Raw genomic sequence first — 71,178 nt, 5'->3', positions numbered from 1 at the left:
ATTTTTTATTGGTGAGTAAATTTCATTTGAGGGCTCGAAAATACTGAAAACTGCATCTGATAAACCTATAAAGAAGAAAGGAGCCAAAACGGCTGAAAAAATGCTTAACACTGTGACGTCTTTCTGTGTGTCACTTCAGTTGCCTTGTAACATCCTTTATTGGAATTCTAGTTTGTGTGTGAAAAAACCAATAGTTTAGTTCTATATAATATACCATTAAACAACACAATCCAGTCTGACGAGTTTATGGGCATTCCTCTTCAAAAAAATATGCTAGGTGAAACAAATGTTAGTGTGACAGTCTGTTCACATTAGATGAAACAAATGTGAAGTCCTTCTGCGAGTCTCTTCAACAATGGATGTCACATTGCCTTGTAGTTGTAACATCTTTTATTAGGACTCCAGTTTTTGTGTGTGAAAAAACCAACACTCTAGTTCTGTATCCCATTTAAAAAACACATTCCAGTCTCGTACAAATTTATGGGCATTCCTCTCGAACAAAATATGCTAGGTGAAACAAATGCTTATGTGACTATGTTTGTTCATGTTCATTATTTAATCAGGTGATACTTTTACCGATGGGTTAGTAAGATATACAGAGGCTTCTTCAATTGATATTTCTGAGTTGCTCTCAAGAGATTCTGAGCAAGTAAGTAGTTTCTTTATATGACAATACTCCGATTTGTGTTTGAAAAAACCATTACTCTAGTTCTATATCCCATTGAACAACACAATCCTATCTCTTACGAACTTATGAGCATTCCTCTCAAACAAAATATGCTAGGTGAACCAAATATTAATGTGACAATCTGTTTTTTCATGTTCATTATTTAATCAGCCGATACCAATGCTTTCAATGATGAATATCTAAGGCTTCTGTTGATGTTTCTGAGTTGGTCTCAAGAGTTTCTGGAGTGCAAGTGAGTAGTTTCTCTATATATGACAAATTAACTTCCCTACCTTGGCTTAATGGCAGTTTATATCACCTAACTGTCTTGTTCTGTGTATTGCTTTTTAGGTTTCAAAAGTTTAGTAGACTCGAAGTTTCAGCAGTGTCACTGCTCTTTTGGTAGGCCTCCTTGATGAATGGCTCTTTTGTCTATGTATATGTTGAGTTGGTGTATCTACAACTATTTGGGAGTCTATGAATATCTTATTTTGAGTTGTCCAAAATCTAGATATGTCTTTTGAGATTCTTACTGATGGATGATACAGGTTTATAAACAGAATTCTTTTGGAAACATTGAAATTACAGAGGATATTCGGTTGAAATTTCAGTAATTATTATTGTGAACTGAGTTAGTTTAGAAATTGCTTATTTAGTGTTTGTCAAATTTGGTCATTAGGCTTGCTGGACTAGGTTGCATTAGTTTGTATGCCAGTCACGATTAGAATTTTGGGTCGTGACAAAGTTAAAAGAATTTACCCCACCAAACAGAATGCAGCCTAATCATGTGCTCTATGCCTCCGAAAGGATACTTCTTCAAGACCATAGAGAATTTTAAACAGAAAAAATATTTACCGTACCTAAAGAGTGGGTTGATATTTGGTATGATTTGCTTGCAACTCAATTTACCCAACCTGAATTTACGTTTTCATTGAACCAGGATCAAGTTTGGGGAGCAATATTAGTGTTTTTTTTTTTTTTTTTATCTAAGCTGTATTTTTTAACGCGTAACATGACTCTTCTTTTTTGGTTGGACAAAACAATACTCTATTTATTTGAACTAGCCATACTTTAATGACTTATTGAAGGTTTACACGAAAGAATTATGCAAATTTGTAAATATTTTTATTTTTATTTGCCAAATCAGCTTCCATTTGAGTGAATTACAGAATGGACATGTTACTAAACTTACATAATGAACCGAGAAGAAAGACAAAAAGAAACATACAACTAAATGAACAACAGAAAAAAGAAAAAAAGCTAAAGTTGGTCTCTTCATGTGGTGTCAGCTCCTCGTCCGAGTGCAGATTATGCACTCAATTGCATTTGAATATGAAATAAATAATTAGCATTATTTATGATATCAACAAAAACAAAATATAAAACATTGATGGAAATTGACTCATTTATCTTTTTAAAATTCTTATTCGTGCTCTTTTTTTTTTGTTTTTTTTGTTGAAGATGTTCAATTATTTTATCTTCTTTAAACATTTCAATTAATTATAGATGTAATAATGTGCAAATGAACTTGTGTTGGAACATTAGTTGGAATTGATGGGAAATCGAAGCGGAGGCACTTAAGTCCTAAAAGTTTGAACTAGTGTGTCAACTGAAAATAGTGGAATTTTCACACGGGAAAATTAGCATCAATTATTAGTGTTATATAGTAGAAGTGGGACTCCAAGGTTTGTCTTAGGATACCCATTTTGTGAATGGGAATTAAACGCACACAAAATTTAATTACCACATGTGCGACAATGTTGTAGCCCGAGCTAGACACGAGCTTGAAAAAGAAAAAAAAAACTTTTAAATTTTTTAATACTCCCTCCGTCCCAATTTATCTGATCCAATTTAGTTTTTCACACAGATTAAGAAAAATATATAAATAAAGGGGAAAGTGGAATATATTGTATTGGAAATGATGAAAGTAGTATTAATTAGAGTTATATTGTATTGGGAATGATGAAAGTTGTATTGAAAATTGAAATGGGTCAGTTATTTTGGGACACTTTTTTTTAGGAAATGAGTCAGATATTCCGGGACGGAGGGAGTAATATATTTGCCCACATGCGCGAAATGTTTTAAAGAGAACAATCTAGTTCACAACGCAACCTAATAATATCTTGGGTGGCTAAACCAAACAGGTCTTCAAAATCCCAAAACAATTGGTTTTTTTTAAAAGACAAATGTTAGTATGTTAATTATTATGTTAGTATTTTTCTCCTTGCTAAGATTTGAACCCTTAACAACTTCTTTAATCATTTAGCTCACAATTCAGTATAAAATAATATAGCCGTGGATTATGAGATTATAAACTTATATTTTTTTTAGTCATAGTTTGTTATACTATTAATTAATGCAGTTAACTAGTATAAATGAGGTTGTTGTACTGAGATCATTTAACTCAACGAAATAATCAGTTTCAACTCCGAATACATGAAAATACTTGATAGTTTACTCTTTTTCATTTCGGTCTCAAGAGATCCACCAATATATATTGATGAAGTAATTCCTGTTGTACTAGTGATGAAGTATTTCCATTAGAGATTAGTGTTATGTTGATGAGATGTTATTGACCCAAATAATCAGAGAGAGACATGCTCATAGATAATCAAAGTGGAACATCCATCACACTCTCTACTTGCTAAAGCATTAACACAAATATTTGTTTCGCAGTAGAATTAAATGACACACCTTTACCTTACGCATTTGGACTGTCCACTCTAATTATTCTTGTGTTTTTATTTTACTTAGACTTATACAATTTGTGTTTGAATTTTAGTGCGCATCTTACTTGTAAAGGCCTGACTGCTGATATACCATTATAAACACATTTATATCTTTGTATTATGCCATCGTGATGCTATTCTTGGGATTTATAGTTGTTGTTAACAATAAAAACTAAAAAGAATCGGAGGAGGAGATTTTATATTACCAATGAAATAAAAAGAAAATCTTTTAAAATTCTGGAAGAAAAAGCATTCAATTAAGAAAAAGATAATGTTCTCTTCATCTCAGACGTTCCCACGTGGATAGGGAGGATGTATGGTCCTGGACTCATAATGGTCGGTATTCTGTGAAGTCGGCTTATTGTTCTCTCTTAAAGGGGGTGTGGGCTGCGGGTGTCCATGAGGGAGAAATCTTGCAGGCGGTTTCTTGGGTTTGGAAGTCTTGGGCCCCTTCGAAAGTGGATGTCTTCTCTTGGCAACCTTCTGCTTGAAAGATTCCTACTAGGCTCAACCTGGTGAGGCGTGGTGTCCCGCTCTCGGCTGATGGCTTGGGGTGTGTGTTTGAGGCGCTGTCTGAATCGTCGGTGCACCTGTTCCTTTTGTGCCCCTTTATTCTTCCGATTTGGTATCAGGTGGCTAGGTGGCTGGGGTGAGAGTTTGTGCTCCCCCTTGGTCTGGTCTGGCAGTTCCAGTGTTTTACGGGATTAGGAGGGGGTAAGAGGGTTAGGTTAGGTCTGCTTCTTGTTTGGCATGCTGTTATTTGGATAATCTGGACGTCCCGGAACGACCTTATGTTTTTTGGTGGCGCTCTGAGAGAGGAGCCTGTGGTGGATAGAGCAAAACTCTTAGCTTGTAAGTGATTCCTGGCTAAGTACCCTGCTAGTTACTGTACTTATCATGAGTGGGAGGTGCAGCCTTAGGGTGGCATCTCCTTGGTTGTGTATTTTCATTTTCTTTGCGGTTTTTTGTGGTGTTGCTTTTCCGGTTTTCTCTTAGCTCGTCATGTGGGCTTTGATGTTTTCCGGAGGTGTTTTTCTGGTTTTATGGGCATCTTAGGAAGACCTTCTGGTGTATTTGTATAGTTCCTTTTCGTTTTTATTATATATATATATATATATATATATATATATATATATATATTGCCATTCCAAAAAAAAAAAAGTAGGACATGGTTGATATAGTTGAGTTTGAGAAAAAAGTGGAATTTAACAATTTTATTTAAAGTAAAACATTATCTTCACCTTTATTTAAACATATGATATGACACTACCGTGGCATGGTTGAGATTTGTAGATCCAAAATTGTTCAATTTATAGTTATTGATTGATTGAAGGGCCTGGTATTATAGATTTTAAATTCTTAGAAGTTACTTTAAAAGAAAATTCACTTCGGCAACGTTAGATGGATACAAAATACTGTATCGTGTCAAAAACAAAAGTAATAATACTAGTATACTACTACGAATGTATATTCTAGTTAATGGATCAAGTAGGCTATAACGAGTAATTATAATTCTATCGAGTAATTATGTTTACTTACAAAGGGGTCTTATTTCGACAAGAAAATAATTAAGTGAGAGTAGTTGTGAATCTTACCTTAAAGCCTTGAGTAAAGAAAGATTAGGAGTAAGTGAGATTTGAAACTATAAGAAAGTGAATATTTAACTGTGTGAAAGTATAGAGATAGTGGAATAAATACCACTTTATGAGGGGTTTAAGAAGTGTTATTGTTAATGTAAGGTTATCACTCCACGAGTTTTTCTACGTGCATATGCACTAAAAATTGTGTTGTGGTAATATGTGATAATAGGATACTTAGTGTGAGTGATACCTTTTCGTGACTAACTAAAGTGAGAGCATTCACACATACATTTGTGTTCAGAACAATATCCAACAATGGAGTTCTAGACATGAATTTAAGAAGTTATTATGCAATGGTGGTATATTGTCCAACGGTGGGCTATATGTCCAACAGTGGGATATTTTGCTTTGTGTAGAGGTGAAATCCGGATCATGTGTGCATTATCTTTCATCGAATTGTATTTTGGTGTTATGCGTTGGTCATTGTTGAATTAAAATACATGTTTTATTCATATATTTGCAATTCAAAATATGTCTTGCATGGCTACTGGTACTATGTTTGTTAGTTGAAGACGACCCTTACTTATAGTCTATAGACATATGATTGTTGATCCGTATTTCCTCCAATAGAAATGAGAAAACCTAATGTTTTTTCATAAGAAAATTGAAAATGAATAGAAATTTTTTACGTCATGATTAAAAATCCCGATATAAATTCTAGTTTTTCCATTCTAGTCTTTGTCAAGAATGTAGATTTTGTTCCTAAAAAATAAAATTTTCTCCATTTGAATAGCATTATTTTTTTTATTGCGATGGCAGTGAATGATATTTCAATGTCTATAAAAGTGACCTAATGAAATGATCATTTGTTTGTTATGCAACTTCCTATCAAGGATGTAAGTAACCCCCATTCCTTTTGTATTAGTTATAGAAACCTTGATGTAATAGAGTATGAAGAAGAACAAAAATTAGAAAACAAATCATTCTGAAATATAATAGAGTATGAAGTAGAGTTCTTTTTTTTGACCGAAAATATCATGAAGTAGAGTTCTTAAAAGGGCCTTGAGTGAAAACAAATCATTCTAACATAGAGAATTAGAGCCTTGACTTTATTCATCTCGCAGCTTACAAACTGGGAATAACTTATAGCATAGCACTTGATGATTGTCACATAGAACAAACCGTCGATGTAATGAGATAAACTAGTGGCTAACACGTATTTATTCTCAATATTTATTTGGGAAGGTCGAGTTCTTAAAAATTTCAGATAGTTAGAATGATATCTTTATATGGCCTAGATCCTATCCATTTGAGGAGGAAATGATTACTTCCAGGGTTGTTCCTAATATTTTTTATGCACAGGGCGAATCAATTGTGTCCCATTAATTATTCGATTCTAGGATTTTTGTTGCAAAAAATTCTTTAATAATTAAGGTTCTCTAAGAACATATCTTGAATAGAATTAATCAAACCGAGTTAAAAAGAAAAATAATAACTACTAAATAAAAATAATAATTTTGGTACCTCTAAAAAAATGATGTCCTAGGTTGTCGCCCTTCCCGCCCACCCTTAGGGTCACCCTTGATCACTTCAATTCATAAAAAGAAGACACGTGGTAATCTAAAATTTTTACTTCGATTTTTTCTTTTCGGTGTAACTTGCTTTTTCATTTCTAGTAATTTTACTACTTTGAATTGTGAATATGAAATGAATTTTTTTCTCAAATTGAATAAAAAATAAACATCTCAGTAGACATTTATCTCTCTTTAATTGTCTTTGCAAAAATTACGACTGCATCATTTTTCTCTACTCATAGACGTTCTGCGAGGTTCGGGTGTTCCTTTCTTATCGACGTACTTCTATAGATGCCCATCTTGAATGATCCTTTCGATGTAGATCTTTAGGCTCGTGCATTCATCAGTTGAGTGACCATGTATCATATGGTGCTTACAATAGCGTACGATCCACTCCAGGTTTAGTCTGGCTTTCGCAAGGTAGGTTGATAATGTTTGAATCATATGCGTCTCTGAATATCATTTGTGGTCACTTACTGAGTGAAGTGAAGTTAGGTGTGCATTCATGTCTTTGATCCATATACATGTTTCAATCATTGTGTACCCCGTCTCGACGCCAATCGTTGTTCGTGGGGGGAGACCTTGTATTTGCTTGGCTTTGTAGCTACTATTTATTCGATGAAGATGTAGCATGCTGCTCGCTTGGCAACTCGTTGATGGTTTTAATATGTCTTGCCGACTAACAACATGTACAAATTTACTCTTAAGAACACATTATTTATCATATTTAAATTAAAAACATATGATATGAATATTAAAACTTAAATTTAAATACTCATAATAATAGTGGATATAGTGTGGGTTACATAAATGATGATACTTTAATTTGATGAATATATATATCATTTCTATTGTTTGAACTTAAAAGATACTCTCTTTGTTTTCTTTTTATTTTGTTGTTGATTCTCTTTTATTTGGCTGCTTCCTTCTCTCCTCAATGACTCATAGATCTCTAACTACCTAGGCCATTTGTATTGTCTTTTCATATCAGTATCGTTTATTTGGGTCTGTTAGAAGGCTCTCCTTTTTGATGGAGTTAAATTTTGGTGAAGATGAAAGCTTTATTAGGAAAAAGAGGGTACAAAGAAACATGTGATTGCTGAAGAGTGTTTAATGCAAAATTAGAAAATGTGAGTGATTATGGAAAAGTAAAATTGGTATTACACTCAAAATAGAAAAATGGTTGCTTTGTGTTAGTGCATGTTTGGTGTTGTACATTGAGAAACATTAATTTTAAGTAAAATGATTTGTAAAATTGATTATGACAATAAGTGAATTGAAGAAGAGTTGATTAGATTTTATGTTTGGATAGATTTTTAAAAATTAGATTTTTAAATTCAACTTCAAGCAAGACAAACCTGACTTGGATAATGGGACCTACCTATACGCGCACAGTGGTGCTTATTTATGAGCTAGAATATTTGCAAAGAAGAGGAAACTTTGCATAATCAATGTAAAGAAGGACGTTACTAGTGGACTACCAGTATAGTATATACGAGGTAGACTCAACATGTGTTGGATCATACCCAAATAAGTAAATAAAATAAAAACCTAGCGTATAATATTAAAAAAAAAAAAAGGGTATTATAGTGCGTACAATTCACTTGACAACCTTTGCGTAATATTTTTTTTATTGTTCTAAAAAAAACCCATTTTTTATCATATTTAAATTTAAAACATATAATATGAATATTAAAAATTAAATTTAAATACAAACAATGAATTGATCTAAATAATAAAGGATTTGAACCTCTCAAACAAGTAGTGAGAGATTCGATCTCTAACTATAGCACATAAAAGAAATTAGTTGAGAAAGCAAAACCTTGCACGTACAATATGACAACCACAAAAAAACTTAAACATAAATATTATGAAAGCGAAACAAGAAAATTAAATTAAACATCTTTGCAGTTCCATTTGTATTTTATACAATATTAATAGGGTTTTTTGGGATAGTTTTTTTGTTGTTCAATGACGGTTTTCCCTCTAAAAGAAACAATATTCGATCATTTAAACAAACATAAAGTTAACATCACAAAAAATGGGAAAGGAAGAAAATTACGAAAATACTCATAGTATCCAAATTACTAGCATAAAATGTCTAAATACTTATAAATAATGTGATAAAATCAAAGCGATTGAAATACTCATTTGCAATTGATCTTGTAATCTAAACAAGTCAAAAATTCAAACAATATTGCACGAAGACAACAAATAAAACAACGTTAACTGAGAAGTTGAAAACACAAAATGAACAAAATAAAAATATGATACATGTGAAAACCATTTAGTAAGATTAAAAGAGCAAAAGTAAAAGTCCTTAAAAAAAGAGCAAAAATAAAATATACAAATATAATTCCGATTTAAAAAATAACTTGAAACCACCAACGATTGATGAAGAAAAGGGAAGAGGAAAATTAGATGGAAGGTGAATTGAATTTTCTTTTGTCAAATGATTTAATGACTATAAATTCAACTATTAAGTAGGGATGGGAATAGGCTAGGCCGAGCTAGGCTTTGCAAGGTCTGAGCCTGGCCTGCCAATTTATTTGAAGGCCTAAGCCTGGCTTGCGGCCTGTCATAGACTTACTTTTTAGGTCTGAGTTTGGCCTTCTGAAAGCCTGATACAGTCTGCTAGCCTGTTTAAAAGCCTGTTTCATATGAACATCTTTAAATAAGCAATGTGATCTAAGTTTAAATAGACTAGCGAACTAATATATCAATTAGATTAAACTGTCTTTTGATAATCAACGTGAATTTTTAGGGAATTTGACTATATATTGTATCAGATTTCAATTCTAGTTTATAATAATACATATAAATATGCAAAAAATTAATGTAGACTAATAAGCTTAAATTACTGAAACAATTAACATATTTTTATTTTAATTCAAAGTACAAAATATATATAATAATAAATAAAATTATCCATATTTACTTAAATAGGCCGGTTTAATAGGCCTAAGAGGCTTTTTAAATGGCCTCCGGCCTGGCCTTTTAAGCTAAATAGGTTTCTAAAAAAGCCCAGGCCTTCTCTATTTAATAAAAAAGCCTGACCTGATCTGGCCTGTCGTAGGCTAGGCCGTAGACCCCTGTAGGCCGGTCTGGCCTATTCCCATCCCTACTATCAAGGTGAATAAGTAAGATGTATGCATCTGTAATAAAAAAGTAAGATATCTAAGTTTTGAACCCAACTATACATATACTTCGTCTAATCACTACTCCCTCCGTTTCAAAATGAGTGTCGCTTTAGCTATTGCACACAGATTAAGGAATGTAATTAAATAATCATTAGACATAACACTTTTACTAAATTGCCCTTGCTTTATAAGAAAAAGACAAACTTAAAGTTGCATTGAAAATTGTGTGAGAGAAAAGTTAAAGAGGGTAAAGTTGGAAGAAAAAAACTAAAGTTGTATTGGAAATGTAAAACGACATTCATTTTGAAACAAATTTTTTTTGCTAAAGCGACACTCATTTTGAAACGGAGGGAGTATTATAATAAAATAAAAAATTTAATGGTGGTGGGTTGACATTCCAAAATAATTTTACACACACAACTAAACAAAATATTTAAAATCACCACATCAATTAATGCTTTTAATTTACGTGGTTACGTGTGCAAAATTGTTTTGGACCATAAACTTATTACCGTTAAACTTAAAAAAAAAAAAATATTGAGTTACCTACGTATATAACTTATATTATTGACTAATTAAATTAGCTATTCAATAAATAAAGTGATTTTTTTTTTATAATAATGGTGAGAGGAAACTATAGTACTACCTCCGTCCCAATTTAATTGACACAATTTTGTTTTTCACACATATTAAGAAAAATGTATAAATAAAGGGGAAAGTGTAATATATTGTATTGAAAATGATAAAAGTAGTATTATTTAGTGTTATATTGTATTGGGAATGATGAAAGTTGCATTGAAAATTGAAATGAGTCAGTTATTTTGGGACACTTTTTTTTAGAAAATGGGTCAGTTATTCTGGGACGGAGGGAGTAACATTTATTATTTTATTAATTAATTTAATGATTGTAATTATTGGGAAAATGAAAAGGATAGTGTAGTAAAGTAAATTGCAATGCGTGTTGCATACGGCAGCGTTTGACGCAAGACGACAGAAAAAGACCTAAGAGAATGAAGAAGAAGCGGGAAATGAATCATCATGAAGTGTGAGTGTGGTATGATTCAGCCTCACAGGCTATAAACCTACGCACCACCCCAAGAAAGGGTTTTACCCAAAGGGTTTTACATAGCACAATTTCATTTCTATTGTTTTCTATTGTATCAAAAACAAACCCAAGGAAGAAGTTGAAGAAACGAAGCAGCAGCAGCATCAACAACCATGTCTGAGCCAATGGAGCATATACGCAACGTCTGGATCTCCGGTCTGTTGGATCCTTCCGAGATGAGGATGACTGAGAGATACCGGTTATACACCGGTGATATTCAAGAGAGCAAAAAAGCTCGAAAAGAAACACTGAAAAAAGAAAAGTGGTACAAGTCTTATCTCAGAAATCAGTCATGGCGGAGTGTCTTGAATCGGGGAGGTTTCCAGGTTCCATTGAAGTGGATGTCTAATCCCGTTTCCCATTCTATCCCTGCAGATGTTACTTTCTTCAAATGCAGAGAAAACTACAAGGTATGTACTCTTTATCAACTATTAATTTCAACTTACTAATTTAAGCACACACTTTCCTTTCCTGCATTTTTTCACCTTTTCTGTTTCATAAATAAGCTATTTTGAACCTTATTTTCACAACTTACTAACTTAAGCGTGTTTTCTAGTATATATGCATGCATAACAACATGACACTCACTTATTTTTCCTCGCTTTCTTGCCTGTTTCGATTCACTTATTATTTCACCTAATCTGTGATGTGAGACTGTTTGGGTTAACTTTTGTGTGAGACTATTTGGTAATAACTTTTCAAAACAACTTATCCAAATTTTCATAAGCCTTTTTTCAACTTCCTCCAACATAACTTATGAAAACACCTTATACCATATACAAAAACAATTTCACTTTATTTTATCATTTGCTATAAAAATTGCTTATCAAACCTTATGTTCTGGGTAAGCTCTTGTGCTATAAACTGCAAAAACACTATAAGCTCTTTATCCAATAGTCCATAATATTGTTTGTTTTCTTGCTTACGTTATTCATGGAATAACAGTAAACTCATATATTCTTCAGTTAATGTTTTTTACACCATTGATTTTATTTAAAATATGTCCTCCTTGCAGGTGACCGTGATTGACACACCTGCTCGTGTTGATTTCACTGATAAGGTTAAGAATGCTCTGCTTGCCATTGATGGTGCCGTTCTTGTTCTTTCTAGTTTTGATGGGGTGCAGGACCAGTCTGTTACTGTGGATATGCAAATGGTAAAATATCAACTTCCAAGACTTGTATATATCAACAGTCTTGACCACAAGGAAGCAGATCCGTGGGAAGTTGTAGATCAGGTAAACTTACTTAGATTAATGGATTTGAGGTCATTATATAGATGATTCTTATGTTGTTAATCCTAGATAGCAAGCGGCATGTAGCGCCGAACCCCAAAAATGCTATAGCGGTATAGTAGATAGCAAGAAAGTCACTATTGTCAATCCAGGACAGTGGAGCAAAGTTGAACTATTGTTTCTATTTTGTGTCGTACACCACAATCCCGGTGCTTCACACTGCTATTGATAACATGTGTTTTGTAGTTTCATTGCTAGTTGAACAATTTTGTTTATTTTATAAAGATAACTTCAGTAACATAATCTTCTGTGTGTTTCTCTATATTCTATACACAGAGCATCTAACTTCAGTTCAGATTTAGAAACTTATAATATTTAATTTTTATTGACCTTGGGCATTTTTATAATTATTTCTCAGTTTTACTTATAATTCAAATTCATGTTGTTGTTCTTATCCGTAGAACATTTTTATTTATTTTTCAGACAAGATCCAAGCTTCAGCATCACAGTGCTGCACTACAAGTTCCAATAGGCTTGGGATATAGTTTTAAGGGACTTGTTGATCTCGTGCAATCAAAGGCCTACTTTTTTCATGTTTCAAATGGGTCTGTTTCTGAAACTTTTGCATTCGTTATGCTTGTGGTCATTCTTAAATTGCTAATTCTTTTCTTATTGCAGAGAAAAGGTTATCATTGAAGAAGTTCCTGGATATATGGAAGCCTTGGTGTCAAGAAAAAGGCGTGACCTTATAAAAACTGTGTCCGAGGTGGACGATAGACTTGCTGAAGCTTTTAGCAGTGACCAAACTATATCAGCAGCTGATCTTGAGGCGTGTTGAGCAACAATATCTTTTATTTCCTTTTTTCATTGGAGTTTGGCATGCATATTATTTGGTTTTACATTTACCAAAGATTTATCGGATGTTTCTGTTTTGACAAATACCAGAATATAGCATGTGAAACATAATATAAATCCTTTGGAAAACCAACATTTTGTCCTTGCACCATTGTAGGCACGTGCATTTTCAAATAGTGTGATATACGAAAACCTGTTGTTACTTTGCTCCCACCCCCATCTATAAATTTTATTTTGTATATAGGTGTTCTTTTTATTACTATTGTGTGTGTAGGAAGCATTTTCAGATATAGTGTGATATACGAAAACCAATTGTTACTTTTCCCCTACCCCCCATCTTCAAATCTTATTTTGTAACTAGTTTTCTTTTTGTTATTGATGTGTAGGAAGCAATTCGTAGGGCAACTATAGCACGGAAATTTGTACCGGTTTTCATGGGTAGTGCTTTCGAATATAAGGTAACCGTTGAATTGCCTTGAGTTCTTCTTTATATGTTCTTGACCATCATTCCCCCCATTTCTTTCTTAGGCACACTCTTTTTTAATTGACTCATTAATATGATTACAATTTTATTTAGTTTGGGTCTTCTAGAGACTTCACTTTGGAAACTGAATTCACTTGGAGCATTTTTTGTACGGTGATGACTAGTATGACACTGAATAATTTGGGCCTGGTCAAATCTAGATCATGTCATTAGGTTTAATCCTATTAAGAACAATAATCAAACATTTGGACTCCTAATTTGAGACACAATATTCTTTATATTTTATTAAAGTTCTTGATATTTATTATCTTAATAATGATTTTTTTAGATATCAATCCCACTAGGATATCATCCTTCATGCTATCATATTTTGAACCCCCGTAATAGTCATTCACATGCATGCACCCTCTTAGGCATGTCTGAACAGTAATATGATACAAACTTGAACATTCTACAGTTAGGTAATTATCAATATGATACAAACTTGAACATTCTATATTTCATGCATGCTCATTGTATCGGATTGAGATTTTAAAAAATTATTTTGGCATATAAAAGTCATGTGAATTTTAAAAGACTTACGTTGAAATGTAATGATTAATTGAAGCAGGCCTCAAAACAGAGAAGTCTTTTAAAATAAACTGATATATTATAACTAAACCACACCTTCTCATACTGACCCTACTGCCACATCAGCACTGCTACTACCTATTTCTCCTCACATAGACTTTGCACGCCTTAGACGCGCTTTGCTGGCTTAAACCACAATTTTTTTTTTCACAAACAAGTCTTTTAAAATCCCAATGCGATACACCCGTCCTAAGTTCTAGGCCTAAGTGAGATAATGAAATTGAACATGACTTGGTTCATATGTTGGATTCAAGCCTAAATATACCTTTTATGTGTTAGAAATATACTAGACGGAATAAAGGTATGCCAGGGTGGAGAGTTAGTTGTTAGGTTGGGTTGGTTGGCCAGTTAGTTACGCCCAGCTATGGGTACTTGGGAGTAAGGGTGAGTGAGGGCCATAGTTGAGCCATTAGTTTTGTTGACATAGATTGAGAGGGGCTTTATGTCTGTACTTAGGCTCCTTTCTTTGTAAGTGTTTCTGCTATTTTGGATGGAGTTAACGATTGCAGACGGTGAACCATAGAAGAGGGCTCAATGTTCTCTGTTTTTTGCCACTATTTCCCCCATAAAACGCCATCCTTCACAAGTTGGCCGTAGCTGTTTGCAAAAAATCCTTCATTTCCATCTCCCCATGTCCACTATTTGATAACATTGATTTTGGCTTGAATTGTACATTCAAGCCAACTCATAATTTTGTATTAACAGTCTGATATTTTTTACTCTTTTTTTTTCTGGTACAGGGGCTGCAACTACTTTTGGATGGTGTTCTTAACTATTTTCCGTGTCCAGCTGAAGCAAGTAATTATGCTGTTGTCCAATCTAAGAATAAGGTACCAAATTCAAAGAAAGAATTGAATGAGATTATCTGAATTACCTATATTATTAATAGAGGAAAGAACCTAGGCTAGCTAACCATACACCAATCATTTATGGCATTAGCCAAAGCACTTTCGCTTTGAGTCATCATCAGATTTGGCATTCTAGAACCAAACACATGGACCTTGATTTGTTGTTTTTTGAGAAAAAGCTCTTGCCAAATCTTTGGCATTCTCAAAAAGCCATTGACTAATGTTCAATTTTGTAATCTCAGAGACGAACTTACGCTTCTTAGTAAAAACGACTGCACAACTTTACACTCAAACTAATTCACTCTCTAATCCTAGGCACCGCATAATAGCAAAGACCACACTGTTCCACCAACTCTTGATAAACATGGTGTTGTGCTATTTCTTAACCTACTGAAAAAGACTATTATTTGGCTATTTTAATAGGATACACTTGTGGCATTGACTTTCACACTAAGGATAAAGTATGATGTAATAACTTAGTAACTAAATCGTGTTTTCAAGTATGCATGCATAACAACAAAACTCATATTTTTCCTGGGTTTCTTGCCTGCGTTAGTAGTAATAAACTGATATATCAGCCTGTTTGGATTGACTTATTTGACCTTATATGCTGGTATAAGTCTTGTGAGAATGTTTGAGTTAACTTTTTTGTGAGACTGTTTGGTATAATAATTTTTATAAGCCTTTTTTCAATTTATTTTGATAACTTTTCCAAGATAACTTATGAAAACACCTTATAGCATATACAGAAACAATTTAACGTTATTTTACCATTTGCTATCAAAATTGCTTATCAAAGCTTCTGCATAAGCGCTTATCATGACAAGCACTTGTCATGATAAGCACTTGTACTATAAACTGCAAAAATGCTTTAAGCTGTTTATACAAAAGTCAATAATATTCTTGGTTTTCTTGCTTGAATTATTCATGGCAGTAAACTCATATATTCTTCAGTTAATGTTTTTTTATACTATTTACTTTCTTTAAAAATTGTCATTGCAGATGAACGTAATAGATACAACTGCTCAGGTTCAGAATGCTCTGCCTGCCTTTGGTTCCGTTCTTATGCTTGGTAGTGTTGATGTTGATGGGTTGCAGTGCCACTCCTTTGCTGATGATAAGCAAAAGATAGCAAACCAACTTCCAAGACTTGCATTCATCAAAGATCTTGACCAGCAGGGAGCAAATCCTTGGCAAGCTGTCATTCAGGTAAACTTACTTAGATTTATGGATTGGAGGTCATTATAGATGATTCTTATGTTATTAATCCCAAATAGCAAGCGGCCTATAGCGCTGAACATCAAAAATGCTATAGTGGTATAGTAGATAGCGAGAAAGCCACTATTTCAATCTAGGATAGTGGGGAAGAGTTGAGCTGTTGTTTCTATTTTGTGTTGTACATCACAATCGGGATGCTTCACACTGCTATTGATAACATGTGTTTTCTAGTTTTATTGCTAGTTGAGCAATTTTGTTTATTTTCTAAAGAGAACTTCAGTAACATTATCTTCTGTGAGTTTGTCTATATTCTTCGCACAGAGCGTCTAACTTCAGTTCAGATTTAGACACGTTTAATATTTAATTTTTATTGACCTTGGGCATTTTTATAATTATTTTCAGTTTTACTTATAATTCAAATTCATATTGTTGTTCTTATCCGTAGAACATTTTCATTTATTTTTCAGGCAAGATCCAAGCTCCAGCATCATACTGCTGCACTACAAGTTCCAATAGGTTTGGGATATAGTTTTAAGGGACTTGTTGATCTCGTGCAATCAAAGGCCTACTTTTTTCATGGTTCAAATGGGTCTGTTTCTGAAACTTTTGCTTTGGTTATGCCCGTGATTATTCTTCAAAGTACTCAATTATTTCTTATTGCAGAGACAAGGTTGTCACTAAAGAAGTTCCTGGATATATAGAAGCCTTGGTGTCAGAAAAAAGGTGTGAACTTATAAAAACTGTGTCCGAGGTGGACGATAAACTTGCTGAAGCTTTTAGCAGTAACAAGCCTATAACAGGAGCTGATCTTGAGGTGTGTTGAGTAACACTGTCTTTTTTTTTTTTTTTTTTTTCCATCAGAGTTTTGCATGCATATTATTTGGTTTTACATTTAGTAAAGATTTATTGGATGTTTTTGTTTTGACAAATGGTTTATCGACATATTGTCTTGAAGTGTTGAGGATGTTGAAGTTTGAGCATCCTAAATGTGTCTCAACTAAAAAAAGCACATACATGTCCTTTTGTAGTGGCATAGAATGTTGCATAGGTCTCAAATAAGATACCATAATATAGTACGTGAAACATAATATAAATCATTTGGAAAACCCATTTTTTGTCTTTGCACCACTGTAGGTACATGCATTTTCAGATAGTGTGATATATGAAAACCAGTCGTTACTTCGCTCCCACCCCTCATCTATAAATTTTATTTTGTATATAGTTTTCTTTTTGTTATTATTGTATATGCAGGAAGCATTTTCAGATATTGTGTGATATACGAAAACATGTTGTTACTTCTCCTCCACCCCCCATCTTCAAATATTATTTTGTAACTAGTTTTCTTTTTGTTATTATTGTGTGTAGGAAGCAGTTCTTAGGGCAACCAGAGCACGGAAGTTTATACCGGTGTTCATGGGTGGTGATAAGGTAACCGTTGATCTGCCTTGAAATCTCCGTTGTATGTTCATTACCATCATTCCCTCCATTTCTTACTCAGGCAGACTCTTTTTTTTCTTGACTCATTAATGTGATTATGATTTAATTTAGTTTGGGTCTTCCAGAGACTTCACTTTGGAAACTGAATTCACTTGTAGCATTCTTAGGACAATGATGACGACTAGTGGTCCATGACACTATGTGAAAAATTAGGGTCCGGTCAAATCTTATGTCAAATAAATAATAAAAGAGCAATCATTGTCGTATAAATCTACTTAGAATAATGTTGTTTAATAAACAATTAATACTAAATGAGCAAGATCGGTCTGATAAAATCTAATAAGAATCCTACTGTTTTAAAAGCTAGCTACTGGTGCTTTGTAAGCGTTTCCATTCCCTTGCTATCGTAATAGTTATGTAGGGGGCAATCTTATTTATGCTCTACTTCTTTTGAAATGTTGGAAACATCTGTTATGATGCTGACACGTATATTAGGAGACAAAGCACCTAGAGGTTTGCACTTCTAGAGCATGTCATTTGTGTTATTCAATTAAGAACAATAGTCCAAACATTAGTTTAGACTTTAAGGGATCTTTGAACTCCTAATTTGAGACCTAATATTCTTTATACTTTATTGAACTTCTTGATATTAATTATCTTAATAATGATTTTTTAGACATCTATTCCACTTGGATATCATCATCCTTGCTATCATGTTTTGTACCCCCGTAATATTCTTTCACATGCATGCACACTCTTAGGCATGTCTGAACACTAATATGATTCAAACTTGAACATTCTATAGTAAGTTAATTATCAATATGTTACAAATTTGAACTTTCTATATTTCATGCATGCTCATTGTATTGGATTGAGATTTTAAAAAACTATTTTGGCATAAAAAAGTCATGTGAATTTTAAAAGACTTACGTTGAAATGTAATGATTTATTGATGCAGACCTCAAAACAGAGAAGTAGTAAAACAAGAAATTAACACAAATGAGTAGAAAAGGTTTTGTTATTATTGAATTAGGAATTGCAAATGCAGATGGGAACACACACCCAGTCCACCCAAGAGCTGAGCTCCACAGAGAAATTACAATTATCTGCCTAACAAACAGCAAACAAACTTCTGCATAACTTCTTAATAACAGAAATCATAACTAAACCACACCTTCTCATACCGAGCCTACTTCCACATCAGCACCGCTCCTACCTATTTCTCCTCAAATAGACTTTCCACACCTTAGTTGCCCTTCGCTGGCATAAACCACACAAAAAAATTATCGTAAAAAAGTCTTTTAAAATACCAATGCGATACACGCGTCCTAAGTTCTAGGCCTTAGTGAGATAATGAGGTTGAACATGAATTGGTTCATATGTTGGATTCAAACCCAAATATACCTTTTATGTGTTAGAAATATACTAGACGGAATAAAGGTATGCTAGGGAGGAGAGTTAGTTGTTAGGTTGGTTTGGTTGGCCAGTTAGATACGCCCAGCTATGGTAATCGGGAGTAGGGGGAGTGAGGACCATAGTCGAGCCATTAGTTTCTCGACAAAGATTGAGAGGGGCTTCATGTCTGTACTGAGGCTCCTTTCTTTACAAGTGCTTCTGCTATTTTGGATATAGTTAACGGTTGCAGATGGTGAACCATAGAAGAAGGCTTAATGTCCTCCTTTTTTAGCCACTATTTCCCCGATAAAATGCCATTTTTCGCCGTCCTTCACAATGGCCATAGCTGTTTGCAATAAATCCTTCATTGCAATCTCCCCATGTCCACTATTTGATAACATTGATTTTGGGTTGAAGGCTCGAATAACACATACAAGCCAACTCTTAATATTGTATTTTAACAGTCTGATATTTTTTACCTTTTGTTTTTCCTAATACAGGGGGTGCAACTACTTTTGGATGGTATGCGTAAGTATTGTTCGTGTCCAACTGAAGCTAGTAATTCTGCTCCAGTCCAATCTAAGAATGAGGAAAAGGTACCAAATTCAAAGAATGAATTGAATGTGATTATTTGAATTGCCTATGTTATTAAGAGGAAAGAACCAAGGCTAGCTAACCATACGCCAACCATTTATGGCATTAGTCAAAGCACTTTCACTTTGAGTCATAATCAGATTTGGCATTCTAAAACCAAACACATGGACCTTGATTTGTTGTGTTTTTGAGAAAAAAAACTCTTGTCAAATCTCTGGCATTCTCACAAAGTCATTCTAATGTTCATTTTTGTAATCTCAGGGTTAAACTTGCGCTTCTTAGTAAAAACGACTGCACAATTCTACACTTAAACTAATTCACTCTCTAATCCTAGGCACCCAATAATAGAAAAGACCACACTGTTCCACCAACGCTTGATAAACATGGTGTTGTGCTATTTTTTAACATTACTAAAAAAGAATATTATCTGGCTACTTTAACAGGATACACTTGTGGCATTGGCTTTCACACTAAGGAGAAAGTATGATGCAATAACTTATCTAAGGTACTGTGACTTTTGCATGTCGTTAAATCCTATTTCGAATTATTTGTTTTGTCTTATATATATACTACCTTCGGTCATTATTATAAGCGAAAATAATGCTTGAAATCTTAGTCACTGTTATAAATATAATTTCACTACTTTTACACTTTTTAATGCTATTATTTCCAATATACACTTCATTCGATTCCAAAAAATTTAACGTAAGTGTTTGATTGAGTTTTCCACTAACTACCGAAAAAGACAATTTAGTAAATTGGACTAGCGTTTTAACATAAAATCTAGAAAATTAAACGCACACCGTGAAAGTATATTTTTTTTTATTTGCTATAATAGTGACCGGATGGAGTGTTGTGTGTGTATATATATATATATATGTGTGTGTGTGTGTGTGTGTGTGTGTGTGTGTGTGTATATATATGTATGTATGTATGTGTGTGTGTGTGTGTGTGTGTGTGTATATATATATATATATATATATATATATATATATATATATATATATATATATAACGTTGATGATCATGTATACGAAAATTCAAATAATTTAGACAGTTGTTGGTATATATGTTTTAACAATAGATATGTACAAATCTTTTACGTAGTGTATTATACGTTTAAAATAAGATGATGTGATGGTCACATAGTTTAAAGATCTTTGAATTTTTATGGTTTAATGTACTTCATGAGAATTTTCAATTCAATGGTTGGATTGATTTAATTAGCCTTCTACAAAGAGATATTGGTTAGATTTGACTCATGGTGCCAGTGTATCCTGACTCATAATTTATACATATATGCATTGCTTCCTTTTTTTAATTGTGTGAAGAATCTATGAGGGTGTGCTTCGAAAAGGCGAATTCATTACAAACATTAACACTGGCAAGACTTTCAAGGTAAGTTTAAGGCTCTTCGCTGTTCTACTTTGATTGCATTGGTTTTGTGCACATGGTGTTGGGTTGTAGATCTGCTTTTCTTTTTTACTACAATCTTGATTTTCTGTTGCTCAATTAATTCAATTTTTATAAATATATGGCTCAATTTAAGATGACATTCTACAATTATAGTTGTTGTAATTAAGTTCTGTCTTAGCAAGAATGAATAACAAAGATATACCAAATGATGAGATCTTTTAATATTAATTTACCTCATATTATCCATTTCTGACTATTCCATGAATTCAAGTCCCTAAGACAGTATATGAATTCAAATTCTTGATACTTCGTACTAGCAATATTGACTATTTTTTCAAGAAACTTGTCCTACAGAGAAGTTTCTATTTAACCATACTACTAATATCATCTTGCATAACCAGGTCTTGTCCCCACATTTTGTAATTATCTTTTTAAATATTGCTAAAACAAAGTCTTTTAGCTTTTACCAGTTTAATGAGGTATTAAAAATAACTGTAAACGATATGCAGTGGTGTGCACTCATAAGATCATTTTCTTGTATCTGCTTTCATTTATTGTATTTTGAGACTTGTGATTCTGTTGCTGAAGCCTTTCTTCTTTGCAAATGCAGGTTCCTGATTCGATTGAGGTGCGAAAAGATGAGATCGGGGTTAGTTTTTAGATTTTCGCCATGATTTGTGGATCTTCCTGTTAAATTGAATGTCTTTGGAGAATTTTTGTATATCTGTTCTGCCATATCTCTTTTTAAATTCTGATTTTAGACTTTACTAGTTTAATGAGGCATGAAACATGATTGAAAACAATATACAGTGGTGTGCACACTGCACACATAAGATCATTTACATTTCTCTGTTTTCGCGTATTGCATTTTGAGCTAGTCATTGTTTGACTGAAACCCTTCCTCTCTGGAAATGTAGGTTCCATATTCGTGTGAAGTCAAAGAAGATGAAATGGGGGTTAGTTTTTATATTTTCACTATGATTTGTGGATCTTCCCACTAAATCAGATGCCTTTGCAGAACTTTTGTATAATTGTTCTTTCATATCTATTTAAATTCTAATGTTAGCTTTTAATAGTTTAATGAGGCATGAAACGTTATTGAAAACAGTATGCAGTGTTGTTGCTAGTGCACTCATAAGATCATTTTCATATTTCTGCTTTCATTTAATAGCATTTTGAGACTAGTGATTCTGTGGCTGAAGCCTTTCTTCTTTGAAAATGCAGGTTCCTTATGTGATTGGGTTGAATAATGAGGTGGGGTTAGTTTTTACATTTTCACCATGATTTGTGGAGCTTCGCATTAAATCGAATGTCTTTGGAGAACATTTATATAATTGTTCTGCCATATCTCTTTAAATTCTAATTTTAGCTTTTACTAGTTTAATGAATCAAGAAACATGATTGAAAAAATGTGCAGCGGTGTGCACTCATAAAATCATTTTCATGTCTCTGCTTTCATTTATTTTGATTTTTCATTAGTGATTTTTGTGCCTGAAGCATTTCTTCTCTGCAAATGCAGATTCCTTATTCGATTGAGCCACGAAAGGATGATTTGGGGGTTAGTTTTTAGATTTTCATCAATATTTGTAGATATTCCCATTAAATTGCATATCTTTGGAGAACTTTTGTATAATTGTGTGCCATAACTCTTTAAATTCTAATTTTAACTTTTACTTCTTTAATGAGGCATGAAACTTGATTGAAAACAATACGCAGTGGTGTGCACTTCATTTATTGCATATTTAGGCTAGTGATTTTGTGGCTGAAGCCTCTCTTTTCTGCAAATGCAGGTTCCTCTTACAATTGGGATGACTTGTGATGAGGTGGGGGTCAGTTTTTAGATTTTCACCTTGATTTGTGGATCTTCATTAATATTGAATGTTGTCGGAGAACTTTTGTATGATTGTTCTGCAATATCTTTTTAAATTCTAATCGGGATTCTTCTCCAAATTGACAGGTAATTCAAGAGGCTCATGCTGGAGAAATAGTCGCTGTACATGATATCATTAATGCACCAGGTTCTACTCTTCTCTCATAGCATATGCCACATTTCCTGAATTCTACCTTGCTCTTTTTCATGAATCTGTTGTTGGTAGTTTAAGTTGTTTGAAAATGTTAATATATTTTTTTATTGGTGAGTAAATTTCATTTGAGGGCTCGAAAATACTGAAAACTGCATCTGATAAACCTATAAAGAAGAAAGGAGCCAAAACGGCTGAAAAAAATGCTGAACACTGTATGTCACTTCAGTTGCCTTGTAACATCCTTTATTGGAATTCTAGTTTGTGTGTGAAACATCCTTTATTGGAATTCCAGTTTTCAAAACCAATAGTTTAGTTCTATATAATATCCCATTAAACAACACAATCCAGTCTGACGAGTTTATGGGCATTCCTCTTCAACAAAATATGCTAGGTGAAACAAATGTTAGTGTGACAGTCTGTTCACATTAGATGAAACAAATGTGAAGTCCTTCTGCGAGTCTCTTCAACAATGGATGTTCACATTGCCTTGTAACATCTTTTATTAGGACTCCAGTTTTTGTGTGTGAAAGAACCAACACTCTAGTTCTGTATCCCATTTAAAAAACACAATCCAGTCTCGTACAAATTTATGGGCATTCCTCTCGAACAAAATATGCTAGATGAAACAAATGCTTATGTGACAGTATGTTTTTTCATGTTCATTATTTAATCAGGTGATACTTTTACCGATGGGTTAGTAAGATATACAGAGGCTTCTTCAATTGATATTTCTGAGTTGCTCTCAAGAGATTCTGAGCAAGTAAGTAGTTTCTTTATATGACAATACTCCGATTTGTGTTTGAAAAAACCAATACTCTAGTTCTATATCCCATTAAACAACTCAATCCTCTCTCTTACGAACTTGTGAGCATTCCTCTCAAACAAAATATGCTAGGTGAACCAAATATTAATGTGACAATCTGTTTTTTCATGTTCATTATTTAATCAGCCGATACCAATGCTTTCAATGATGAATATCTAAGGCTTCTGTTGATGTTTCTGCGTTGCTCTCAAGAGTTTCTGGAGTGCAAGTGAGTAGTTTCTCTATATATGACAAATTAACTTCCCTACCTTGGCTTAATGGCAGTTTATATCACTGACTGACTGTCTTGTTCAGTGTATTGTTTTTTAGGTTTCAAAAGTTTAGTAGACTCGAAGTTTCAGCAGTGTCACTGTTCTTTTGGTAGGCCTCCTTGATGAATGGCTCTTTTGTCTATGTATATGTTGAGTTGGTGTAGCTACAACTATTTGGGAGTCTATGAATGTCTTATTTTGAGTTGTCCAAAATCTAGATATGTCTTTTGAAATTCTTGCTGATGATGATACAGGTTTATAAACAGCATTGTTCTTTTGGAAACATTGAAATTACAGAGGATATTCGGTTGAGATTTCAGTAATTATTATTGTGAACTCAGTTAGTTTAGAAATTGCTTATTTAGTGTTTGTCAAATTTGGTCATTAGGCTTGCTAGACTAGGTTGCATTAGTTTGAATGCCGGTCACGATTAGAATTTTGGGTCGTGACAAAGTTAAAAGGATTTACCCCACCAAACAGAATACAACCTAATCATGTGCTTTATGCCTCCGAAAGGATACTTCATCAAGACACAGAATTTTAAACAGAAAAGATATTTACCGTACCTAAAGAGTGGGTTGATATTTGGTATGATTTGCTTGCAACTCAATTTACCCAACATGAATTTACGTTTTCATTGAACCAGGATCAAGTTTGGGGAGCAATATTAGTGGTTTTTTTATTTATTTATTTAAGTTGTATTTTTTAACGCATAACATGACTCTTCTTTTTTGGTTGGACAAAACAATACTCTATTTATTTGAACCTAGCGATAGTTATTTATTTGAATAAAAAAGTGTTATTTTTTATAACCATTTAATAGGAAAGTGTTATTTATACTAGTAGATAAGTCTATCTATCCAACATAAATCACAAAAATCAAACAGAAAAATGAAAAGGATTGATTTTTGTTTTCTGCGATTGCTTGTAGAATGTGTATCCAAAGACCAATTATCCCCTAATCTTTTGGTTGTTAGAGTCGCATGGGTGTATGTATGTATGTATATATGCAAATTAAAAAACTTTGATGTTCAAGATGTTGTATGATAAATAAACTCCCTCCTTTAACATGAAGTTAAAACGAACAGGAAGTAGCACTAGAAATTAAGGCTGCAACGCAAACATGGTGGTGGATCTCTTAAGATTCAAAGGTTTAGTCTCCAAGTATTATTCTCGTACTTTTTTTTTTGAAAGAAGTATTATTCTCGTACTTAATAGTCAGTCTCTAATGTTTTGCCACATTTATGTTGGTCTCTAACATCTCAGCAATATATAAGTTTCATATACTTTAATGACTAAGTATATACTTTAATGACTAAGTAGGTGAGAGAGCGATATTTTAATGACTTATTGAAGGTTTACACAAATGAAAAATTGTAAATAGCTTTATTTGCAAAATCAGCTTCCATTTGAGTGAATTCCAGATGGACATGATACCAAACTTACATAAAGAATCAAGAAGAAGAAGAAGAAGAAAGGCAAAAAGAAACATACGACTAAATGAACAACAGAAAAAAGAAACATACGACTAAATGAGTCGATGCCCATCAATTGTAATTAGCATTATGTATGATATCGACCAAAACAAAATAAACATTGATGGGCATCGACTCATTTTGCTTGTTAAAGTTCTTGTTCATTTTTTTTTAAGATGTTCAATTATTTTATCTTCTTCAAACATTCCAATTAATTATGGATGTAATAATTGATAAAAGTTTTTATGTATTCAGCCATGGATTAGTAGATACAAGTTATAACATATCAGTATCAAAGAAGGAAGAAGAATTTGTATACCTTGAATTATGTTGATGAATGATAACTGCCAATAGATATGAGAGGGATGACTACCCTCATTCCGTTTAGGTTTGCACCATGCTGGTCAGAATGTTTACCCGTCTGATGGGATGACGTTTAAATAGCTAAACGACTGAGGACAGGGACCTCTCATTGGGCTTAACTAAATGGTCCAACCCATCACGGTCCATTTAGAAAGAATAGCCCAATCACACATATTCATCAACTAATTAGTGCTTAACACAATAGACCATAATTTATATTATAACATTAACTTATAATAATTGATTATTGTCAATCCATAATTGATTAATTAAATAATTAATCCAACAATAATGTGCAAATGAACTGTATTGGAACTTTAGTTTCAATTGATGAGAAATTGGAAAGGGGACACCGAGTCCTAAAACTTTGAACTAGTGTGTCAATTAAAAATAGTGGAAGTCTCACGCCAAAAAATTAGCACCAACTATTGGTGTTTATACGGTAGAAGTGGAACTCCAAGATTTTGTCTTTGGGGACCCAATTTCGTGAACGGGAGCTAATGCACACAAAAATTAACTACCACACGCGCGACAACGTTTTAAAGAGAGTGACAAAGTTTGTGACCTAATCCAATAATATATCCGGTTCTGAAAATTCATTTTTCAAAACAGTTTTTTCATAACAACTTTTTTTTTTTTAAATAAATGTTAGTATATTAATTGTTATGTTAGTATTTTTTTCTTTGGGAGGACTTGAACCCTGGACACATTAACTTCTCAACTCCTTTAATCTTTTACTCAAATCAGTTGAACTATCCGGCTATTCAAAAACAACTGGTTATTGTGGTTGATTCACAATTCAGTATGGAGTATAGTAAAATAGAAGTCGATTATGAGATTATAGACTTCTATTTTTTTTAGTCATAGTTTGTTAAACTATTAATACAGTTAACTAGTATAAATGAGGTTGTCTTACTGAGATCATTTAACTTAATGAAATAATTAGTTTCAACCTCGAATAAATGCTATTCTTTCTCTCTTAATCTCTCTATCATTTTATTACTGCGCTAACACTGGTGAATCGTGAACAACAACGGTGACAAACTATCGAGTTAGTTAACAATTTAATACTTTTAATAAGACATATACAAGTTAGTTTACACATTTGAATAGTTAATTTTATCATCAGATGAGATGAAATATGATGTATCCTTGATCCAATGATGAAAAACAACGTATCCGTACATAATGCAAAATTTTATTTTTACTTGTGTATATTAGGCAAAATTGGTTCTTAAAAGTGCATGCTCCACAATTTTGTGGTATAACATTACTCATTTTTAAAGAGGGCGTCCCATGTGCTTATGACCGTTAAGTAGAATTAACAAGCCAAATCGATAAACGTATAATAATTTTATTTGCTCATTGACCTATCCATTACATTTAATTTTTTATTTTTACAATAGAAAGGAAAGGTAAAAAAATTTATAATATTATTCACATAGCATCTCAAACACAAGAAGGGCCAAAGAAAACCCAAGAAAGAAAGGTATATGTTACAACAGTTTATCAAAAAAGCTAAGCCTTGAGCCATAATGCAGGCTCGCATAGAATCACAAAAAAGAGATGAAGTAAATGACACTAAAGATTAACTCACAAACATAAGAGGGGATTAAGCCACCACGTGTAGTAATTAAAAGCAAATGATCTTTTGCTTATCAAAAACTTCCCATGGATTTGCCTGATCATATCCTATCATATTGGATCATTTGCTTATCAAAACTCCCCAAAGATTTGATCCCTTAAAATTATTTCTATGTGTGTGATCTTTATCCCTATTTTGGATGATTTTGTCCCCCGTCTCAATGTCAATCGTTGTTCATGGGGGAGACCATGCATTCGCCTTGCTTTGCAGATACTATTTCTTTTATATGAAGATGTAGCTTGTTGCTCTCTTGTGCAACTCGTCAAGGTCTTAGAGGGTGGCCTTGTCAACGAACAATGTGTACAAATTTATTATTAACAAAACATTTTTTATCATATTTAAATTTAATTTAAAACATAGGATATGAATATTTTTTATCATATTTAAATTTAATTTAAAACATAGGATATGAATATTAAAACTTAAATTTAAACACCAATAATATATTGGTCCAAGTGATTAGAGATTTGAAACTCTTTAACAAATGTGCAAGGATTTGAACTTTGACACTTGCATATCAAAAAAGTCAGTTGAGAAGGGAAATTTTTTATCTATAATATGGCAACTGAAAAAAAAAAAAAAGGTAAACATATGTATTATGAAAGCGAAACAAGAAAAATAAATTATATTTTTCAAAAAAAAAGAAAAATAAATTATATAATATCACAATTCCATTTGTATTTTATTTAATATAAATAGGTGATTTTTTTGGTATAGTTTTTCGGTACAGTGACGTATTTCCCTTAAAAGAAACAATATTAGTTTATTTAAATAAACATAAATTCAATATCACTAAAAACAAAAAAAAAAGAGTCCTGATAGGTGTACACCCTAACGTGGCAAACACCCTCCTACCTCCACACAAAAAAATGACGTGTGGCAATGTGGGGCCCACACTCCACTATCTCTCTTTTCCTTTTTCTTCATCCCTCTCTTCTCTTTTCCTTGCTCGATTCCATCTCTCTGATTCATTGGAGGCTTTGCATCTCAATACCAAATTGAATTTCCCCCAGTTCTCGCAACAATTTTCCAGCACCTTCACACCTAAAACTGCAGTTTCTTTCAATACGGCCTTGTTGCGAAATGATACATTTCGAGATGATTTGTGTGGTTCTTCGTTCATTGGGTCATCATCAACAAAGATGAATGTAATGCTCCCACTCAACTTCGTTTCTCTTTTCGACCGTGGGGGAACTCACTTTGTGTCAACATTGTCGTCGCTGTCGAAACCATCAGATAGTATTATCGTTGCGACGTCCCGGCTTGAAACAACTATGCTCAAATTGACCTTGAATCCACCACCAGAGAAACCTCCATACGGTGAGTATCACACTAAGGACACAACAAGGATAACAAAATTGATACAAACATGCCTGTCTGGTGCTCGACGAAATGTTCCAATGCAGTCTCTGCCACCGAAACCACCAGATCGAAGTGTCCAGATCATTATTGTTGAATTCCAAGCGCCAGGGGAACTCACAAATAAGATTTGTTCTTATGTTTGCCTATCGCCACCTCCTCCAAAACCACCGGATTGGGTTGTCGTCCAGCTGCCGCCGTTCATGCCGTCTCGGTCTGTATTGCCAGTTCGACTTCACAAGGAAAATGAATATGAACAGGTACTCCTTGTCGTTTATCTTGGTGTTGGTTTGAATGGCCTCTAGACTATGGTTACAGTGTAGTTTTTGGATATGGAACAAGTAAATCAATTGCATCAACCAACATCAGTACCTTGTTCACTGTCCGTTATGTGTTTGATGAAATGACTCTTAGTGGAACTTGCTATTTTTCAATTATAAATTGGTCCTTAGATTTCAAACAATGGGATCCAGGTACAATCAAGGCTCTAAGGAGTGCTTTTCCTATCACAAATTTAAGAGTCATTCCTTTAGAACACACAATTGTTGGTAGGAATGGTGAATTGCTTCACGAGCTTTATTCTGAGTTTAGCCACACAAGTAGTGAGAATATTGGCTACCTGGTAATTTTAACTCTTTGGCCATGTGATGTATGGTTACTACTAGATCATTTTTCTGCACTTAAACCATACTCCAGGCTTACTCTATCAGCAAGCTTCAAGGTACATGATCTATCCCTTATTTTCCATAAGGATAATTCAGCATTTGATTCTAGACCTTTGTTGTTACAAGTGGCAAGTGGCACTGGCAGCATAGTTTTGTGGCACAACATTTTAGATGTTAATTCAACAATTGATCACATAACAACAACATCTCAAGTGTATGAAGTTATATTGGTTGTATATGTTAAAATTGATCCATTGTTTGAAGTGGTGGGCACTATGATATACCTTGATGTGGTTATTCATGTTACCATCATATCAGTTTTCCCACACATTGTGAAAGTTGAAGTAGTTGATTGGTATGAAGAACCTCCAAGTATCATGCTATGGGATATCACTTTGAGTGGTGCATTAACCTTGCACATAACCAGGATGATACGACAATACCTGCTGGAGCTAGCTTACCCTATGGCAAATAATGATGGTGATACTTTTGCTTTTCTTGAGTTAGAATATATACTACAACTACATAATAGGGCAGCTGAACCATATCAGGTTCACCTTTTGAGCTACATGAAGGATCCTTCTAATACCTTACTGAATCATATTTTCAATTAATTATCTTATTCTATTTTCATTACTGAATCAATATTTTCAATTAATTATCTTATTCTGTTGCAGTATAGTCTCAATGTTAATAACATTATGTAGTGATTACTGTTGAAATTTATACACAGTTTGTCGGAATTGCTGGACTTGAAACATAGCACATACACCGTTTTGAGTGTGTTTAGTTGTGCCTGATCTGAGAAGTTGTATCTAATTAGTCATGATCTAATTAAATTTATCTCATTGGTTCTAATTAGTTTTATCTCTGTTCTTGTATTCTTTTGTTGGAAGGAAAAAAATAAAGAAAGAATTTACAATTCATATATGATGGAAGACATCAAAATTTGCTTCTGCTAAATCTTTTGAAAGTGAATTTAAAGGATAGCTATTGAAATCTTCTATTGAATTGTGAGTTTGAAGTTGTCCTTCTTCCCATGAACTAGTTCCATAATCATCAGATTTTATAGCATTTACTTGGAACTGAAACAAAGGGTCCAATTTGTTCTCTGATCCATCCCAACAAAACCCTGCATTATTATTTTCCATCACAGTACTTTTCATTTGAGATGGATAAATAGTACTCATATTTGAGCTAGTGCTTGAATTGTTTTCTCTCCCTTGATAAACTCGCAGATTGTAAAAGAAGTTATTTATTGTTGGAATTGCTTTTAGTGCAGTGATCAAATTTAGATTGTGTGTTTGATTCGCCTAAAACAAGATTATTTATACCTGGTAAATATAAATTGGCCAAATATATGGTATGTGTGACCACATTTTTTAATATGCGTGACCACTATTTTTTCAGAAATTAGAATTTGTCCGTCTTTAGGCGTGATAAACTCGTAAATTGTAAAATAAGTTATTTATTGTTGGAATTGCTTTTAGTGTAGTGATCAAATTAGATTATGTGTTTGATTCGCATAAAATAAGATTATTTATACATGGGAAATATAAACTAGCCAAATATATGGTCTGTATGACCACATTTTTACACATGCGTAACCACTATTTTTTCATAAATTAAAACTCGTCCGTCTTTAGGCGTGATAAACTCGCCGATTGTAAATCAGGTTATTTATGGTTGGAAAGGTTGTTAGTGCAGTGATCAAATGAGATTATGCGTTCTATTCGCCTAAAACGAAATTATTTACATCTGGGAAATATAAACTAGCCAAATATATGGTCTGTATGACCACATTTTTACACATGCGTGACCACTATTTTTTCATAAATTAGAACTCGTCCGTCTTTAGGCGTGATAAACTCGCCGATTGTAAATTAGGTTATTTATGGTTGGAAAGGTTGTTAGTGCAGTGATATGCGTTCTATTCGCCTAAAACGAAATTATTTACATCTGGGAAATATAAACTAGCCAAATATATGGTCTGTATGACCACATTTTTACACATGCGTGACCACTATTTTTTCATAAATTAGAACTTGTCCGTCTTTAGGCGTGATAAACTTGCAGATTGTAAAAGAAGTTATTTATCGTTTGAAAGGCTTTTAATGCAGTGATCAAATGAGATCATGCGTTCGATTCGCCTAAAACGATATTATTTACACCTGGGAAAGAAAAACTATCCAAATATATGGTCTGTATGACCACATTTTTACATATGCGTGACCACTATTTTTTGCACATGTAAGTTACAGATAACCAAATAAATGAACAATATAACCATAATTTGTCAAAGGCGTAACCATTTTTGCGTAAATTAGAATGTCTCACGACTAGTTTTAAACACATGAAAGGAAAAAAAAACATGGTTACGCCTTTGTAAAACTGTGGTTACACACTTCATATATTTGGTTATACATAATTTTCCTGTGAAAACAATATTATTTTAAGGCGAGTTATCACTGAAATATCAAAAAGTGATAAAATGTAGTGAAAACAATTTACTCATTGTTTAAGGCATTTTAAGGCGATATATGTATTCGAGTTTAAACTATTTACTCATTGTTTGATGATCATTGAAAAGTGAGGTGAATGTTCTTCATTGTTTGACAGACTTTAGGAAAACTATCGAAAAATGATCTGCGTTTAACCATTTTTTAACAAAGGTGTAACCACATTTTATTTTCATGACCAAATTGTCTTTATCACTATTTCACATGATATTAAGAGTTCAAGAAACATAGAATCTATATCTTTTGATATTTCAGTGATAAATTTCCCATTGATTTACAATAAATAAGGAAAGTTTACAATACCTTAATATTACACATCCAAGTCAAAACATTACAAAGAAATCTGTCAATTATCAAAGAATCACTCATTATTTCTTATGGTCCTTCCCATACACTTTACATCTTTTCTTCTAGTACAACCAATCCCTCCTCTTTGTTAAACTGGTAATACAAGACCTTGACTTTCATGATTCCAAGATCTTTCTTATCTTTCACCTTGGGTATATCAAGTCATGACAATTGACAACAACCTAAATTGAAGCTTCTTTTCAGTTTGTACTTCTAGATCAAGGGGTAATATTATAATTCCATTCCCAATCGTTTATATTGCTCAATGTCATCATTAAAAACCTGAAGTGTTAGTTATTGAGTCTTCTTGCAATCAACTAATTTGCGGAGCCCAAATAACAAACACATTACTAATCATTATCAAATGCAAAATAAAATATGCCACAAAACAACTCCAAAAATGAAAAATTACATACGGGTCCAATTTATACCAACAACAATCACATTAATATATGTACCTTGTTCCAAGAAACTTATAGAAACTGCTATTCAATTTCATACCAATGATCATCAATTGCAGAAATAGGAAAACTGAAATCCTCTAAAACATACATGTAGTACTTATAACATGAGTTATATGTGAATAATTTTCTATATTTGACAAACTTCTTCATTCCAATTAGTCTCCTTCTCACTATTTCTACACGTATTTTCTGTGCAATGCCTACATCTGAGGCAATTTGCGGGATCTTAACTGATATGCAGGGTTCATATGTGAACTATTGTATAACTTTCTATATCCGAGTTAGGAAAACTAACAAAAATTGTGCTAGAATTCACCATTATTTTTCAAATGAGTTACCCCGTTATTACGGCCGCATCAAACCCATTTGTCCACAATTTCTCACAATATCAACAATTGCAGCGTAGTGGCATTTTCGATTACAAACAATTGTTAAGGACTGAATCATAAGTAAATACAATAAGGAGTGTCACCTTGGGATAGATCACATGATGCAGGCAAGTCGATCCAATCAAATGCTTTCACATGCAACGAACCATAGAGAACCTTGCTTAAAACAGTCATTCTAGGATGATCATGCAGCGGAATCAAAGAACCAGGAGACATACAGAATACTCCAATCTGCAAAAACAAAAAATTCAGCTTCAGCCCATTTGAATCCAAAATTCAGTGTTAAAAACAAGACTCGATCCAAATCTATATAGAGCATCAACACTTAAACAGTGACAAACTGCAATTACAAAAACAATCAAAATGCTTACAGAGAACTTGTCACATTCGTGCAGGTGAATGTACTTAATAGGAGGACCCTCAGGAGTTCCATTTCTCCCATTTCCACCATTCATAGAACGTTTCCAACTTCGTGCCAGTTGTGCCTCATGGTCAAGACCGACATGGGAAGGCTTCAACCCATCTGCCATGGCAATGCAGTTTATAAAAGGTTAATTAACACAATGATTCACCGTTCACTGTAACAATAAGGAAACTGTACTATTACTAACAACATGCATGTATCCCAAATCAAACATTACAGTATACAGTTCACAATCAAATTCGGCAAATTCAAATGCTTTAATTACACATTTATCATATGCAATTAAATAAGTAAATTGTACAAATTCAACACAAAACAAAGGATCAGATTGTACCTAAAACGGTTCGGACTTTTTTGAGAGCTTCTTCTGAAATAGGTCCTTTAGGAGACAAGGAAGCCTTGCAGACGTCATACAATTTCTGAATATACGGCATTGTACTCAACAATTCTTAAACAATCAATGCAACAGCTAGATTTTCAGATTTCAGAATCCAATAAAACAATGAAACTTGGATCCAAAATATCACTCAGGTCGCTAGAATCCAATCAAAACAGCAAAAGAAACAGCTTCATTTCTACGCAACAAAACAAGTGCATGAGAAATTGATCAACTCAAATCCAATAAACAGTATCTGCAATCATCACAAACATCAAAAATTCACAACACAAATAATTATAACCAATAAAATCAGTTCAAAGTTCAAACCATTAAAAAAAAAAAAAAAACTTGCAAGTTCTAAACTTTAGTAACATCATCACATAAAAATTCAATCTTTGAAATTAAAAACAACAAAAAAGAAAATGGGTTGTCTTGAATAATTAAATTATGCCATACCCAAGTTTCATATGACGGAATCAAATTATGCCTCAGTGTAGTTCCGCCCGAGTGTGAGCCTACGGTGGTTGTGAGGAGACAATGACGGACAAGAGAGGCGGCGGTGGGAGGAGGTCGTAGTTGTTGAGGGAAAAGGAGATATGGAAGAGTGAGCTTAGAGAGATAGAAAGAGGAGAAGATTATGTGGTTGTGAAGGAAACTACCAAACTACCCCTTATCACGTGAATTTACCAAACCACCCCTGCCACATCAGCGGGTGTACCAAAAGGGTGTAGCAAAAGAGTGGTTCACCAATCTTTTTCCAAAAAAAAATGATGAAATCACTTTTTTAAATTAACATTTATTATTTTACTGATTGATTGTAATTTTGTTGGGAAAATAAAAAGGCAGTGTAGTAATCTACAATGCGTGTTGGATACGGCAGCGTTTGACAGAAAACGACAGAAAGAGGAGAAGAAGCGGGAAAAAGAAATGATCGATTGAGTGAGTGTAGTACGAAGATGATGATGGTAGTACGATTTAGCCTCACGCTATATATAATAATCGCCGTTCTCTTCTCTTCTTCTTCTCTATCATCAAAAACCCTAGAAACACAGCAACCACCACCATGGCTCGTTTCACCTTGCCGCTCCTACTTTACTCCACCGCCACTTTCCGTCGCTTCTCGTCCGACTCAATGCAGCAGCAGCAACTGCGCAACGTCTGGATCTCAGGGCTCGTTGACCCTTCCAAGGTGAGGGTGAGCGAGAGGTACTGGTTATACACGGGGGAGATTGATAAGATGATAGAAGCTAGGAAAGAAACTGAGGAAAGAGACAAGCACTATGAGTCTATTGTAAAAGAAGAGTCATGGTTGAATAAGGGTAAAAAACGAGATAGCCATAGATATTGTAAATGGCTCATGAATGGTCCCTCTTCCGATTCTACTTCCGCAGATGTCACTTTCTTCAACTGGACGAAACAATATAAGGTAATAATAATAATCATATTTCAGTTTAATCCACTTTTTTGTTACTTGCATTATTCATGGATGGAATGGTAGTAGCAGTAGTAGTAATAAACTGATTTGGATTAACTTATTTCAACTTATCTATTGATATATGTTTTCTAAGACTGTTATGGATAACTTATGAAAACAACTTATCACATTTTTTCACCTTAAATAAGATCTACAAGATAATTTATGAAAACAACTTATAACGTATACAAAAACAATTTTTTTATCGTTTGCTATAAAAATAGCTTACACATAATCGCTTATCATGACAAGTCCTTGTGCTATAAGCTGCAAAAACACTATAAGCTGTTTATACAAACATCAATAATATTCTTAGTTCCATGCTTGCATTATTCATGGAATGGCACTAAACTCATATATTATTCAGTTAATGTTTTATATACTATTGACTTTATTTAAAATTTGTCCTTGCAGATGAGTGTGATTGACACACCTGATCATGTTGATTTCACTGCTGAGGTTCAGAATGCTCTGCGTGCCTTTGACAGTGCCATTCTTGTTCTTTCTGGTGTTGATGGGGTGAACAGCCACTCCATTTCTGTTGATAAACAAATGATAGGATATGAACTTCCAAGACTTGTTTTTATCAACAATCTTGACCATAAGGGAGCAAATCCATGGGGAGTTTTAAATCAGGTAAACTTGAGCTAAATGGATTGGATAGATTCTAAATTTCGTACTATGTTGTCAATCTAGGATAGCGGAGGTAGATCGCGATTGTGTTGCTTCACACTGCTATCGATAACATGGGTTTTTGTAATTTTATTGCTAATTGAACAAATCTGTTTAGTTTATAAAGAGAACTTCAGTAAGTACAAAAAAATTGAATTCAAAATTCTTTCAAAGCTACTTACTTATCTTTAATAATAATCTTCTGTGACTGTGAGTTTGTCAATGTTCTATACAAATTGAGTCTAACTTCAATTCAGATTTAGAAACTTATAATATTTAATTATTATTGACCTTGGGCATTTTTATAATTATTTCGCAGTTTTAATTATAATTCAAATTCATACTGTTGTTTTTATTTGTAGAACATTTTGTTTTATTTTTCAGGCAAGATCCAAGCTTAAACATCATAGTGCTGCAGTCCAAGTTCCAATAGGCTTGGAATATAATTTTAAGGGGCTTGTTGATCTCGTGCACTTAAAGGCCTACTTTTTTCATGATTCAAATGGGTCTGTTTCTGAAACTTTTGCATTGGTTATGCCCATGATTATTCTTCATATTACTGAGTTGTTTCTTATTACAGACAAAAGGTTTTCGTTGAAGAAGTTCCTGGATATATGGAAGCCTTGGTGTCACAGAAAAGGCGTGAACTTATAAAAACTGTGTCCGAGGTGGACGATAAACTTGCAGAAGCTTTCAGTGGTGGCAAGCCCATCTCAGCAGCTGATCTTGAGGTGTGGGAACAATGTTTTTTTTTTTTTTTTTCATCTCAGTTTTGCATACTAATTATTTGGTTTTACATTTAGCATAGATTTCTCATATGTTTTTGTTTTGACAAATAGTTTATCAACATATTGTCTTGAAGTGTTGAGGATGTTGAAGTTTGTGCATCCTAAATGTGTCTCAACTAAAAATAGCACATACATGTCATTTTCTAATGATATAGAATGTTGCATGGGTCTCGAATAAGATACCATAATATAGTATGTGAAACATAATAAATATTATAAGATATAATGAAGTTTATCCGCATATTGTTATCCCCAATGTTTTCAAAGTTTTTCCACACATTGTTATATCCAATGTTGTCGATTACAGATTACGGTGGCAAGCCAAAAAAACCACCGTAAACATATGGCAGATTGTGTAAAGGCAGTTGGCTGAAGTATGGCAGAGGCAGACTAAGTAAAACAATTATGGCTGTGTGCGCGCGTGCGTGCGTGTGTGTGTGTGTGTGTGTGTGTGTGTGTGTAACACAACCAAAAGACTATCAGTATATGTCAAGAAACATAGATTTAATTGAAAGAAAGTATCATTTGAATAGAAGGAGATGCTCCACTTGTTGATGACTTCAAAGATGATTATGTTGAAGTTGTAGATGAGGATAAAATATATTTTCTTTATTGATTTTTTATGAATTCGTTGTTATTTTGAAGTCTTTAGTTTGATAAAAAGTGGTTGTTAGTTGATTATGACATTGCGATGGAGACAAATGATATTTTCATTCAATTAAGTCTATGATTCTTGACATATATTGATAATATTTTGGTTTTGTGTGTGTTATAATATATATCATAAGTTACATACTCTGGCTGCCATGCTTTTGCCATATGCTGTTACACCATCCGCCATATGTTTCTGGAGGATTCTCGGCTTGCAACCATATTTCACAATCAACAACACTGATGAGGCATGTATACTCTAATATTGACCAATATTATCACTTGGAATAGAAGCTTCAAGTAGGACCCAACATGGTAGAAAAAAAATGCGCCTCTTATCGTATCAGACAATGTTGCCAAAAGGAAAACATGAAAGAGCAAACTCATCGACGAAAGTTGCTGCTGTTTTCTTTCATGGAGAGGATATGTCAGTATTATCCCTTTTGTTTTGAGACGAAGTTGAAAAACAAATTCCTGATTCAAATCCATTTTATGCATGTATTGCATTTTAGGCTTAGATCCATTGGAAAAGCCACTTTTTGTTCAGGCGCCTTTGAAGCCAGATGTATTTTTAGATATAGCGTGATATACGAAAACCAGTTGTTACTTCGCCCCCCCCCCCCCCCATCTACAGATCTTATCTTGTAAACAGTTTTCTTTTGTTATTATTGTGTGTGTAGGAAGCAGTTCGTAGGGCCACCATAGCACAGAAGTTTATACCATTATTCATGGGCAGTGCTTTCAAGTATAAGGTAAGTGTTAAATTAGCTTGAATTCTTTGTTGTATGGTCTCGACCTTCATTTCTCCACTTTCTTTCTTAGGTAGACTCACTTTCTTTAATCTCGACTCATTACTATGATTATGATTTAATTTAGATTTGGTTTTCCAGACACTTCACTTTGGAAATTGAATTCACTTGTAGCATTCTTAGTACGATGATGGCTACTAGTGGTACATGACACTATACATAAATTCTGGGTCTGGTCAACTTAGAATAATGCTGTTCATTAAACAATAAATGAGCAATATCTGTCTAATAAAATCTAGGAAGAATCCTGCTGTTCTAAAAGCTAGCTACTGGTATTGTTTATAGCTTTTCCATTCCCTTACTATAGTTATGTAGGGGGAAATCTGATTTATGATCTACCATTCTTTTGAAAAGTTGGAAACTTTATACTGTTATAACTTATAAGGCTTTGTTACAGAAGGCTGACACGTATATTAGGAGACAAAGCACCAAGAGGTTTGCACTTATGGGATCCTATTAAGAACAACTGTCCAACCATTAGTTTAGAGTTTAAGGGATCTTTGGACTCCTAATCTGAGACATTATATTCTTGATATTAATTATCTTAATAATGATTTTTTTAGCCATCAATCCCTCATAATATTCTCTCACATGTGTGCACATACTTGGGCATGCCCGAACACTAATATGATCCAAACTTGAACTATATATATTATATAAACTTGAACATTCTATATTTCATGCATGCTCATTGTATTGATTGTGATTTTAAAAGACTATTTTGGCATAAAAAAAGTCTTGTGAATTTTAAACGACTGTTGAAATGTAATGCCTTATTGATGCAGACCTCAAAACAGAGTAGTAAAACAAACAATAAACACAAATGACTAGAAAAGGTGTTGGTATTATTGAGTTAGAAATTGGAAATGCAGATGGGAACACACTCCCAATCCACCCTAGAGCTGAGCTCTGCAGAGAGATTACAATTCTCTGCCTAACAAACAGCAAACAAACTTCTGCATAACCTCCCCCCTTTTTTGGATCACTCCTTAATAACAGAAATCATAACTAAACCACACCTTCTCATACTGACCCTACTGCCACATCAGTAGTGCTGCTTCCTATTTCTCCTCACATAGACATTCTACGCCTTAGGCCCACTTTGCTGGCCCAATATCATTGCATCCCTATCGCTTATAAGAATTTTTTAAGTAATAGACTTATATTATATCATAATAATTTATTTGATTTGAAAGGACTTTATGGATTTATATGATTTGAAAGAACATGTTTTGTAAGTAGGATTCATCCACATATCTAAAGCTATGCTAGCGCTCCATTGCCTAAGTCCACTAGGGTAGCTACCAAAGATATTTGAAATGTGAAAACACGAAGTGGTCAGTTTTACTTTCTAGTTCACATTGGATTTGTGTGGTGGAATCACTAGCGTCGAAGCTGGTTCTGGTTGGCTTGCTTTTAGTGCAAATGATTTTCCTTATTGGGATTAAACCTCCCCGGTTCAAATTGCCAGTTGTCTGCCTATCAATATCTATCATCACCGATATTACATGCACCAAATTAAAATGATTTTCAACCCCAGCACAATCAATTGTTGTTTTCATTTCTAATAAGTTATTTGAGATGATTATATGAAAAAGAAGAGTTCAATCACAAATGTACTAGTTATATCTTAAACAGGGCAAAACCGCAATTCCATAAAGTGTGTCAATTATAGCCAACTACAATATGACTAAGTTGGTTGATAATTTATGTTGGGTTGGATGATAACAAAGGGACTTTAGTTATCATAGTGATGCTTTGATACTCCAATTTTTGTTTAAATAAAAAGAAAAACGTAGGGGGGGAGAGGGGGGAGAAACAAGAGAGATGTAAAGGCATACAACTAAGAGAAATAAGAATTGAAAATCCTAAGAAATCTAATGTTATAAAGTAAGACTTTTTTATGACAAGAAATTAAAAAGTCACTACAATGTCCAACATAATCTAATTTATAAAATAAATCACTGATATTAAAAAGTTTTAAATACCACACGACTCTTTGTAATTTGTAAAAGAGAAATGATATTTGTATAACCATTTTCTAACAACTTTTGTGACAACTTTCACTCTCATACTCACATTATATTTTTACTTTCTCTCTCGAGTAATGATATTTTGACATCCATTTGATGACAACTTTGTTGACAACCTTGTTTTTCTCACTTCTTATTGGTCAAAAACAATGGAGAGAGAAAAAGGAAGAGAGAGGATAACAACATCATGTGAGTATGAGAGAGAAAGTTGTCCAAAAGTTGTCAAAAAGTGGTTGTCAAAATATCATTTCTCTTCTCTCTCTATTATTTTGGTTTTCGTGCCAATACATACTTTTCTTTCTAAAAATATGGTTGTTCATTTGGTTGTCAAACAAATTGATATTCAAATAACACTACTCTTTGTAAAAAGTCTTTGAACCACTAGATTTAGACGCCCGTTTGAAAAGTCCTAATTGTTGTGATTGAATACCACAGTTCTTGGTTATTTACTTAATTAAAAGTCTTAACAAATTTTTTATCACAAACAAGTCTTTTAAAATCCCAATGTGATACACCCATCCTATGCTCTTGGCCTACGTGAGACAATGAGGTTGAACATGACTTGGATCATATTTTAGATTCAATCCTAAATATACCTTTTATGTGGTAGATATATACTAGAACGGAGAAAGGTCGGCTAGGGTGGAGAGTTAGTTGTTAGGTTGTGTTGGTTGGCCAGTTCGTTACGCCTAGCTATGGGTAGTTAGGAGTGGGAGAGAGTGAGGGACATAGCTGTGTCATTAGTTTGTTGACAAAGAATCAAAGGAGCTTTCTAGCTTTACTAAGGGTCCCTTCTTTGTAAGCGCTAACGCTATTTTGGATGGAGTTAACGATTATGGATGGTGAACCAAAAAAGAAGGCCTAAAATCCTCCATTTTTTAGCCGCTATTTCCACCATAAAACGCCATCGTGCTACCATCCTTCACATTTGATAGCATTGATTTTGTCATGAACGATACATACAAGCTTATATTTTTATTTTTTGTTGTTTCTGATCCAGGGGCTACAACTACTTTTGGATGGTGTACTTAATTATTTGCCGTGTCCAACTGAAGCTAGTAATTATGCCCTCATCCAATCTAAGAATGAGGAAAAGGTACCAAATTCAAAGAAACAATTGAATGAGATTATTTATATTGCTCGAGTGAAAATGCTCTTAGCCTTTGTTATTAATAGAGGAAAGAATCTAGGTTAGCTAACTGTGGTCTAGCCATAGATTAGTACACCACCTCTAACTGAATCGATTGAATCAGTTACTGGCATAACTCACTGCCCAGGTGTAACTGGCCGTAGCCAGTCATAGGATGCAGTATAAATAGATGATTCCACATTGTTTATAGTAATCACAATTCATAGTCAAAGAAATCCAGTTTAGAAATTCTACAATTTTCTCTATGAATTCAGTTACTCTAGAATCTTTATAAGGTATCTGAAGTTAGCGTCGACCCTCCGACCTCTGCCATTGCCTCACCGGTGATTGAAGTTCTGGGGACAGTTGCAGTTGCTCGGGCAACAGTTATGGCATATTGTGATGTTGATTCAGCCTCTAATGTAGATAATGTGAAGTCTACGTTCGAGGCATTCTTATATCTTTGTCCTAACTTGGTTGTTCATGGCCCTACCTACTTCAAGGTGTTATCCTTACTTCATGAGCTGCAAGTTCCCATCTCCACGCCAATCATTTATTGCATTAGTAGAAGCACTTTCGCTTAGAGTCATAATCACATTCGGCATTCTAGAACCAAACACGTGGACCTTGATTTGTTGTTTGTTTGAGAAAAAGTCCTTGCCAAATCTCTAGTTGTGACTTATATTCCCGCTCAGGCTTAGATTGATCGCATTCTCACAAAGCCAATGACAAATGTTCAATTTTTTTAATCTCAGAGACAAACATTGGGTTCTTAGTAAAAAAAGACTGCACAATTCTACACTCAAGCTAATTCACTCTCTAATCCTAGGCACCACATAATAGCAAAGACCACACTGTTCCACCAAATCTTGATAAACATGGTGGTGTTGTGCTATTTTTTAACGTACTAAAAAAGAATATTATTTGGCTATTTTAACAGGGTACACTTGTGGCGCTGGCTTTCACTTTAAAGAGAAAGTATGATCTACTAACATATCTAAGGTACCGTAACCTTTACATGTCGATAAATCCTATTACATATTGTTTGTTTTGTCTTATATATATACTACCTCCGGTTATTATTATAAGCAAAAATAAAATGTTACAAGTTTGGTCACTATTATAACTTATAAGTAAAATTTCACTACGTTTACACTATTTAATGCTATTACTTCTAATATACCCTTCATATAATTAAAAAAAAACAACGTGGGTATTTGACTTAGTTTTTCCACTAACTATAAAAAAGGACAATTTAGTAAATTTGACACATTTTAACATGAAATCTAGAAAATTAGCCGCACTTAACTGAAATTCTTAATCACTGTACCAATTTTTTTTATAATATAAGATGATGTGATGGCCATATCATTTTAAAGATCTATGAATTTTTATAGGTTTGATCTACTTAACGAGAATTAGAATTTTCACTTCAAAGGTTGGATTGATTTGATTCGCCTTCAACAAAGAGATGTTGAAGGTTTAAGTTAAATTTGACTTATGGTGTCGATGGATCCTGACTCATAATTTATAATACATGTATTGCTTTTTTTATTGTGTGAAGAATCTACGACGGTGTCGTTAGGAAAGGGGATTTTATCACAAACGTTGACACTGGCAAGACGTTCAAGGTAAGTTTAAGGCTCGCCACTGTTCTACTTTGATAGCATTGGTCTTGTGCGCATGGTGTTGTGTTGTGGATCTACTTTTATTTTTTTGCTACAATCTTGGTTTTCTGCAACTCAGGTAGTTCATTTTTTATAAATATATGACTCAATTCAAGATGACATTTTTGATAATCTACAATTATAGTTATTGTATTTAAGCTCTATCTTACGATGAAGGAATAAAAAAGAGATACCAAATGATAGGATCTCTTAATACTATTTACCCTCACATTATCCATTTCTTACTAGTCCATCGATTCAAGTCTCTAAACAGTGCATATATTCAAATTCTTAATTGATACTTCCTACTAGCAATATTGACTCTTTTTTCAAGAAACTTATTCTACAAAGAAATATCTATTTAACCATACTTCTAATATTATCCTCTTGCATTACCAGGTCTTGTCCCCTCATTTTGTACTTTTTTCTAACAATATGCAGTGGTGTGTACTCATAAGATCATTTTCATGTCTCTGCTTTCATTTATTGCATTTGAAACTAGTGATTTTGTTGTTGAAGCTTTTCTTCTCTGCAAATGCAGGTTCCTGATTCAATTGAAATGCGAAAAGATGAGATCGGGGTTAGTTTTTAGATTTTCACCATGATTTGTTGATATCCTCATTAAATCGAATGCCTATGGAGAACTTTTGTATAATTGTTCTGCCATATCTATTTCTAAATTCTTATTTTTAGCATTTTCTAGTTTAACGAGGCATGAAAAATGACCGAAAACATTATGCAGTGGTGTGCCCTCATAAGATCATTTTCACTTCTCTGCTTTCGCTTATTGCATATTGAGACTAGTGATTGTGTGACTGAAGCCCTTTTTCTCTGCAAATGCAGGTTCCTCATCCGCTTCAACTGCAAATGGATAAGAAGGGGGTTAGTTTGTAGATATTCACCATGATTTGTGGATCTTCTCATTAAATTAAATGTTTTTGGAGAACTTTTGTATAAATGTTCTTCCATATCTATTTAAATTCTAATTTTAGCTTTTACTCCCTCCGTCCCGGAATAACTGACCCATTTTCTAAAAAAAAGTGTCCCAAAATAACTGACCCATTTCAATTTTCAATACAACTTTCATCATTCCCAATACAATATAACACTAAATAATACTACTTTTATCATTCCCAATACAATATATTCTACTTTCCCCTTTATTTATACACTTTTCTTAATCTGTGTGAAAAACCAAAGTAGGTCAATTATACCGGGACGGAGGTAGTACTAGTTTAATGAGGCATGACACATGATTGAAAACAATGCACTCATAAGATCAGTTTTTTAGTGGGTGGTTTAATTTGAGACTAGTGATTTTGTGGCTAAAGTCTTTCTTCTTTGAAAATGTAGGTTCCTTATCTGATTGGGTTGCGTAATGAGGTGCGATTAGTTTTTACATTTTAGCCGTGATGTGTGGGTATTTCCATTAAATCTAATGTCTTTGAGAACTTTTGTATAATTTTTCTTTCATATCTATTTAAATTCTAATTTTAGCTTTTACTAGTTTAATGAGGCATGGCAAGATGTAGTGGTGGCACTCATAAGATAAATTTCATGTCTCTGCTTTCATTTATATTGTTTTGAGACTAGTGATTTTGTGGCTGAAGCCTTTCTTCTCTTCGAATGCAGGTTCCTTATTCAACTGAGTCGCGGAAGGATGATTTGGGGGTTAGTTTTTAGATGTTCATCGTGATTTGTGGATCTTCCCATTAAATTGAATGTCTTTGGAGAACTTTTGTATAATTGTTCTGCCTTATCTATTTAAAATCTAATTTTTACTTTTGTTAGTTTAATGAGGCATGAAACATGATTGAACACAATATGCGGTGGTGTGCACTCATAAGATCATTTTCCTGTCTCTGCCTTCATTTATTGCATTTGAGACTAGTGATTCTGTGGCTGAAGCCTTTCTTTTCTGCAAATGCAGGTTCCTCATTTGATTGGGTTGAGTTATCATGAGGTAGGGCTCAGTTTTTATATTTTCACCATGATTTCTGCATCTTCTCATTATATTGAATGTTGTTGGAGGACTTTCATATAATTGTTCTGCACGATCTCTTTTTAAATTCTAATCGGGATTCTTCTCCAAATTGATAGGCGATCCAAGTGGCTCGTGCTGGAGAAATAGTCGCTGTACATGATCCCATTAGTGCACCAGGTTCTACTTTTCTCTTCTCTCAAAGCATATACACATTGCCTGAACTCTAAATTGCTCTGTTTTTGTAAGATTGAGTTATTCTTGAATCTGTTGGTGATTTTAGTTGTTTGAAAATGTGGTTATTATATTATTTTTTTTGGAGTAAATTTCATTTGAGGATTCAAAAATACTGAAAACTGCATCTGCTAAACCTATAAAGAAGAAAGGAGCCAAAACGACTGAAAAATGCTAAACAGTGTGAAGTCTTTCTCTATGTCATTTCAGCAATGGATGTTACATTGCCTTGTAACATCCTTTATTGGGACTTCAATTTTTGTGTTTGAAAAAGCAAGTACTCTAGTTCTATATATCATTAAACAACACAATCCAATCTCATACGAATTTATGGGCATTCCTCTTCAACAAAATATGCTTGGTGAAACAATGTTATTGTGACCATCTGTTTTTTTGTGTTCATTGTTTAATCAGGCGATACTTTTACTGATGGGTTAGTAAGATACAGAAAGGCTTCTGTTGATGTTTCTGAGCTGGTCTCAAGAGATTCTTGAGTGCAAGTAAGTAGCTTCTTTATATGACAAATTAACTTCCCTACCTTGGCTTTAATGGCAATTTATATTACCTAATTGTCTTGTTTTGTATATTGCTTTTTAGGTTTCAAAAGTTTAGCAGACTTGAGTTTCAGCAGTGTCACAGTTTTTTGATAGGCCTCCTTCATTGATGACTCTTTTTTAGAGAATGGAGCTTGATTGATGACTTATGTATATGTTGACTTGGCGTATCTGCAAATATTTGGGAGTCTGGGAATGTTTTATTTTGAGTTGTACAAAATCTGAATATGCCATTTTAAGATTTTGGCTGATGATATAGGTTTACAAACATGTTTATGATTTTAGAAACGTTGAAATTAGAGACGGTACTTTGTCGAGATTTCAAAAAATATAAGTGAACTGAAAGTTAATTTGGGAATTGCTTATTTATTGTTTGTCAAATTTGGTCGTTAAGATTGCCGGACTAGGATGTAATAGTTCATGAGCCGGGTCACGATTAAAATTTTGGATCGTGACAAAGTTAAAAGGATTTACCCCATTAGGCATAAGGGGGCCCAATCATGTGCTTTCGGCCTAAAAAATGGTCACATTTCTAAAAAATGAGTTACAACACAAACTTCCAACACAAGAATTGTTTGCACTTTTAAGTTTTGATCATGAGGCTTAGAGATGAACACATTTTTAGGCCTCAAATCTACACCTCCAAACCAACTCCTGAGGATTAATTTAATTTTTAGTATTGATGTTACTTTTTTATACATAAAATATCTCATTCTAATGTTCATTTTAGGCTTCAAAATGAGTTAGATTGGTCTGACACTGAATTAGACCTCTACCAATTATCTAGAAGGTTATTTAGGGTATTGACATTTTTTCCGACAACAATTTCATTTTTCTTTTCTATGTGTGAAATATTCAAAAAAACTTATCGTCTACAATTGTTTTATATTTTTAGTCTCTACGTTTTTTAAAGATGGACTAAATAAAATTATCAAGTCTTATAATGTGTAAAGACTGAAAAGCAGTTACATAGTCTAAAGGCAAAGTTAAAGATAATTACAAAGACTAAACATGTTATACGTTTATTTATTGAGTTTCAATACTTGTTTAAGTATTTTTTTTAAATAATCAGATCAATCGTTCTTCTACAATTCTTTTGTAATGAATCCTCTAGATTGGAACAGCATTCTTCCGGTGGAGATTTCTCTTGACATTCATCACTTTCAATCCGGACCATTAAAAAGAAGTTCTCCAAAAAAAAGTTATAAATTTTATTTTAGGCTAAATACATTTTTTTAATTTTTAAGTTTGACAAAAATATCGGGTTAGTTTTTAAGTTTTTTTAAGTTTCAAGTAGGTCATTTAAGTTGTTAAATTGTTACTCTTTTAAAGTTCACGGAGACCGAATTCTTTCTACTTGATGTGCTGGCAAAAAATTTGCACTTATAATAGGATAACAAATGAAAATAAAAATTTAGATAATGTAAAAAACAAACTAGGGACGACTAAATAAAAATGTAATCTATGTGAAATCAGTTATTTATTTAAATTAAAATAAAGAAATCAAAGAGGAAGAGAAATGATTATATTGAGAAATGATATATAAATAAAACTTGTGAAAAACAAAAAAAGTTAAAAAAAGCCACCACCTTTTTGCAAAGCGTGTTGGATACGGCAGCGTTTGACAGAAGACGACAGATAGAATGAAGAAGAAGCGGGAAAACGAATCATCAATGTGTAGTACAGTACAGTACAGTACGGAAGATGATGACGATGATGATACGATTTAAACCCCCGAGGGTTTTAGCTAGCTAGCCTCCCTCATATATTCTATCAAAAACCCTCACGCCACCACCACCATGATCATGGCACATTTCTCCAGGTCTTCAATGCAGCGCCTCCTCTACTACTCCTCCTCCACCGCCACTCCGTCTTTCCACCTCTGTCACTTCTCAACGGAGCAGCCGCAGAACATCTGGGTTACTACAGGGTCCATTGACCCGACAGAGAAGGTAATGCCACCATGCATGATTCGTCATACCGATAAGAGTTCGTCCACCACCACTTTCCAACGCCTCTCACCTGAGCGGCTACGCAACGTCTGGATCTCGGGACTCCTTGACCCTTCCAAGCTTCTTTTAACCGAGAGAAGACTGTTATACACGGGTGAGATCGATAAGATGGAGGATGCTAGGTGTGAAATTCAGGAGAAAGACAAGAACACTGAGTCTTATATTAAACAAGAGTCATGGCGGAAGCTAGGTTTGGGAAAAGGAGTTATTAGCCGCACAGTTCTCAACTGGGTGTTCAATCCCAAGTCCGACTCTATCACTGCAGATCTCACTTTCTTCAACTGGAGGGAAAACTATAAGGTACTATATCATTTGCTATAATAATAGCTTCTGCATAAGCGCTTATCATGATAAGCTACAAAAACACTATAATCTGTTTATACAAAACTCAATAATGTTCTTGGTTTGCATTATTCATGAAATGGAATTTAACTTTAATATTTGTTTGTCCTTGCAGATGACTGTAATTGACACACCTGATCATGTTCATTTCACTCCTGAGGTTAAGAATGCTCTGCGTGCCTTCGACGGTGCCGTACTTGTTCTTAATAGTGTTGATGGCGTGCAGAGCCACTCCATTGTTGTCGATAAGCAAATGGTAACATATGAACTTCCAAGACTTGTATTCATTAACAACCTTGACCACAAGGGAGCAAATCCGTGGGAAGTTGTGAATCAGGTAAACTTACTTAGATTAATGGATTGGATAGATTCTAGGTTTTGTACTATGTTGTCAATCTAGGATAGTGGAGCAGAGTTGAGCCTTTGTTTCTATTTTGTGTCGTGCATTGCAACCGTGGTGCTTCATACTGCTATTTTTAACATGGGTTTTTGTAGTTTTATTGCTACTTGAACAATTTTGTTTAGTTTATAATGAGAAATTCAGTAACATCATTGTAGAAAAAAAATTGAATTCAAATTTAGATTTAGAAATTAGAAACCTGTAATATCTAATTATCATTGACATTGGTCGTTTTTATAATTATTTCTCATTGTTACCTATAATACTCAAATTTAAATTGTTGTTTTTAAACTATAGATCATTTTGTTACATTTTTCAGGCAAGATCAAAGCTTCAACATCATATTGCTGCAGTTCAAGTTCCAATAGGCTTGGAATATAATTTTAAGGGACTTGTTGATCTCGTGCAATTAAAGGCCTACTATTTTCATGGTCCAAATGGGTCTGTTTCTGAAACTTTTTCATTTGTTATGCCGGTGTTTATTCTTCGAATTACTCAATTGTTTCTTATTGCAGAATAATGGTTGTCATTGAAGAACTTCCTGCAGATATGGAAGCCTTGGTGTCAGAAAAAAGGCATGAACTCATAAAAACTGTGTCAGAGGTGGATGATAAACTTGCTGAGGCTTTTTGCAGTGGCAAGCCCATATCAGCAGCTGATCTTGAGGTGTGTGTGGGTAACAGTGTCTTGTTTAGACATCATAGTTTTGCATACTAATTAATTGGTTTTACATTTAGCAAATATTTTCTCATGTTTTTGTTTTGGCAAATAGTATATCAACATAGCAGCAGATGCATTTTCAGATATAGTGTGATATACGAAAACCAGCTGTCACTTCTCCCCCACCCCCCATCTCCAAATCTTATTTTGTAAATAATCATCTTTTTGTTATTATTGAGTTTGTAGGAAGCAATTCGTAGAGCCACTATAGCACGGAAATTTATACCATTATTCATGGGTAGTGCTTTCAAATATAAGGTAACCTACCCCCCTCCTGCAGACTCTTAATTTTTATCTTGACTCATTAATATGATTATGATCTAATTTAGTTTGGGTCTTCCAGAGACTTCACTTTGGAAATTCAATTCACTTGTTGCATTCTTAGTATGATGATGGCTACTAGTGGTCCTTCACACTATGCAAAATTTTTGGAGCTGGTCAAATCTTATGTTTTATAAATAATAAAAGAGTAACCATTGTCATATAAATCTACTTAGAATAATTCTTTTTAATAAATAATAAATGAGCAATATCTGTCTAGTAAAATTCTACTTAGAATCTTGCTGTTTTAAATGCTAGTTACCAGTACTTTTTAAGCTTTTCCATTCCCTTACAATAGTTATGTATGATTTATGATCTACCATTCTTTTGAAAAGCTGGAAGCTTTCTTCTATTATAAGGCTTTGTTACAGAAGGCTTACAAGTATATTAGGAGACAAAGCACCAAGAGGTTTGCAATTCTGGAGCATGTCATTAGTGTTGGCCCTATTAAGAACAACAGTCTAAACATTTGTTTAGACTTGAAGGGATCTTTGAACTCCTAATATAAGACATAATATTCTTTATACTATACTAAACTTCTTGATATTAATTATCTTAATAATGATTTTGTTAGACATCAATCCCTCTAGGATATCATCTTCGCTATCAGGTTTTGAACCCTCATAATATTCTCTGACATGCATGCACACACATAGGCATGCCCGAACACTAATATGATCCAAACTTGAAGATTTTGTATTTAGTTAATTATCAATAAGATACAAACTTGAACATTTTATATTTCAAAAGACTATGTTGGTATTATAGTATTGGATTGATATTTCTTTGTAAGCGCTTCTGCTATTTCGAATGGAGTTAACGATTACAGATGGTGGACCATATAAGAAGGCCTAAAATCCTCCACTTTTAGCCGCTATTTCTGCCATAAAACGCCATTGTGCCACCATCCTTCACAAATTGGCCATAGCTGTTGCAAAAAATTCTTCACTGCAATCTGCCATGGCCACTATTTGACAACATTGATTTTGTCTCGAATAATACATACAAGCTTATATTTTTTATTTTTGCTGTTTCTGGTACAGGGGTTACAGCTACTTTTGGATGGTGTACTTAATTATTTGCCGTGTCCAACTGAAGCTATTAATTCTAAGAATGAGGAAAAGGTACCAAATTCAAAGAAACAATTGAATGAAATTATTTGAATTGCTTGAGAGATTTATAATAGAAGAAAGAACCTAGGCTATCTAACTGTGGTCTAGCCACAGTTCAGCACACCACCTTTAACTGACTCAACTGAATCAGTTACTGGCATAACTGACTGACTCACACCACTGCCAAGGTGTAACTGGCAGTAGCCAGTCATAGGACAAGGTGTAACTGGCAGTAGCCAGTCCTAGGATGCAGTTATAAATATATGATTCCACATTGTAAATTGTAACCACAATTCATAATCAAAGAAATTCAGTTTAGAAATTCCACGATTCTCTTCAGATTCTCTCTAGATTTAAATACTCTAGAATCTTTATATGGTATAATGGTATCAGAAGTTCGCGTCGATCATCCGACCACTGCGATTGCCTCACCGGTGATTGTAGTTCCGGCGACAGTTACAGCTGCTCCGGCGACAGTTACGGCTGCTCCGGATACAACTATAGCTTCTCCGTGACAGTTACAGCGGCGCCATCACCGCTTCTTAGTCTTGTATCGTCTGATTTCGCGAACAAAGAACTCTTTCTATGCAATCTCTGAGAAACTTGACTCTCAGAACTATCTGCTAGGAATCCACTTTGGTGACTTTAGGGCGAGAAAGTCGCCATGGCTCTCTCTCTTCTCTCTCTCTCATATTACACTCTCTCCCATCTTATTTATCATTTCTCTCATCTTTATCTTTCATAAAACACAAAATTAAACTAAAGTCACTATCTGCTATGGATGTAACAGGTTGAACCTGTGATTGAAGTACATAAATTGCATCATTTCTTGATCTATCCTTCAATTCGTTCTAACTTCTAAGCCGTGATTCTGCTCCACAAAAGTTTGCTTACCCTCATCCTTGGTCACAAATGCTTTATTTGCCATGGCCATATAACACTTGGCAGAATCCTGCATATTTCATACCATCTCAGCCTATGCAGCTTCCTAACTTTACGTCCATGCAACCATCACAAGATCACTCACCTTCCTTCCTTCCCCAGGCCTCAAGCACTACTTGCCAACACTCACTCATCTTCTTCAGTTAGCTGGTACCCAGATTCTGGGGCTTCTCGCCATGTTACCTCAAATGCTTTAAACACACAACAGCAGTCCCCTTTCTGTCGAATCCATTGGTTCCTCCACTTTTACTTCTCCTGATAACTCTAAGTTCAGTTTTACACTTCACAATCTTTGCATGTTCCTAATGTCACCAAATATTTGCTCAGTGTCAATCAATTTGCTCATGATAATAGTGTCTTTTTTTAATTTCATTCTAACCACTGTCAAGTCCTTGGCTTTCAATGAATTCCTTCTCAAGGGCACATTTGGGGATGATGGACTGTATTTTCCACCTCTTCAGCTGCAGGGAGCATCATCTGCTGTTCCTGTCTTAGCTAATAATACTATTGTAGATTCTGTAAATTCTGCCAGTAGCTCTATAAATTAGTCTTGATAAACAAATCCCCCAATCTTTGCTATTATGCACCACATAATAGCAAAGACCACACTGTTCCACCAAATCTTGATAAACATGGTGTTGTTGTGCTATTTTTTAACCTACTAATAAAGAATATTATTTGGCTATTTTTAACAGCAAACACTTGTGGCATTGGCTTTCACATTGAAGAGGAAGTATGACCTAATAACATATATAAGGTACTGTAACCTTTAGACGTTGTTAAATCTTATTTCAAATTTTTTTGTTTTGTCTTATACACACTCCTCTGGTCATTATTATAAGCAAAAAAAATTTGCTTCAAATTTGGGTCAATATTGTAAGTAAAATTTCACAACTTTTACACTATTTAATGCTGTTATTTCTAATATACTCTTCATTTAAATCAAAAAGGACAATTTAGTAAATTTGACTTATTTTTTAACATGAAATCTAGAAAATTAATATCACTTAACTAAATTTCTTAATCACCGTGAAAGTGTTTTTTTTTTCTTTTTTCAATAATGTTAACCGGAGGGAATGTGGGTGTGTGTGCCTATCATGGTCAATTGAAATCGGGTGTTATAGTTAACATAATAACACTTCCAATAACTCTTTGTAGAAGGCGAATTAAACCAATCCAACAATACAAAAATTCAAACAATTTAAACATTTGTTGGTATATATGTTTTAATAATAGATATTTACATATGATTTAAATAGACCTCCGGTTCCCAGGGGAAGGGTCCCCTAGTAATCCGGAGTTTGGCAGGGAAAGCCTAGCCATTCCTGGGTGGAATAGTGTATTATACATTAAAAGTAAGAAGATTTGATGGAATGTCATATCAGTTTAAAGATCTATGAATTTTCATAGGTTTGATCTACTTAACGAGAATTTTCAATTCAACGGTTGGATTGATTTAATTCGCCTTCTACTAAGAGATATTGGAGGTTTATGTTAAATTTGTCTTATGGTGGAACTAAGGTATTGGCTTTTCTATTGTGTGAAGAATCTATGACGGCATGATGCGGAAGGGGGAGTTTATTACAAACATTAACACTGGCAAGACATTCAAGGTAAGTTTAAGGTTCTTCACTGTTCTACTTTGATTGCATTCGTCTTATGCACATGGTGTTTTGTGTTGTGGATCAGCTTTTCTTTTTTGCTACACTATTGGTTTTCTGTTACTTGATTAGTTCATATATATGACTAAATTCAGGATGACATTTATGATAACCCACAATTATAGTTGGTGTAACTAAGGTCTGAGGAAGAATGAATCCAAAGATATATCAAATGATGGGATCTTTTAATATTAATTTACCCTCGGACTATCCATTTCTTACTAGTCAGTCCATGGATTCATGTCTCTAACACAGTGAATGGATTCAAATTCTTACTTGATACTTCCTATTAGCAATATTGACTACTCCCTCCGTCCCAAAATGTAAGCAAAGATTGGTCAACATAAGTTGATGCATCTGGTACAAATTTTGAACCAAATACATTAACTTTTGTTGCTTATATTTTGGGACGGAGGGAGTATTTGTTCAAGAAACTTATCCTACAGAGAAGTTTCTATTTATCCATACTTCTAATATCATCCTCTTGTATATCCAGGTCTTGTCCCCTCATTTTGTACTTTTTTTCTAAAAATATCGCTCCAACAAAGACTAGTACTAGTTTTTGCTTTTACCAGTTTAATGAGGCATGAAAATGACTGAAAACAATATGCAGTGGTGTGCACTCATAAGATCATTTTCATGTCTCTGCTTTCATTTGTTGCAATTTGAGACTTGTGATTTTGTTGCTGAAGCCTTACTTCTCTGCAAATGCAGGTTCCTCATTTTTCTGAGGCGGTGCGAAAGTATAAGATCGGGGTTAGTTTTTAGATTTTCATCAAGTTTTGTGGATCCTCCCATTAAATCAAATGTTATTTGGACAACTTTTGTATTATTTTTCTGCCATCTCTCTTTTTAAATTCTAATTTTTGCTTATACTAGTTTAACGAGGCACGAAAAATGATTCAAAACAATATGCATTGGTGTGCACTCGTAAGATCATTTTCATGTCTCTGTTTTCACTTATTCCATTTTGAGACTAGTAATTTTGTGACTAAAGCTTTTCTTCTCTCCAAATATAGGTTCCTCATTCGATTGAGGCGGAAGAGGATGAGAGGAAGGTTAGTTCTTAGATTTTGTGACTCAAGCTCTTTTTCTCTCCAAATTTACTTTGTTTAAAAACTAGTGATTTGTGGCTGAATCCTACTCCTTAAATGCAGGTTCCTTATTTGTTTGAGCCGCAAAAGGATGATTTGGGGGTTAGTTTTTAGATTTTCACCATGATTTGTGGATCTTCCCATTAAATTTAATGTCTTTGGAGAACATTTGTATAATTGTTCTGTCATATCTATTTAAATTCTAATTTTAGCTTTTACTAGTTTAACGAGGCATGAAACATGACTGAAAACAATATGGAGTGAAGTGCACCCATTAGATCCTTTTCATGTCTCTTCCTTCATTTATTGCATTTTGAGTCTAGTGATTTTGTGGCTGAAGCCTTTCTTCTCTGCATATGCAGGTTCCGTATTTGGTTTGGGAGCGTACTGGTGAGGTGGGTGTGAGTTTTTAGATTATCACCATGATTTGTGGATGTTCTTATTATATTGAATGTTGTCGGAAAACTTTTGTATAATTGTTCTGCAATATCTCTTTTTAAATTCTAATCGTGATTCTTCTTCAAAATCGACAGGCATTTCAAGAGGCTCATGCTGGAGAAATAGTCGCTGTACATGATGTCTTTAATGCACCAGGTTCTACTTTTCTCTTCTCTCAAAGCATATGCTACATTTCCTGAATTCTACATTGCTCTTCTTTTTTTGTAAGATTGAGTTTTTCATGAATCTGTTGTTGGTGGTTTAAGATTTTTGAAAATGTGGTTATTATATTCTCTTCATGGAGAGTAAATATCATTTAAGGGATTGAAAATACTGAAAAATGCATCTGAAAAACCTAGAAAGAAGAAAGGAGCCAAAACAGCTGAAAAATGCTGAACACCGAAGTCTTTCTGCGAGTAACTTCAGCAATGGATGTTCGAATTGCCTTGGAACATCCTTTATTGGGACTCCAGTTTTTGTGTGTGAAAAAAGCAATACTCTAGGTCTATCCCATTAAACAACACAATCCAGTCTCATACGAATTTATGGGTATTCCTCTCCAACAAAATATGCTAGGTGAAACAAAAGGTTAGATGAAACAATTGTGAAGTATTTCTGCAAGTCACTTTAACAATGAACGTTCACATTGCCTTGTAACATCTTTTATTGGGACTCTAGTTTTTGTGTGTGAAAAAATCAACACTCTAGTTCTGTATCCCATTAAAAAACACAATCCAGTCTCATACAAATTTATGGGCATTCCTCTCCAACAAAATATGCTAGGTAAAACAAATGTTAATGTGACAGTATGTTTTTTCATGTTCATTATTTAATCAGGTGATACTTTTACTGATGGGTTAGTAAGATATACAGAGGCTTCTATTGATGTTTCTTAGTTGGTCTCAAGAGATTCTGGAGTGCAAGTAAGTAGTTTCTCTATATATGACAAATTAACTTTTATAGGCTTTAATGGCAATTTATATCACCTAATTGTCTTGTTTTGTGTATTGCTTTTTAGGTTTCAAAATTTTAGCAGACTCGAAGTTTCAGCAGTGTCACTTTTTTGATAGACCTCCTTGGTGGACGACTCTTTTGTTTATGTATATGTTGAGTTGATGTATCTGCATCTATTTGGGAGTCTAAGAATGTTTTATTTTGACCTGTACAAATATCTAGATATGTCATTTTGAGATTCTGGCTGATGATACGGGTTTATAAACAGGTAAATTTGATTTCTCTTTTGACATCAGATAAATATGTCAAGCAATTCCAAGAAGTTCAGTATTAGTGTTATATATATAGTCTTGTACATCAATCTTGGTTTATTTACTTTGTAGTTTATGTTTGTTGGTAATCAGTAGGACATATGTCAGCATTACAGTTGGATAAACATCCAAACTAGCGTCCCAAGTCCAGAAGTAAAATTACATAAGAACAAGAGGCATAATGAATTTCAAAATTGGATAAAAAAAATAGTGTAGATCATCGAAGATATAGAACGTACATTGAAACTATTTGAACTTTCTACTAGTTATTTGCTACTATGATACAATCATTAATTGTAATGGTAAAACATTTCCAACAAACTACATAATTAAAATCAAACATTTTTCATGATCAAATAATTATAATTTATTGACATTGTAAAACATCCTTACCATTCAAAGTGTATACGAATAAAATTGTTCTTAAATGTTTTCTTTTGTTGTAAATTGTAATAAAATCATTCTTATTTGTATGATCGGCTATATATTGTTAATTACGCTATTGGAACTTACCGCAATGACAACAATATGAGCATGAGACCCTTGCAGTGTACACACGATTTATATAGTGAACAATGGTTTTCTTTTGTCACCTTCAAAATAAATGATTTTTTTTGGTCAATTTTTTTTTTCTTTTTAAAAAAATCGTTATTTTTTTAATTATATAGGAGGATTTTTTTAACACAAAATTTAGTTGTCATTGTTTATTTCACTACTTCATTAACCACAAAAATGTTTGTTAACTATTTTTAAAATCTATGTACTTCTGTAAAATAATTTGTTAACGTCTTGCATTTTTTGTGGATGATTATCAAAGTGGTCAAAAAAGCCGATAAAATTTATATTTCAAAAGTCGTTAACAACGTATCTTGTTATAGTTAATGCAGTTGTAAAATTGGTTAGTGACACTTTTTAATGTGTGTTACAAACATTATCCTCTATAATGAAAAATAATAATTATTAAAACATTGACAAAAATAAAAATAAAGAATATCCAAGTAAAAATAAAAAGTACTGTTCCTCATATCCGAGTGTTGTTTTTTGAAAGAAAGAATATCCAAGTGTTGTATTTGAATTTAAAATTTGTGTTCCAAAATCATTTTAGTGTATTTTTTTGAAAGGAAAATCATTTTAGTATTGTTGTTTATTTATTTATTGAATAATGCTACTTATAGCGACAATCTTTTTCAAGAAAGATCACGAACAGTTATTTTTTGTAACATAACACCACCCCCACCATGTATTCCGTGAATTCCGGAATTATAATAACTCAAATAGTTATGTCAAAGCTCTCCTGTTTAACACTAATACAAGCATCGTGGGAATTTCGGGAAAAAAAATCTCGCTGCATATAGCAGCACTCTTATTTATTTATGAAAAAGGCATGCAATAAGTCGCAAGAATTATATCATGAAAAACCCTACAACTACATCAACAACTAAAACCATGGCTCGTTTCGCCTCCATGCCGCTCCTCCTTTCCTCCTCAACTTTCCACCTCCGTCACTTCTCATCAATGGAGTCAGCGGAACGGCTGCGCAACATCTGGATATCAGGGCTCACCAACCCTGCCAAGGTAACGTGGGAAGAGAGGTTATGTTATACACAGGTAAGATCGAAGAGTTGAACGAGGCTAGGAGGGTATTTGAGAGGAAACAAAAGGAGCGTCGGGATTCTATCGTCATTGATACACATACCAAACCCAACTTGATTTTGGTGTAGCAAAAAACGATTTGTTAATACGTACACTAATATCTCCCTACTTCTGGTTTTCCCCTTGGGTAGCACCTGCACAATCCCACTGCCCTACTGTGCTTGCACACGTGCATTAGCAATATGATCTAGACCATTCACATATGTCGTGGAGTTGTTGTGTTGGCCAACTTCCAGTCCTGGAGGTGACTAGCTTTGCCGAAAATCTGTGTGCTTGTTCTTCCCATTGCATTGTTCCACAAATTCATGTTCTAATGCTTTCAAAGGCTCTACATTAGTGCAGCCAAAAGTGCAGTTTGTTACTCATCAAACTACTATAGTAAATGAAAAATAGCAGCAACTGCAATTTCAGTTTTGGCCTACGGCTCCAATATGGTTCCACAACCTGCTAGTAGGCCGGATTCGGATATACATTGGGCATAAAAAAATTGAATGATATCTCCATAGTTATCATCAAAAACAACACAATTATATGGACAATGTACTCCTTTATCACGAAGGTAAGCCCGCACGCATTGGTAAGCAACCACAACAAAGTCACAAAATAAGATTTTAAACCTTGGTAAGGCGCCAAATACTAGACCAAAATCTCTGGGCTCAATATTCTGTAGCTTGTTGGATTATAAGTATTTTGATTATCCCTTTATTTATGGCATGATTAAATAAATTATTTATGATAATTTTTTGATTCGACGTTTTAGAGTACCTGGATTAAACTTTGTATGCAGTTGACGTGATTTCACGGCGATATGAATTTTGTAGAAAACATTGATTGCACTCCAAGCTTGATGAGCTTGAATACATCAGGTAACTCTTGGAAGAATGAAATCGGATAGCGTGGTAGGAAACCATATGAAAAGAAGAGAATCTTCATACTCCCAAGCAAGATACAGCGGATTCTCTGTATTTGATATTTAATCAGCAACAATGAGGTAGCGAGTAGAAATTGTAGGACTCGCATGATGATGGAGCTTGTGATTGTGAGTGTGGATGATTCCTTCAACTTGTTGCTTTCATGAGAGAAAGTCATTCTCGTCGAGTTTGATGGTAATGTGATGTGCAAAAGTTTTGAAGATGTTCTTGGAGGAAAAACGATCTTGCGGATGAGAGGAAACTGAATTTGTATATTCTTTTTATATTGAATAGAAAATGAATATTGACTTAACAATAGCTCTTATGAAGCTATTTATAGGGTTCATTACGGCGGCAAAACTAGCAAAAAATTTACGCGTGGGCCAACTATAAAGAAAAAAATTTAAAACCAACATATTAAATTTAAAGATAAAGTATGTTTTTAGTCTCGTAGATTATAATTTTTAAAGTTTAGTCCTTACAGACATTTTATGCAATTTTTGTCTCGATTTTTTTTAAATTTCACAAAAAAAAATGTTTTTAGTCTTGTATTTAATTTCTCTAACAAAAAATTAAGGACTAAAATTAAACAAAATCTTATGAATTTAACTTAAAAATTGCAAATATTGTAGAGACCGAAAAGAAATTTAATCCGTAAATTAACCAATACAAGACAAAAATCACAATAATTTTTACTTATACTAATGTAAATTAAAGCAACAACAAAGGATAAAAATTGACGATAGCTATTAGAAAAGTTGGACAAAATGCATTTCAAGAAACAAATTTTATCCATAATTGAGTGTTTACTAAATAGATTAATAATGTATTTTTCAATGTAAACTAATAGGTAATTATTTGCAATAAACTTATTGTCCATTTGCCCGTTTGGTTCAGCTTTGAATATAATTGATTCTGAGAGAATTGATTCTGATAGAATTGATTCTGACAGAATTGATTCTGACAGAATTGATTTATGTTTGGATACAATTATGTAGAATTGATTAAACAAAATGATTTATGTTTGGATGCAATTATGTAGAATTGCTTTTGAATGTATAATTACTAAAATAGACATAGCTAAAGGAGAATTGATAAAGAATGAGAATTGATAAAGGGCAATAAAGTAAAATAACGTGTTGTAATAATAAAATATACAAACCTATACACGTTGTTCAAGGAGAATTGATTCTAGAAAAGCTAGGAGCTAGGATTTGTAGCTTCATGGAGAATTGCTTTTGGAGGACAAAAGCAATTCTGAAAAGCTGAACCAAACACGTTGTTTTTGGCTAGAATTGCTTTTGGCACTGTAGAGAATTGATTTTGGGCTAGAATTGCTTCTCAGAAGCCAAACCAAACAGGCCATTTGTTTATGACTATTGTCTCGATAATTTTTATTGTTGAAAAAGTTTTCTCTATAATTGTTAGAGACCGGAAGTATCAAACCAACATAAATAAATATATCAATCATGTAGTAATATTTTTACTTTCTTAATTATCCTAATTTTCGACAACTGAACTTGTTTAAGGTAGCTCAATGTTTATTATTTGGGGTAGCCGGATAATTGAAGAATATTTTTTCTTTTGGGGTAGCCAAGGCTACCCCTCCTACATGAAAGGAACCGCCCCTGGTTCATTAGAACTCACGTTCTTTCCAAAAAAAAAAAAAAAAGAAATTACGTGGTTTTTCAACGTTTTAACAACAATGTCCAACATATGTAACTTTCATCTTTCTCATTATATTCCCATTAAGCCATTATTCAAAGAACATGACACATAATGCAACTATATTAATCTTTCTAACACTTGTTTTTGGACTGTTACAGCTACTATTCATAAGCAAATTCAAAATGACTTTTGTTGTGCCAAAATCTTTGCTTGGAGACTTTGTTTTCGTTGTCGCTGGTGTTACTAGTAGTAATTATTCTTGCAAGTCCGGTCCTTTTCTCCTCTCTTTCTCATGTTTCAAAGTGTAATAACATAATGGGTCCTTTCTTATCCACAATCACAAGGTGCCTTTTGTTGATGAATTCAGCTATGCACAAATATTTTCTTAGACTAACAGAATGGATGAAAAGGACTGACATGACACAATTTTTTTTAGTAAGCCAAACTAGTCGATCAAAATTGACATCGGGAAAACATACATGGCATAACTTACTAAAACTAAGGGTTAAATAAGTTTTTCGTTCCTAAAATATATCAAATTTTGAATTTAGTCCCTAAAAATTAAAATAAGATGTTTTCATCCCTTTCCTAAAAAAAAAAAAAGATGTTTTCATCCCTCAAAACTTTTCCATTTCCGTTTTATTTTTGGTCTCTAACGGTCATAGTTTCAACATGTCACTTACATTTCTTAAACATAATACGGACATATTGGCATTGGACATAATAAATTTTCATAACTTAAAACACATCTTGAACATAAAAGGGTCACAACCTTATAATATGAACATAAAATGACCATTAGAAACCAAAACAAAAATGAAAATTTTAGGAGGATGAAAACATCCAGTTTTATTTATTATAGACTAAATTCAAAATTCGGTATATATTTAGAGAGAAAAACTTATTTAACCCTAAAATTAAAGACTTAATATAACACTATGTTGTTGTTAAGGGACTAAAAATAATCCTAAAATCAATCTAAAGGGCCAAAAGGTAATTAAGCCTAATTTTCATATACTATAAAGATTAAATAGGAGATTATCAGGTTCCATTTATTTACAAACAAGCATGACACTGATTTTACATAAAGTGTTATTATATTTTCCTCAAAAAAATAAAGCGTTATTATATGATTTTTTTTACTCCCTCCGTCTCACAACAGTAGTAGTGCAAGACTTCACATCTTCATTCAAAATTAACAATATCAAACCTTGTGTAATTATAAGACATGGTATATACAAACCAACCTTTGAAAAACACTAACCTTAATATTCAATGTGCATAATGTGAACACTTGGTTGGACGAACCCATTTTCTACTCCCCGCAAAGTAAAAATAAAAAATTAGATAATATTAAAAAAAAAACTAGGGGACAACGAAATAAAAAATTAAATTCTAATCTACGTGAAATCACTTATGTATAAATGGGATATGGGTTTTTGAGTTGATTTTTTTCATTTTTATTTTTTTTTAGAAATAGGATGGCTTTTTTATTATTCAAATTATATCCTTAACAATTTTTTTTATATAATAATGTTAAATCATTGGTGTTATTAAAAAAGATAAAAAGTTATATCATAATTGTTATATTTCTTTGAAGGAATATTATATTTGATATATTGTTGATGTGTTATTGAAAAAAATAAACATGATTACTTCTTTTTTTTGAAAGAAATAAAAAAATCCCGCAAAAAAGAAAGAAAAAAAAACATGATTACTTAATTTTCTTATAATTTGAGATTCACAGGCATCTAATCTTTGTACTTTAAATCAAAATTAATTTTTTGTAAGAAATATCATTTATAATTTACAAACATTTTAACTCAGGAGATGAAAAGACGGGTATTTTAACTAATTAAAGTAAGAAATAGTAAAAATGTAGAGTGTGGATTTTAGACACAAGAAATAAATATAGTATATAAAAAAGGGTTAAATATGTTTTTGGTCCCTATAAATATACCAACTCTTTGTTTTAGTCCCTCTAAAATTTTCCTTCAACTTTTAGTCCTTATAAAATTTTCAATCTTTACTTTTGGTCCCTCGTTTAAAGTAAACATATTTTTAAATAAAATTTTGCAGAAAAATGTATAATATTATAAGGATCTCTCCCAAAAAAAATTAGAATTTTTTACCAAAACATGAATTAAATATGAATTTTTATATTTTTGGCGGTAAAAAATTCATATTTAATTCATGTTTTGTTAAAAAATTCTAATTTTTTTTGGAGTGATTTTTACAATATTCCATAAATTTCTGTATAATTTCATTAAAAAATACAAAAATTTACTTAAAAATAGGGACTAAAAGTAAAGATTGAAAATTTTATAGGGACTAAAAGTTGTAGGAAAATTTTAGGGGGACTAAAATGAAAAGTTACAGGGACCAAAAACATATTTAACCTTGGAGCAGCTTTTGCAATTAGAAAGCGTGTTGGATACGGTAGCGTTTGACAGAAGACGACAAAGAGAATTGAGAAAGAGAGCGGGAAAATGAATAAACTATGAAATGAGTGTTGTGATGTACGAACGATGATGATGGTGATGATATCACGCTATAAGCACCGAAGCTAGCTAGCTAGGGTTTCACTTAGCCACAGACATAGCATCTTCCACTACCATAGCACGATGTCACATTTCTCTAGGCGGCGCCTCCTCTTTTACACCCTCACCGCAACTGCCACCGCAACTCTCTCTTTCCACCTCCACCGTCACTTCTCAACAGAAGAGAAGGAGACGGTAAGCTCATCCACCGCCACTCTCTCACCGTCTCGGCTACGCAACATCTGGGTCTCCGGACTCGTCGACCCTTCTAACGTCCGTGTGACGGAGAGGAGACTGTTATACACAGGTCAGATTGAAAAGATGGAAGACGCTAGGAAACAGATAGAGATGAAAGAAAATGAATATGCTTCTTTTGTTAAACAACAACAGTCTTGGCTCAACTCCAAAAAACAAGATAACTTTACCGTTCTTAACTGGTTAACCAATCCCATTTCCGATTCTATCCCTGCAGATCTCACCTTCTTCAGCTGGAGAAAACACTTTAAGGTATCTCATTTTTTTCTTTTCAAGGATGCATGCATAGCATAACAACAAATCTCAAATATTTTTGCATTGCATTGCATTATTCATCATTGAAATCGTAGTACTAAACTTGTATATCTTTCGATTCACTTATTTCACCTTATCTGCTGATATCAAGTTTGTCACTCTGTTTAGGTAAACTTTTGTGAGACGATTTGGTATAACTTTTCAAAACAGCTTATCACTATTTTCATAAGTCTTTCCATAACTTCTCCAAGATAACTTATGAAAACACCTTATAATATATACAAAAACAAATTAAACTTTATTTTGTCATTTGCTATAAGCACTTATCGTGATAAGCTGCAAAAACACTATAAGCTGTTTATACAAAACTCAATTATGTTCTTGGTTTGCATTATTCATGGAATGGAATTTAACTTTAATATTTGTTTGTCCTTGCAGATGACTGTAATTGACACACCTGATCATGTTCATTTCACTCCTGAGGTTCAGAATGCTCTGCGTGCCTTTGACGGTGCCGTACAAGTTCTTTCTAGTGTTGATGGGGTGCAGGACCAGTCCATTGCTGTGGATAAGCAAATGATAACACATCAACTTCCAAGACTCATATTCATCAACAATCTTGACCAGAAGGGAGCGAACCCGTGGGAAGTTGTGAATCAGGTAAACTTTAGTTTAGATTAATGGATTGGAGGTTATCATAGATTCTTATGTTGTTAATCCCAGATAGATGTAGCGCCCAACTCCAAAAGTGCTATAGTAGTATAGTAGATAAGGGAAAAGCCACTATTGCAAAGACTAGAAAAATACACAATTTAAAGGGACAATCATAGTTAATAATTATAATCAGCTTTGAAATTTCCCATCAAAATAAGCTCCAAATTTAATCAAAATGGCATTAAGAATATGTCATTGTTCTAACAAAAAACCCAACCAAACAGAGCAAGAAGAATATAAATGGAAGCTATAGTACAGAGAAAGAAAACTTAAACAGGGGTAGAGTCAAGGTTATGTACTATGTTGTCGATCTAAGATAGTGGAGCAGAGTTGAGCCATTGTTTCTATTTTGTGTCGTTGCTTCATACTCCTATTGATAACATGGGTTTTGTAGTTTTTTTCCTACTTCGACAATTTTGTTTAGTTTATAAAGAGAAATTCAGTAACATCATTGTAAATACAGAATTTATTCAAATTTAGATTTAGAAATTAGAAACCTATAATATTTAATTATTATTGACCTTGGTCATTTTTATAATTTATTTCCCATTGTTACTATAATACTCAACTTTAAATTGTTGTTTTTATTTGTAGACCATTTTGTTACATTTTTCAGGCAAGATCAAAGCTTCAACATCATACTGCAGCAGTCCAAGTTCCAATAGGCTTGGAATATAATTTTAAGGGACTTGTTGATCTCGTGCACTTAAAGGCCTACTATTTTCATGGTCCAAATGGGTCTGTTTCTGAAACTTTTGCATTCGTTATGCCAGTATTTATTCTTCAAATTATCAATTGTTTCTTATTGCAGGAAAAAAGTTGTCGTTGAAGAAGTTCCTGCAGATATGGAAGCCTTGGTATCAGAGAAAAGGCATGAACTCATAGAAACTGTATCAGAGGTGGACGGTAAACTTGCCAAGGCTTTTTGCAGTGGCACGCCCATATCAGCAGCTGATCTTGAGGTGTGTGGGTAACATTGTCTTTTTTTTTTATCGGAGTTTTGCGTACTGATTATTTGGCTTTGCATTTAGCAAAGATTTCTCATATGTTTTGGTTTTGACAAATAGTTTATCAACATAGCAGCAAATGCATTTTCAGATATTGTGTGATATATGAAAACCAGTTGTTACTTCGACCCCCACCCCCCCATCTCCAAATCTTATTTTGTAAATAGTTATCTTTTTGTTATTATTGTGTTTGTAGGCAGCAGTTTGTAGGGCCACCATAGCACGGAAATTTATACCATTATTCATGGGTAGTGCTTTCAAATATAAGGTAACCTTTGAATTGCCTTGAATTCTCTGTTGTACGGTCTTGACCTTCACGCCCCTTTGACTCATTAATATGATTATGATTGAATTTAGTTTGCGTCTTCCAGAGACTTCACTTTGGAAATTGAATTCACTTGTACCATTTTTAATACGATGACTACTAATGGTCCATGACACTATGCAAAATTTTAGGGGCTGGCCAAATCTTATGTTATATAAATAATAAAAGAGAAATCATTGCCATATAAATCTACTTAGAATAATGTTGTTTATTAAACAATAAAATAATAAATGAGCATTGAGCATTATCTGTCTGATAAAATCTAAGTAAGAATCTTGCTGTTTTAAAAGCTAGATTCTGGTACTTTTTACGCTTTTCCATTCCCTTACTATAGTTATGTAGGGGGGGAATCTGATTTATGATCTACCATTCTTTTGAAAAGTTGGTGACTTTCTTCTCTTATAAGGCTTTGTTACAGAAGGCTGACACATATATTAGGAGGCAAAGTACCAGAGGTTTGCACTTCCGGAGCATGTCAGTAGTGTTAGTCTTATTAAGAACAATAGTCAAAACATTTGTTTAGACTTTAAGGAATCTTTGGACTCCTAATTTGAGACATAATAGTCTTTATACTTTATTAAACTTCTCAATGTTAATTATCTTAATAATGATTTTGTTAGACATCAATCCCTCTAGGATATCATCCTTGCTATCAACTTTTGAACCACCATAATATTCTCTCACATGCATGCACACACTTAGGCATGCCCGAACACTATTATGATCCAAACTTGAACATTCTATATTGAGTTAATTATCAATAAGATAGAAATTTGAACGCTCTATATTTCAAAAACTGTGTTGGTATTATTGTGTTGGATTGGTGTTTCAAAGAAAGAAAGGTGGACAGGGAGGAGAGTTATTTGTTAGGTTGGGTTGGTTGGCCAGTTAGTTACCTCTAGCTGTGGGTAGTTAGGAGTGGGGGATGGCCAGTTAGTTACCTCTAGCTGTGGGTAGTTAGGAGTGGGGGAGAGTGAGGGCCACAGTTGTCTCATTAAATTGTTGACAAAGATTCAAAGGAGCTTTGTGGCTCTACCGAGGGTCCTTTTTTTCTAATCGCTTCTCCTATTTTGGATGGAGTTAAGGAATAGATGGTGAACCATAGGAAGGCCTAAAATCCTCCATTTTTAGCCGCTATTTCGGCCATAAAACACCATCGTGCATCCATCCTTAACAAATTGGCCATGGGTGTTGCAAAAAATCCTTCACTGCAATCTGCCGTGGCCACTATTTTATAACATTGATTTTTGGCTTGAATAATACATACAAGCTTATATTTTTTATTTTTGTTGTTTCTGGTACAGGGGTTACAACTACTTTTGGATGGTGTACTTGATTATTTGCCGTGTCCAACTGAAGCTAGTAATTCTGCTCTAATACAATCGAAGAACGGGGAAAAGGTACCAAATTCAAAGAAACAATTGAATGAGATTATTTGAATTGCTTGAGAGAAAATTGCTCTCAGCCTCTTTGAACTTTGATGTTCCCTATACCAAGCTCTTTGCTCAGCCACCTGACTATAATTTCCTCAAATCTTTTGGTTGCTCATGTTTCCCTCTTCTCAGACGTTACAACAGAAACAAAGTTTAGGTCTTAACAAAAATAAACTTTGATGTTGTCTATACCAAGCTCTTTGCTCAGCCACCTAACAATAATTTCCTCAAATGTTTTGGTTGCTTATGTTTCCATCTGTTCATGTTTTCCTATACCAAGTTGTTTGCTCAGCCACCTAACTATAATCTTGATAAACATGGTGTTGTTGTGCTATTTTTTAACCTACTAAAAAGAATATTATTTGGCTATTTTTAGCAGAATACACTTGTGGCATTGGCTTTCACATTGAATAGAAAGTATGATCAAATAACATATCTAAGGTACCGTAAGCTTTACATGTGGTTAAATCCTATTTCAAAGAATTGGCATACTAACACTTCCAATAACTCTTTGTAGAAGGCGCATTAAATCAATCCAATAACTCTTTACATGATCAAATAACATATTATGTGGATGATCATGTATAAAAAAAATTCAACAATTTAAGCATTCGTTGATTTAATTTGCCTTCTACAAAGAGATGTTGAAGGTTTTAGTTAAATTTGACTTATGGTGTCAATGGAACTCATATATGTATCACTTTTTTTATTGTGTGAAGAATCTACGAGGGTGTCATTCGGGTGGGAGATTTTATTACAAACGGTGACACTGGCAAGACGTTCAAGGTAAGCTTAAGGCTCTTCACTGTTATACTTTGATTGCATTCGTCTTGTGGACATGGTGTTTTTTATTGTGGATCTGCTTTTCTTTATTGTTACAACCTTGGTTTTTTGTTACTCAGTTAGTTCATTATATATATATATATATATATATATATATATATATATATATATATATCAATTCAAGATGACATATATGATAACCAACAATTTTAGTTGTTGTAATTAAGTTCTGTCTTAGGAAGAATGAATACCAAAGATATACCAAATGATGGGATCTTTTAATATTAATTTACCCCCAGATTATCCATTTCTTACTAGTCCATGGATTCAAATTCTTACTTGATACTTCCTACTAGCAATATTGACTATTTTTTGAAGAAACTTATCCTACAGAGAAGTATCAATTTAACCATACTTCTAACATTATCCTCTTGAATATCCAGGTTTTGTCCCCTCATTTTGTACTTTTTTCTAAAAATATTGCTCCAACCAACACTGGTTCCAGTTTTAGCTTTTACTAGTTTAATAAGGCATGAAAAATGCTTGAAAACAATATGCAGTGGTGTGCACTCCTAAGATCATTTTTATGTATCTGCTTTCATTTATTGCATTTTGAGACTTGTAATTTTGTTGCTGAAGCCTTTCTTCTCTGCAAATGCAGGTTCGTCACTTTTTTGAGGCGGTGCGAAAGGATAGGATGGGGGTTAGTTTTTAAACTTTCAACAAATTTAGTGGATGATATTAAATCAAATGTCTTTGGAGAACTTTTGTATAATTGTTCTGCCATATCTCTTTTTGATTTCTAATTTTAGCTTTTACTAGTTTAATGAGGCATGAAAAATGATTGAAAACAATATGCAGTGGTGTGCACTCATAAGGTCATATTCATGTCTCTGCTTTCGCTTACTCCGTTTTGAGACTAATAATTTCGTGACTGAAGATTTTCTTCTCTCCAAATGCAGGTTCCTCATTTGATTGAGACGGGAAAGGATGAGACGGAGGTTAGTTCTTAGATTTTCACAACGATCTGTGGATCTTCCCAACAAACCAAATATTTTTGAAAGCTTATCTATATAAATTCTACTTTTAGCTTTCACTAGTTTAATGAGGCATGAAACATGATTGACAACAATATGCAGTGGTGTGCACTCATAAGATCATTTTCATGTCCTTGCTTTCATTTATTTTGTTGAGACTTGAGACTAGTGATTTTGTGGCTGAAGCTTTTCTTCTCTTCAAATGCAGGTTCCTTATTCTACTGAGCTGCGGAAGGATGCTTTGGGGGTTAGTGTTTAGATTGTCACCATGATTTGTGGATCTTCCCATGAAATTGAATGTCTTTGGAGAACTTTTGTATAATTGTTCTGCCATATCTCTGTAAATTCTAATTTTAGCTTTTACTAGTTTAAAAAGGCATGAAACATGATTGAAAACAATAGGCAGTTGTGTGCACTAAATAAGATGATTTTCATGTCTCTGCCTTCTTTTATTGCATTTTGAGACTAGTGATTTTTTGGCTGAAGCCTTTCTTCTCTGCAAATGCAGGTTCCTAATTTGGTTTGGGTGCGTAATGATGAGGTGGGGGTTAGTTTTTAGATTTTCACCATGATTTGTGGATGTTCTCATTATACTGAATGTTGTTGGAGAACTTTCATATAATTGTTCTGCAGTATATCTTTTTAAATTCTAATCGGGATTCTTCTCCCAAATCGACAGGCATTTCAAGAGGCTCATGCTGGGGAAATAGTCGCTGTACATGATGTCACTAGTGCACCAGGTCCGACTTTTCTCTTCTCTCAAACCATATGTCACATTTCCTGAATTCTACATTGCTCTTTTTTAGTAAGATTGAGTTGTTGAATCTTTTGGTGGTCTTAGTTGTTTGAAAATGTGGTTGTTATATTTTCTATTGAAGAGTAAATTTCATTTGAGGCTTCGAAAATACTGAAAATTGCATATGATAAACCTAAAAAGAAGAAATGAGCCAAAACGGCTGTAAAAATGCAATCTCATACGGTCTGTTAATTTGACGGTCTGTTTTCCCGTGTTCATTGCTTAATCAGGTGATACTTTTACCGATGGGTTAGTAAGGTATACAAAGGCACCTATTGATGTTTCTGAGTTGGTCTCAAGAAATTCTTAAGTGCAAGTAAGTAGTTTCTTTATATGACAAATTAACTTCCCTACCTTGGCTTTAATGGCAGTTTACATAACCAAGTTCTCTTGTTTTGTGTATTTCTTTTTAGGTTTCAACAGTATAGCATACTCGACAAAAATGTCGCTCTTTTGATAGGCCACCTTGATGGACGGCTTTTATGTATATGCTGAGCTGGTGTATATGCAACTAATTGGGAGTCTAGGAATGTTTTATTTAGTTGTACAAAATCTAGATATGTCATTATGAGATTCTGGCTGATGATACAGGTTTATAAACAAGGTTCTTATTTTGGAAACGTTGAGATTACAGAGGATATTCTGTCAATTGGAGACGTTGAGATTACAGAGGATATTCTGTCAAAATTTCAGTGAATATTGTGAGCTGAAAGTTAGTTTGGAATTTGCTTATTTATTGTTTGTCAAGTTTGATCATTAGACTTGTCGAACTAGAAGTATTAGTTGTCCGTGCACCAGTTATGATTAGAATATTGGGTCATGACTAAGTTAGAAGAATTTACCCCACCAAGCATAAGGCAGCCCGATCATGTGCTCTAGGCCTCCAAAGGGGATACGATTATTAAAAGACATATACCTAAATAGTGAGTTACAATTTGGTATGTTTGCGTGCAACTCAATTAGCCCAACACAAATTTACTTTTTCATTGGACCCATGATCGAAATTGGGGAACAGCATAAGTGGTTTTTTATTTAAGTTGTACTGTAATCCATGACTCTTCTCTTTTGGTTGGGAAAAACAATACTCTACTTATTTGAATCTAGCTATAGTTATTATTTGGATGAAGTGTTATTTTTTTTATAAGTGTTATCTATACTAGAAGTATAAAAGTGCCATAATAACTATCAACTTTCGTTAGATGTTTTTTACCATAAAAAAATAGTTGGATGTTTTCCTATATAAATTCCCTTAAAGCAAAATATTTTCTACAAAAACAAGCAAATAATAACTTTTATTGTGAGAGATGAGAGGGTTAAATCATAACCCTTAGGTCAATCTTTATGGTGGTATTTAATTTTTTAAAATGGAGCTAATCTTTTCACCCATTCATCCTCATCCTCCTTTTTTTTTTTTTTTTATATTTGATTTTTCAAATTTTAAACCTAACCAAGAAACATGAAGATTTTT

At 33.5% G+C, this 71,178-nt stretch overlaps 6 protein-coding genes across 10 annotated transcripts in view; 5 read left to right on the top strand and 1 right to left on the bottom strand.

Moving 5' to 3' along the window:
• The window catches only part of LOC146944889 (uncharacterized), a 13,703-nt gene extending 12,392 nt beyond the window's left edge, over positions 1-1,311 (top strand). Inside the window, exons 20-22 of the mRNA XM_085743262.1 lie at positions 564-649; positions 839-920; positions 1,019-1,311. Coding sequence (XP_085599388.1) covers positions 564-649; positions 839-871 — 119 coding nt within the window. The 3' untranslated portion in view covers positions 872-920; positions 1,019-1,311. The remainder of the gene's footprint in view (positions 1-563; positions 650-838; positions 921-1,018) is intronic.
• Positions 1,312-10,647: 9,336 nt separating this feature from the next.
• On the top strand, positions 10,648-24,327 carry LOC146944888 (uncharacterized). The gene is made up of 22 exons (XM_085743263.1): positions 10,648-11,205; positions 11,811-12,032; positions 12,513-12,634; positions 12,708-12,858; positions 13,271-13,342; positions 14,739-14,828; positions 15,849-16,055; positions 16,532-16,653; positions 16,728-16,878; positions 17,430-17,492; positions 19,397-19,492; positions 19,934-19,995; positions 20,822-20,888; positions 21,517-21,555; positions 21,824-21,862; positions 22,131-22,160; positions 22,426-22,464; positions 22,697-22,729; positions 22,864-22,924; positions 23,605-23,690; positions 23,880-23,961; positions 24,063-24,327. Exons 1-21 carry the CDS (start codon positions 10,909-10,911, stop codon positions 23,910-23,912), a joined length of 2,082 nt encoding a protein of 693 aa, XP_085599389.1. The 5' UTR covers positions 10,648-10,908; the 3' UTR covers positions 23,913-23,961; positions 24,063-24,327.
• An 8,869-nt stretch (positions 24,328-33,196) lies between these two features.
• Positions 33,197-34,796, bottom strand: LOC146944887 (plant cysteine oxidase 5-like). The gene is made up of 4 exons (XM_085743250.1): positions 34,491-34,796; positions 33,990-34,230; positions 33,603-33,754; positions 33,197-33,462 (listed from the first exon to the last, which is right to left on the bottom strand). The coding sequence occupies exons 2-4, from the start codon at positions 34,087-34,089 to the stop codon at positions 33,286-33,288; spliced, it is 429 nt and encodes a 142-aa protein (XP_085599376.1). The 5' UTR covers positions 34,090-34,230; positions 34,491-34,796; the 3' UTR covers positions 33,197-33,285.
• Positions 34,797-34,898: 102 nt separating this feature from the next.
• LOC146944886 (elongation factor G-2, mitochondrial-like) lies at positions 34,899-46,384 on the top strand. Of its 3 annotated transcripts, none has more exons than XM_085743258.1 (16): positions 34,899-35,460; positions 35,923-36,144; positions 36,565-36,686; positions 36,761-36,911; positions 38,300-38,371; positions 41,462-41,557; positions 42,531-42,592; positions 43,155-43,221; positions 43,799-43,837; positions 44,101-44,139; positions 44,611-44,640; positions 44,890-44,928; positions 45,188-45,220; positions 45,358-45,418; positions 45,887-45,972; positions 46,070-46,384. In XM_085743258.1, the coding sequence occupies exons 1-15, from the start codon at positions 35,098-35,100 to the stop codon at positions 45,964-45,966; spliced, it is 1,476 nt and encodes a 491-aa protein (XP_085599384.1). In that variant the 5' UTR covers positions 34,899-35,097; the 3' UTR covers positions 45,967-45,972; positions 46,070-46,384. The 3 variants fall into 3 exon arrangements, 2 of the variants coding, with proteins under 2 accessions (XP_085599384.1, XP_085599385.1); XR_015026166.1 differs by having other exon boundaries at positions 34,904-35,460; positions 44,611-44,677; XM_085743259.1 differs by lacking the exon at positions 44,611-44,640 and having other exon boundaries at positions 34,904-35,460.
• Positions 46,385-47,582: 1,198 nt separating this feature from the next.
• LOC146944885 (elongation factor G-2, mitochondrial-like) lies at positions 47,583-56,393 on the top strand. 2 transcript variants are annotated; one of them, XM_085743254.1, is made up of 16 exons: positions 47,691-48,338; positions 48,496-48,717; positions 49,100-49,221; positions 49,296-49,446; positions 49,687-49,758; positions 50,865-50,945; positions 52,571-52,632; positions 53,422-53,488; positions 54,251-54,292; positions 54,416-54,466; positions 54,556-54,594; positions 54,694-54,732; positions 54,993-55,025; positions 55,164-55,224; positions 55,906-55,991; positions 56,087-56,393. In XM_085743254.1, the coding sequence occupies exons 1-15, from the start codon at positions 47,826-47,828 to the stop codon at positions 55,962-55,964; spliced, it is 1,614 nt and encodes a 537-aa protein (XP_085599380.1). In that variant the 5' UTR covers positions 47,691-47,825; the 3' UTR covers positions 55,965-55,991; positions 56,087-56,393. The 2 variants fall into 2 exon arrangements, with proteins under 2 accessions (XP_085599381.1, XP_085599380.1); XM_085743255.1 differs by lacking the exon at positions 54,416-54,466 and having other exon boundaries at positions 47,583-48,338.
• A 6,582-nt stretch (positions 56,394-62,975) lies between these two features.
• On the top strand, positions 62,976-70,836 carry LOC146944884 (elongation factor G-2, mitochondrial-like). Of its 2 annotated transcripts, none has more exons than XM_085743257.1 (15): positions 62,976-63,612; positions 64,054-64,275; positions 64,946-65,067; positions 65,141-65,291; positions 65,533-65,604; positions 66,966-67,061; positions 67,474-67,535; positions 67,814-67,880; positions 68,539-68,580; positions 68,840-68,878; positions 69,123-69,161; positions 69,423-69,455; positions 69,594-69,654; positions 69,941-70,026; positions 70,124-70,836. In XM_085743257.1, exons 1-14 carry the CDS (start codon positions 63,190-63,192, stop codon positions 70,018-70,020), a joined length of 1,509 nt encoding a protein of 502 aa, XP_085599383.1. In that variant the 5' UTR covers positions 62,976-63,189; the 3' UTR covers positions 70,021-70,026; positions 70,124-70,836. The 2 variants fall into 2 exon arrangements, with proteins under 2 accessions (XP_085599383.1, XP_085599382.1); XM_085743256.1 differs by having other exon boundaries at positions 67,471-67,535.
• Positions 70,837-71,178: the final 342 nt, after the last annotated feature.

Source organism: Medicago sativa, chromosome 2 (genome assembly GCF_051527215.1).
Source record: "Medicago sativa cultivar Bolivia chromosome 2, Bolivia_mono, whole genome shotgun sequence".
Taxonomy (NCBI): Eukaryota; Viridiplantae; Streptophyta; class Magnoliopsida; order Fabales; family Fabaceae; genus Medicago; species Medicago sativa.
Note: the sequence above shows the minus strand (reverse complement) of the source record. Positions and strands in the feature narration are given on the sequence as shown.

Coding starts and splice junctions, on each gene's coding strand:
- LOC146944886 (XM_085743258.1), top strand. CDS start 35,098: ATGGCTCGTTTCACCTTGCCGCTCCTACTTTACTCCACCGCCACTTTC. Junction 35,461..35,922: donor ACTGGACGAAACAATATAAG/GTAATAATAATA, acceptor TTGTCCTTGCAG/ATGAGTGTGATTGACACACC. Junction 43,838..44,100: donor TGCGAAAAGATGAGATCGGG/GTTAGTTTTTAG, acceptor CTGCAAATGCAG/GTTCCTCATCCGCTTCAACT.
- LOC146944888 (XM_085743263.1), top strand. CDS start 10,909: ATGTCTGAGCCAATGGAGCATATACGCAACGTCTGGATCTCCGGTCTG. Junction 12,859..13,270: donor TATCAGCAGCTGATCTTGAG/GCGTGTTGAGCA, acceptor ATTGATGTGTAG/GAAGCAATTCGTAGGGCAAC. Junction 19,493..19,933: donor AATCTAAGAATGAGGAAAAG/GTACCAAATTCA, acceptor CTACTTTAACAG/GATACACTTGTGGCATTGGC.
- LOC146944885 (XM_085743254.1), top strand. CDS start 47,826: ATGATCATGGCACATTTCTCCAGGTCTTCAATGCAGCGCCTCCTCTAC. Junction 49,447..49,686: donor TATCAGCAGCTGATCTTGAG/GTGTGTGTGGGT, acceptor TTGAGTTTGTAG/GAAGCAATTCGTAGAGCCAC. Junction 53,489..54,250: donor ACACTGGCAAGACATTCAAG/GTAAGTTTAAGG, acceptor CTGCAAATGCAG/GTTCCTCATTTTTCTGAGGC.
- LOC146944884 (XM_085743256.1), top strand. CDS start 63,190: ATGTCACATTTCTCTAGGCGGCGCCTCCTCTTTTACACCCTCACCGCA. Junction 65,292..65,532: donor TATCAGCAGCTGATCTTGAG/GTGTGTGGGTAA, acceptor TTGTGTTTGTAG/GCAGCAGTTTGTAGGGCCAC. Junction 67,536..67,813: donor GATCAAATAACATATCTAAG/GTACCGTAAGCT, acceptor TATTGTGTGAAG/AATCTACGAGGGTGTCATTC.
- LOC146944887 (XM_085743250.1), bottom strand. CDS start 34,089: ATGCCGTATATTCAGAAATTGTATGACGTCTGCAAGGCTTCCTTGTCT. Junction 33,755..33,989: donor AAAAGTCCGAACCGTTTTAG/GTACAATCTGAT, acceptor TTGCCATGGCAG/ATGGGTTGAAGCCTTCCCAT. Junction 33,463..33,602: donor ACGAATGTGACAAGTTCTCT/GTAAGCATTTTG, acceptor TTGTTTTTGCAG/ATTGGAGTATTCTGTATGTC.